Source organism: Calonectris borealis, chromosome 4, assembly GCF_964195595.1.
Source record: "Calonectris borealis chromosome 4, bCalBor7.hap1.2, whole genome shotgun sequence".
Classification (NCBI taxonomy): domain Eukaryota; kingdom Metazoa; phylum Chordata; class Aves; order Procellariiformes; family Procellariidae; genus Calonectris; species Calonectris borealis.
Genome location: NC_134315.1, coordinates 16,465,211 through 16,537,299, shown reverse-complemented (window position 1 = coordinate 16,537,299; position 72,089 = coordinate 16,465,211). Strand labels below are relative to the sequence as shown.

General features: G+C 40.1%; 1 protein-coding gene across 8 annotated transcripts; it reads left to right on the top strand.

Annotated features, from left to right (window-relative positions):
- The first annotated feature begins 27,509 nt into the window (after positions 1 to 27,509).
- BOD1L1 (biorientation of chromosomes in cell division 1 like 1) lies at positions 27,510 to 65,602 on the top strand. Of its 8 annotated transcripts, XM_075148785.1 has the most exons (26): positions 27,513 to 27,999; positions 28,501 to 28,625; positions 29,964 to 30,154; positions 31,403 to 32,025; positions 32,518 to 32,668; positions 34,008 to 34,177; positions 35,241 to 35,364; positions 35,744 to 35,888; positions 36,565 to 36,640; positions 37,554 to 43,665; positions 45,766 to 45,833; positions 47,030 to 47,099; positions 49,545 to 49,574; positions 49,694 to 49,741; positions 50,693 to 50,776; positions 51,882 to 51,961; positions 52,625 to 52,709; positions 53,728 to 53,801; positions 55,151 to 55,226; positions 55,307 to 55,341; positions 57,253 to 57,298; positions 60,281 to 60,315; positions 60,430 to 60,514; positions 60,961 to 61,114; positions 62,867 to 63,010; positions 64,212 to 65,602. In XM_075148785.1, exons 1-26 carry the CDS (start codon positions 27,793 to 27,795, stop codon positions 64,318 to 64,320), a joined length of 9,147 nt encoding a protein of 3,048 aa, XP_075004886.1. In that variant the 5' UTR covers positions 27,513 to 27,792; the 3' UTR covers positions 64,321 to 65,602. The 8 variants fall into 8 exon arrangements, 4 of the variants coding, with proteins under 4 accessions (XP_075004886.1, XP_075004888.1, XP_075004887.1 ...); XM_075148787.1 differs by lacking the exon at positions 49,545 to 49,574 and having other exon boundaries at positions 31,403 to 32,035; positions 32,519 to 32,668; positions 49,694 to 49,737; positions 50,689 to 50,776; XM_075148786.1 differs by lacking the exon at positions 49,545 to 49,574 and having other exon boundaries at positions 31,403 to 32,035; positions 32,519 to 32,668.
- The last annotated feature ends 6,487 nt before the right edge of the window (positions 65,603 to 72,089 follow it).

Below are 72,089 nucleotides of genomic sequence, written 5' to 3'. Positions count from 1 at the left end.
ATCATATAGTTTGAGAAAGATATACTGGGGTGGCAGATATAGCCCGCACATGCCTATGGGTGAGCTAGTAATGCAGAGTTGTTAAATCAAGCGAGCAGATCTTAGGAGCAACACTGCGCATTACAACCTCTGCATCACACAGCCCAGTGCCGTGACTGCAGGGATACTGCAGGGTGAGAGCATACCAAAGGTACAGCCCTGTTTACAAGCCCTTCTCAGTACTTCGCTAATAAAAATTACGGTTAGATAGAAAGGAAAAAGAAAATATAGATTACCCTATGCCATATTAACAAAAATTCCTACAGCAGTGTGTTTTTTCAAGGATAAACAGAATCTGAAATCTGCTGTGCTTTTTAAAGACAAGGAGAAAGAGCTAAGGCATCTGCACACGTACAGCAGGTAGCTCATCTGGGAGTCCTTTTCCCTACCTGCATCTGGGAAAGACAAACATAAGTGTTCTCAGCAGAAGCCCCATTTTGGAAGCTTCTTCCACCAGAAGGAACTATGTCACAACACTATCTCATGGACACTAAATGCACATATTAGATGTGAAGAAGCTAGAGAAAATATTGCGATTAGTTAGGAAAGCATACTGAGTTTAGCCATTCCCTGCACGACCCTGAATCCTGTTCAATCCATTAGGTAAGAGCACAAATAGTTAAACAGTAGCACTTACTGAAGCCTCAGGTGCTCAGCTTGCTCAAGGGAGGCACAGGAGAAACTATCTAGCCAACAGCCATTTATGCCTTCCTCCTGATCTACTTACTGAAATGTTTTTCCCCACTGATAAAGGCAGTTAGGCATGATTTTCCATGCACCTGCTTTGGGGACTTGCACAGCTCTGTAACCAGTTCAGCTGCACAGGGGGAAGGCTATGAGAAACTTGGGTTTCACTGTTTAAATTTTTAAAGCATTCATTGAGGTAGGTGAGATCAGATCTCATCCTAAGAGAGAATGAGACCAAACAATGGTTGCTAAAAGATATGAGTATTTAGGAAGAATAGACTTCTTCCTTACAAAGATGAAATGATGGAGACAGAAGCTGCTTTCTGCAGGAAAAAATGCACCACACATGCAAAACTGGAAGATGCCTAGGGGAAAAGACAAAGTTGATATCAGTGTGAGTGGCATCTTGGGGAAAACCCCAGCTGACAGAAGGAGGCTGCATAGAGGGAAGAGTGCTGGGAACTACTAGACGACTGACTGGCACATATGTGGTTTCTGGTGATTAAAATAAGCCATTTAAAAACAGACCTGCTTGAAAAGCAAAAAAGTAAATGACATTATACTGGATGGAACAGCTACCAGATGGTCCAGCTACCAGCAGCTACTAGATTTTGGTTTTGTTTTTTTAAGTACACACATGCACTCACATGAGCAAACGCTCATGGGCCAAACTGGACTGTAAAAGCCATCTGGCACTGCCTGTGTAAGTTTACTACACTGCAAAACCTCATTCTCTCTGGCATTATTTGTGGTTAGAGAACTAATTCCAGTTTCAGCCAGGCAACTAGGCTGCTATCTGGAGCACGAGCATCAGAGGGCATGGAAACAAAGCAGGGAGCCATAGGGTGGATTCTCAGCTGTGAAGAGACAACTTCCAAAAGGAAAATGAGCTTTACTTTCTCTGTTCCTAACATGAGTAACGGGATGGTATAAAGAAAATTCCCCTCATTCTTTGCCATAAATCAAAACCTGTAAAAGCCTCCCTCTGCCCTTTACATACAGCAGAACTCCACAATCCTTCTCCAGCTAGGATTTTTTTTTTATAGTCACCCACTGCTTTCTTCTATCTTCTCCAATTCCTGTCCATTAGGACATCACAGCATCTGATGAGTTCCTATTCTCCATTCACTCACCTACTGCCAGTTCAATTCCACTTCCCTGCTCTGGCACATTAAGGGGATTGTGTTCATCTCCTCATACACATTTTTAGATGTATTCTAAAAATGAAGAAGTATCTGCTACCGTGCACAAATGACATTTGATATGTCATCACAAAGCGTTTATAAAATACGCTCATAACACTCATCATATTAACATCTCCTGTATGTCTTTTTCTTAATTTTTAAGGAAAATGTTTAACAATGTGTATTCCTAAAGAATCTCATTCTGGTTATAACTGGGCATTATTTTTATAAAACAATCAAAATGTTAAAAAACTGTTGAAAACCTACATATTGTTGTACTAGAGACAATGTCCTTTCCCTGGGGTCTAATGTGGCGAGTGACTCAATACAGTCAGAATTCAGTTTAATTTCATTAAATACTCTCCTTGGCGGCAATGCAGAATTGCTTTTTGGTGTAAAGAAGAAAAATGAAACAAAAGCAAACAACAAATTTCAAATCTATAAATGTGCATCAACAATCAGTATAGAGCTAGTTTTCTAGCATACTAAAAACTACATCTGCATCATATACGTTAGGTACTTATTCCCTCCCAGCTGAGACCTGTGTCTGAGGATGTAATAACAGCGCTTCAATACTGTTGCTGGCCCAAAGTCCAGAGCCCAAACTGAGCCTTAACACATGGTACAAACATATCCCGAAGTAAATGTTTGGGCCATGTTTACCTTACAGTGCCTGAAATTCACTGGCAAAGCTTTGAATTGTGTGAACATGAACTACTCTGATCTACAGAGCATCTTGACAAAGCTTAAAGCACTGCAGTCAATGTCCAGGCTACTACCATTGCCATACGGCCCGCTTGTGAGGGCAGAGAGGCTCAGACTTATTGAATTTATCTATACAGACTTGCCCTTGCTGTACTTCACCAAGAAAATTCAAGTCACTTAAATTGTGGCTGAGGGACTGGATGTGGTTCAGTTTATTTTCAATATTCCGAGATGGCAATTTAGAACGCTAAATTAGGAGGTTACAAAATTTACAAGTTTTCAATATAACAAGAAAAATGCTTGTGAAGGAGATAGTCAAAGCTGCAAGCTCCCCTCTGTAAGGCTGCTAACTCCTCGTAACCAATTCAACCCAAAATGTTCCTAGGAGAGTAGCAAGTCAGGGAAAATGCTATAAAGGGCCAATTATTGCTATATAACCCATTCTAAAATTAATTCAAGTTACAGATAAAACCCAGAAATGCTTTGGTCACAAAAGATGCCAACTGCAATGCTTCTTAGCCATTTTCCCACAGAAACACTCAGGAAAAGTAAACCAAATAAACTAATGTGAAAGCTAGGATAGCTCACTCGGATTCTCATAATCCTTTTCCTCTCTCCCCCATCTTAAATGCATTGTTTTCATGCTTGAAAACAACTGTTGAGGAGGCTGATCCACAAAGCTTCAGCCCAATTCTCTCCAGAGGTCAGGGACAATGGCTCAGCCCCATCTCTGATTATTGGCTATATATTTTAGAATTTAGATATTGGCTATATATTTTAGACTAACTTTTAAAAGTAGATATAGCCGTATTTTGATGATAGTCATTTGATTATAATCAGGAGTTTCATTTTATGGTAGTGGAAACACTAAGCTTCTGTTATGATAATTCTGTGGAATTTACAGAGAAAGATCCATCCTCCAAGGACCTGTGTATCTCTCCACTGAATGTTAAAGCAGACCTCTGAACTCTACAGGACAACCTGAAACCCACAAAGCCTTCACACTTACTTACGATGCCTTTAATGGAATTTGACTGATGGAAGATAGCTCTTCAAAACCTCTTGTTATAGGACTAGAGGATGACAAATGTATTTCTTTGCCTTAATTCCCAAGAAGCTGTATACAAAAATGTTCATGAGTCAGACTGGAATTTCTCAGCCCTTTCCCAATCCCATTGCAAACCAAAAATAGGCTGAAGGTCTCACTTCTTCAACTTGTAATAACCATTCTACTTAAAAACAGCGACACTAAAAAAAATGTACTTTGTATCAGATTTGGTATATTTTAATGATTTCTCGTTCATTTGGTCTCAGATGGAAAATGCAACTTTGCTGATGGTATTGTTGCATATAGCTAGTCACACAAACTAGCAGACATTCCTTCGGATTTTTAAATTTTGGACAAAACTAACCATTGGGGTGCATTGCTAGACACATATTATTGGCAAACCCTACCAAAAGATGAGATCTGTGAGGTTCCTCCCAAGGAAGATATAATCAATGTGCCATAGCACCGCATGCTCTGTTCCTGGTGTGGTGGGTTGACCCCAGCTGGACACCAGATGCCCACCGAAGCTGCACTGTCACTCCCCTCCTCAGCTGGACAGGGGATAGAAAATATAACAAAAGGCTCGTGGGTCGAGATAAGGACAGGGAGAGATCACTCACCAATTACCGTCACGGACAAAACAGACTCAACTTGGGGAAATTAGTTTAATTTATTACCCATCAAATCCAAGTGGGATAATGAGAAATAAAAAATAAATCTTAAACCACCTTCGCCCCACCCCTCCCTTCTTCCCAGGCTCAGCTTCAGTCCCGATTTTCTCTACCTCCTCCCCCCGAGCGGCGCAGGGGGACGGGGAATAGGGGTTGTGGTCAGTTCATCACAGGTTGTCTCTGCCGCTCCTTCCTCCTCAGGGGGAGGGCTCCTCACACTCTTCCCCTGCTCCAGCGTGGGGTCCCTCCCATGGGAGACAGTCCTCCATGAACTTCTCCAACGTGGGGTCCTTCCCACAGGCTGCACTTCTTCACAAACTGCTCCAGCGTGGGTTCCTTCCACGGGGTGCAGTCCGTCAGGAACAGACTGCTCCAGTGTGGGCTCCTCTCTCCACGGATCCACAGGTCCTGCCAGGAGCCTGCTCCAGCACAGGCTTCCCATGGGGTCACAGCCTCCTCTGGGCACATCCACCTGCTCCGGTGTGGGGTCCTCCACGGGCTGCAGATGGATATCTGCTCCACTGTGGACCTCCATGGGCTGCAGGGGGACAGCCTGCCTCACCATGGTCTTCACCATGGGTTGCAGGGGAATCTCTGCTCTGGCACCTGGAGCACCTCCTCCCCTCCTTCTTCACTGACCTTGGTGTCTTCAGAGTTGCTTCTCTCACATATTCTCACTCCTCTCTCCGGCTGCAAAATGCACAGTATTTTCCCCCCTTCTTAAATACGTTACCCCAGAGGTGCTACCACTGTTGCTGATGGGCTTGGCCTTGGCCAGCAGTGGGTCCGACTTGGAGCGGGCTGGCACTGGCTCTATTGGACATAGGGCAAGCTCCTAGCAGCTTCTCACAGAAGCCACTCCTGTAGTCCCCTCGCTACCAAAATCTTGCCATGCAAACCCAATATACCTGTGCTCCTGGAATCCCAGGTTACTTGATATGTCACCTCCTATTTACAACCAAGCGCTCCCACTGAAAGAAAATATATACATCCACAGTTACCCTCACCCTTCTGCAGGCACCTGCCTTGCCTTTTCTGCTTGCAGTTACAGGGCAATTTCTGGAGGGGGAAGAAAGGGTTACAATAAAAACAGCCTAATCTCCACTCACACATTTGTCACCTTCCCCAAAATAGCTGCAGAATTTGAGCATAGTATGCCATTTTCCTCCCTGACAGGTTAATCCGTTTATTATTCATCCATTTAATGAAAATACTGTGTCTCCGTGCTAAGAACAAAACAAAACCTCCAACAACACTGGTTTTCTTTAAATCATATTCATAATCTTGCACAATTTGATTTGTCTTTGAATTCAGCTTTGTTTTTTAACTATAAGTTAGAAGCAGAAAACCTATTTCTTCAGATTTTGCATTGTTGCCTCTAGCCACATTTATGGAATGTTTTCTGGGTTTTGCAAAATTATCAGCGTTCCATTACCTGCTTCTGCAACAGCCATGTATCTACTGTGAAAAGGTCACCCAAAAGTTAATGAACCTCATGTTTAGCCAAACTGCTCTTCTCCTGTGGGACAGAAATTTTCATGAAACTCTGCAAGGCTCATCTTGCAAAGTTTCCTGAACATGCTCCAAAAAAATAGTTCGTAAGTCACGGAGCAAATCTGTTTCCTTTTCATAGGCAACTGGCTCTATTAAGCTTTCCGCAAAAACATGGGGCTCAACTTCTCAATGGCATCATTTCTAAAGAAAAACTACAGCAGTGTTTTGAACCAGTCACAGAAGTATTACAATATGTAGCTGTACAGAACAATCATATTCCCTTCCAGGCTTTAATTCTTCTAGAGGATTCCCTGTCTCCACTGGAAGCACCTCTTTCGATGCACCACATTTTTTTTTTTTCACAAATTCATCATATCAGAAGATTGGATTCATGATCCATTCAGGTAGTATGCCTAGATCTTTCTCTTCCTCAGGCATTTCCTCATGATAACTACTCTGAGTACAGAAGAATTATATAATATTGCATTTTGAACTACTGAATTTCATCCCACTCCTCTTACACCAGTCCTCATTTCCATCTTATATCCCAGCCTTTTTCTGTATGAACAGTGCCTCCCAACTCCAACCAGCCAGCATAGAATCATAGAATCATAGAATAGTTTGGGTTGGAAGAGACCTTTAAAGGTCATCTAGTCCAACCCCCCTGCAATGGGCAGGGACATCTTCAACCAGATCAGGTTGCTCAGAGCCCCGTCCAACCTGACCTTGAATGTTCCCAGGGATGGGGCATCTACCACCTCTTGGGGCAACCTGTGCCAGTGTTTCACCACCCTAATTGTAAAAAATTTCTTCCTTATATCTAGTCTAAATCTACCCTCTTTTAGTTTAAAACCATTACCCCTTGTCCTGTTGCAACAGGCCCTGATAAAAATTTTGTCCCCATCTTTCTCTTATAAGCCCCCTTTAAGTACTGAAAGGCTGCAATAAGGTCTCCCCGAAGCCGCCTCTCCTCCAGGCTGAACAACCCCAACTCTCTCAGCCTTTCTTCATAGGAGAGGCGTTCCATCCCCCTGATGATTTTTGTGGCCCTCCTCTGGACCTGCTCCAACAGGTCCATGTCTTTCTTGTGCTGAGGGCTCCAGAGCTGGACGCAGTACTCCAGGTGGGGTCTCACCAGAGCAGAGTAGAGCGGCAGAATCACCTCCCTCAACCTGCTGGCCACGCTTCTTTTGATGCAGCCCGGGATACGGTTGGCCTTCTGGGCCGTGAGCACTCATTGCTGGCTCATATCCAGCTTTTCATCCACACATGCTCCCCTGTGTTTCAAAGAAATTATTAATGAAGGTATGAAATAGGAAAAGCCCCATGAACAATATTTGATTCTCTCTCTGATACTTCCTTTCCCAGCACTGACAACTGTTGCCATGTTCTCTGCCTTCTAGTTCCCTCAGGTAGCCTCTACTCCAGCAGCTTCAACTTTGGGACCATATCAAATATTTGTTCTTATCAAGGAGTGACATAAGACAAGTCCAGCAGAATCTATTCTTCGTGAGCTGTTTTATTATACCCTACTTTGCCTTTCTTAGGTTTGAATATTAGAGAAAAATCTGTGGCCATTTATTGCACATTTAGTTGGGGCTCACAACATCCTGAAACACCTTTGTGGAACCTGACACTATCTCAAAAGTGAAACACTGCAGTCAGATTTTGAATCTGATCTACTACTTAGACAGAATAACTGCATGAACAAATTGCTGGAAAAAGATGACTGGATGATTATTGTTATTTTATTTAACTTTTGGAGGGAATGTTCTTGCACTAAAGAGTACATTCAAAAGGAAAATATAAAAAAAAAAGAAAAAGAAAAAAAAACTTGTAAAAGACAAGGGCAGTTGTTTCGGGGTTGTTCTGCTTTGCATTACAGGCAAATTACTCCAACAAGAAAAGGGATGTTTTGTCTTTTTACTTTTAGAGGAAATGATTACAGCATTAAGTCTGTAGGCAAACTAGAAATAGAGCAAGATTTGAGTTTAAGGGATGTTAATTCAACTGAATGCAAACTCTGCTATACTCTGTGCTGTCTGGATTTCATCCACTGATAACCGGAGTTGCTAGTTCAAGTGAACTGTGATTTCCACCCACAACAGCCACTCCGTTCAAACAATGCCATTCCCAAAAGAAAGAGACTATGTTGCCTAATGCTTTCAGCTCATGATTAGGAGCTGGTATTTCCCAACTAGATGAGGCTATGGAATTTAATAAAAGGCATGTTCTGATAAAAAGCCAGATTAATAACAAGGGAAAATTTTAATAGGACTATATTGTTTTGGGGGGAGAAACCCAAAAAAGTTTGTAGAAGCTGTAAAAACTTCTGGTAACCACTAGAAAAAGACTAGACAACCCCAGAATACCTAAGGGTCAAAAGATCTGTGGTGTGCCTCATTGACCCAGAGATGTTAACCTTGTCTCTTATATGTCCCATAAGTGCCCTTCCCAGTTAGTTATTGGTTATTCTTGGCTCTGAAAAAAAGGTCTTTCTCTTTCCTTTGAAATGTCCTGGTTTCACCCTAGTTCAAAATAGGAAAGGAATTTGGGGTAGGAAAACAGTTCCCTCTCCATCTGCATTACCAAATCCTGATCTCGGCGCTCACAGAGGCCTGCCTGGGGCTTCAGCCGGGGTCACCTTTTCCATGATTTCCCCAACAGTAATACAAGATTAGAGCTCACAGAACTACTGAATGTTAACTGCTGTTTGAAGCACAGCTTGGAAATCAATAGTACTTGCAGAGGTGTAACTCTTAGGGCCAGGACTAGTAGGGGCACAACAGGGCTTGACCAGAGTCAAGCCTCGAGGCATTGCAGCAGTTCATGTGCATGATCACAACCACTCAGGCTGGAAGGGACCTCCAGAGGGCTGCGGTCCAACCTCCTCATCAAAGCTGGGTCAGCTGTGAGATCAGACCAGGTTGCTCAGGGGTTTATCTGGTTGGGTCTTGAAAACCTCTGAAGACGGATACTGCAGAACCTCTCCAGCCAAAATGTGTATTTTAAAACATCTGTTGTTCAAATGCTGCCTCAGAACAGCAGTTTTTCCACGCCTGAATATCCCACTGGTTTTAAGTCAGCAACGGTTCCTACTTATCTGTCTTGACAGAAGTCGTCACCATGGCATCAAAGCACCTGGAACAATTACCTAAGGGACAATATGGAAATTGCAAGGCAGCTCCCAACACAGCTAAGAGGACTTAAGGGCAACACAATGCCCAGTGCGTCTGCAGGCTGTCAGGAGCTAACGGCACGCTCTTATTTCACCCTAAACCTAGGTGACTCCGCTCCGGCATGAAACCTCCAGCTGCCCGCCTGCAGTGAAAGTGGACGGTGCTTCCCAAGCTGTCAGCGGATGCGCAGGTATCACCATGAGCAGCACAGAAATACACCCGGGCATAGGCAGAGCGATGAGGCAGGTCATAATAGATGAGATTCTTAAAAATAGCAACTCTCTTTGAGAGGTTATGCTTGAAAATGTAATGACCTGCACTTTTTTCTTTATCTGTTACTGTAACTACACAAACTCCACAAAACCATCACTGTACTTCTTAAACTGAACTAAAATAATTTTTCATACTCTCCTTTCGACCAACAGACATAATGAATCTGTGCAGGTTCATTTGTTCTGGTGGGCTGCATGCCCTTAGCATAATTGTTTAACTTAGCTGTAACTTAACTTAATTTCCTAATAATCCTCACCAAATTTCCTCAAGCTGTCAGAATACAACCATATTTAAATAGCAGATTCTAGGTATCAATAGTCCAGAGCAAATGGCAGTTAGACAATGAAAAACACATTTTTTCCTTGCCACTGCCAATAGACAAGCAACCAAAATACCTTGCTTGTGTCTCTCAGACAGCGAAGCTAACATCAAAATACCTGTTGTGAAAAGACTTACAGATGCCTTTCTCAATTTCAAAGAGAAATACAAATTTCCCACAAAGCTTAGGCAAACAACTCAGTATTCACTCATTTTCATAGGAAACCATGCACTGCTGTATATTTTGGTATGCAAAAGAGGTCTCAGAATGGGGCAGGGAGAGGGGATGTCAGTACCGAAATAGCCTTAGGTAGAGCTGCTTTGCAAGACTGGCACTTACACAGCAGAGAGCTCAAGGACTTGCTGACCTTGGGTATGTTATTGGCCAATTGTTCCACAAGGAAAGGACATTAGATTGCTTGGACCTAATAAGCGAGGCAAACACTTAACAACAGGCATGGAAATACCTGTATTTTTTTTCTTGTTCCATCATCTGTTTACAAGATTCATTTGAAATATTAATAAGTGACATTAAGTCCGGATGCTAGAACATGCAAGTTTATGAGGTCTGAGTACTGGCATATTAATTAATGTCTATGGTTCACAGTAAAAGATATGATACACACAACTCCATTTATACGGCTCAGTTTTGTGTTGTAGGAGTTTCTGTCTGTAATTGAGAGCTGGGGATGGGAAAGGAAGAACTATGACTTGTAAAGTAATAGGCTTTCTAAGTTCTGCTTTTAAAAATACTTTGATGACTGAGTAAGCGTTTAAATGTTAAGAGAGATTTGGAATGAGATCTCGCCCAACTCCCAGTCAGCATACCCGATGCAAAGCAGAAACAGCCATTTAATGAAAAGAAGAGTTTGGGTTGCGCACACAGAACTTCCCTGAAGTTCGGACGGAAAGTAGAGATTGCCACCTGCTGACAAAACCGAGGGTAGCAACGGGGATGACAAAAAGAAGCACTTGCAGTGAAACCCAGGCTCTGCCGAAATCAACGGGGATTTTGCCGCTGACTTCAGCAGAGCCCAGATCCCACTCTTGCTCTTAACTTGCCTCGCCAGCCAAACAAGACGTGCACTCACAAAACTCCAAAGCTGTCTACTTTATCCGCGGAAGAAAACAGCTGACAGAACAAGAAACATACTCAGCCAGCAGGTCTCCGGTTCTGCCAGCTTCAGCTGATGAGCTCATATTATCATAGAGTCATAGAATCATAGAATGGTTTGGGGTGGAAAGGACCTTTAAAGATCATCTAGTCCAACCCCCCTACCATGGGCAGAGGTACCTTCCACTAGACCAGGTTGCTCAAAGCCACATCCAACCTGACCTTGAACTCTTCCAGGGAAGGGGCATCCACAGCTTCTCTGGGCAACCTGTTCCAGTGCCTCACCATCCTCATCATAAAGAATTTCTTCCTTATGTCCAATCTAAACCTACCCTCTTTCAGTTTAAAATCGTTGCCCCTTGTCCTGTCACTACAGACCTTGGTAAAAAGTCTTTCTCCATCTTTCTTATAAGCCCCCTTTATATATTGAAAAGTCGCAATAAGATCTCCCCAGAGCCTTCTCTTCTCAAGGCTGAACAACCCCAACACACTCATCCTTTTTTTCATAGGAGAGGTGTTCCAGCCCTCTGACCATTTTCATGGCCCTTCTCTGGACCTCTCCAACAGGTCTATGTATTTCTTGTGCTGGGGACCCCAGAGCTGGACACAGTACTCCAGGTGGGATCTCATGAGAGCGGAGGGGGAGAATCACCTCCCTTGACCTGCTGGCCATGCTTCTTTTTATGCAGCCCAGGATATGTGGCTAGCTGGGCTACAAGCGCACACTGCCAACTCATGTCCAATTTTTCATCCACCAATTGATCAAGTGAGATGGAACACCTGATCAACGGGGTCCTGCAGAGGTGTGAGGGCCCCATATGGGGTGGCTGGTAGAGACAGGAGGCAGTGCTAGACCGCAGCCAGGGGCACACCACTGCTCCATCTCAGATGAGCATGGAGGCTCCTCACCGCACCAGAAAGAGGGCTGCAACCACAGCCAGCGTGGCCGTAGCCACCAGGAAACGCACGCTTTTCCCAATGAATAGAGGGCAAGAGAGGGGAGACGGGGACCCCCTTCGTGCTCTAAGAGGAGCTGCAGTTTGTCACCCCTCATGAGCTACCAGGGGATCCACAGAGAATGGGGACCTTATAAATGCCTCAACCACAGGTGAAGCTTCAAACCAGAGCTCACATCTTCTTAAGCACCAAAGCTAATAATTTCTGGATAAATTTATAGGAAAGCAGACTATATCGAAGTAGTGCAAGAGAACAACTTCTTCTTACTTTACCGGAGACATCAGGCATCATAACGTTATATTGCTAATTCCTTTCCATACTGACAAAAGAGAATAAATAATCAAGGAAATGTTTGCTTTCTTTCTGAAACACAACAGTCTATTTCAACAAGACATGCATGGCACGCGCTACTAGAGACATGTAAAAATATAGACCCTAAAACATGCTCTTATTTTCAGATTTTGGAAATGTATTTTTCATTCAGGTTTGAATTGAAAGCAAAATCTCAGTTTTGCACAAAACTGAAAATCCAGCCCGATGTACTCAGGGGTTATTGCAAGAGGCCACTGGGCACAGGACCGGGGCCATATGAGTTTGCTTGGCTCCTAGCACGCAGCCAAAGCCACACAAAGAAGCTTTAGAGCACTTCTAGAGAGACATTACTTTTGTACGGCCCCAAAAGACCTTGTGTGGGACTAGTACCGTGTCATTAGCACCTAACCTCTGCATTAAACCATGCTGCAGGAACCATGCCGAACTCCCACCTGTCCTAAGGTGTCCCTCCCTTTCTCCCACCTCTCAGCCATATGTTCCTACCTCTGTGCCTGCAGCACAATGCAGAGTTGCCTTGTGCAGATCCATACCATAAACTGAATTGATAAACTGATCAAGGCTTCTTTTCTGCAGAGAAGGGGGAGGCTTTTTTAACCTCGCCCAGTTCAATGATTTGGCCTATACGAAAGACCCACTAACAGTTATGTGATGGCAGATAAAACAGTGATGCAGAGGTAGGAATGAGCAACCTGCATTGGCAGGGACTCCTTAAATTCCTTAAGTCAGCTTCAGTGCCAAAGTCAGAATATCATGGAACTACAGGATCATAAAGTTGTGGCTGGCGTCCAATAATCTGGAGCAACACCAACAGATTTGCCCCACACTTCAATCAGGAGTGCACTGAGGTAAAGGCTACTAACAAATTATTTCAGCAAAATGCTTTTAGACTGCAAATAAAGTAAATTGGATCAAGTTCGTATCAGTTACATTAAAATGCACATCTCAAATCCAAAGGGAAGTGAACTACGCTTTGCAATGCCATGAGCTTCACACACATGTTAAGCAAAACCAGGAGTTCTCAAATTGTCAGAAAACAACTTATTCTTGTGAAAAAAAAATGTTGCTGCAATAATGCTCCAAGTGAACTTTTCTGTACTGCAGGCGCAAGCATATGTACTGAACCTGCAGGTCTCCCACCGCCAACATATGTTCATGACTTCTAAGCAATTTATTTATTTTGGATAGGCATGTATTAGTCATTCATTCATCTGCTCTCTTGCTCCCTCCTGCCCCCCCCAGCCAACGGACTTATCACCCAAGCTGTTGATGCTTGTCTCGGAATTGCCAGTTTGCAGCAAGTGGCACACAAATCCGAAATTGGCTATTATACGTGTTTCTGATGAGGGCCTAAAATTTATGCCCGCTTCAGAGAGTCTAGCCAAAATGTGTAAGTCACACACCACTGCACAAACAGAGCACTTTGTCGTGGAGGTGAATTTTGGGCTGAGGAAGGTTGGATGAGCTCTGTGGATTACCTGCGTCTTGTTACAGCGAATGTGGAAACACTTCCCTCAACAACAAATTTAAGTTTTCTGGCTGAAATATTCAGGCTACAGGGATGTGCCCTCTTATATAAATACTGGAGAACAACTTCCTCTGAAGACCTAAGAAATTATGTTCAAATATACTTAGCTATTGAGTTACACAAGTATCCCCAAGGGAAGACTTTTACAGAGCGTCTCGGAAAAGACATAAGGAGAAAAACCATAAGGGAATTGTCATCCTGGAGAAAAAAGTGATGACCATTGTTATGGACAAGAAGAAATAGAACTATATGGTCCTTGTTTGGAAAATTAATATATCAGACCTAAGCCTATATGTTGGCAGAAGAAATAAATAGGTCTATAATAAATACACACATAAATACTATCAGTGTAGACAGTAGTATATCGGAACTGTTCAAAGTTTGTTACTTTATGTCAAACTGAGGAACTGTGAAAGGAGGGTTAAATGAGAAAGTATAAGGAAACAAACAATTGCAAAGTTTTAATGAGTTCTGCAGTCCTTTAAAAAACATGAAAGACCACTGGAGATTTAACAATGAACAAAGGCAAGATAGAAAAGGAAATCAGGTGCATGTTAGTTGAGATAAGAGCAGCATGCAGCCAAATAGCACATACTTAACAAAAATTTTCACTTCATTGTATTTAAACCTTGAAGAGAAACTTTGCTCTTTTACGCTATCACAATATGAAGCCTAAAAGTAAAATTGTGCATTGAGACTTTAAACAGAACATGTCTCCCTGGCAATTTTAATTAGCATGCTTCTGTTTATACAAATGTGTCTGTGGGGAGCTGGTTTGAAGAATGGAAGAATAAGCCTAGACAAGTATATGGAATAATTTTAGTATCCATAATTTAAGTTTCCTTTGTCTGCCCATGAGCAAAAGGATCCAAAAAAGCATAAAATTAATATTTTTAAATTATCGAAAATCCCTGTTCATTTAATGCACTATTTACATTTTCCTAGTTTGCTCATATGCTAGTGCAAATAGCCATCTCAAATAGCGTTGCAATTACACAGAGCAGTATTTCAATAAAATGTAATTGTGAAAAGCCAGTTCTAACTGCAGTTAAACTGGAGTTAAAAAAGATGGGGTTGGGGAGAGAGAGAAAGAGAAAGAGAAAGAGAAAGAGAAAGAGAAAGAGAAAGAGAAAGAGAAAGAGAAAGAGAAAGAGAAAGAGAAAGAGAAAGAGAAAGAGAAAGAGAAAGAGAAAGAGAAAGAGAAAGAGAAAGAAAGAAAGAGAAAGAGAAAGGGCAAGGGAAAGGGCAAGGGCAAGGGAAAGGGCAACGGCAAGAGAAAGAAAGAGAAAGAGAAAGAGAGAAAGAGAAAGAGAAAGAGAAAGAGAAAGAGAAAGAGAAAGAGAAAGAGAGAGAGAGAGAGAGAGAGAGAGAGAAAGAGAGAGAAAGAGAAAGAGAAAGAGAAAGAGAGAGAAAGAGAAAGAGAGAGAAAGAGAAAGAGAAAGAGAAAGAGAAAGAGAAAGAGAAAGAGAAAGAGAAAGAGAAAGAGAAAGAGAAAGAGAAAGAGAAAGAGAAAGAGAAAGAGAAAGAGGGAGGGAGGAAGGGAAGAAGGAAGGAAGGAAGGAAAGAAATATCTTTGAAATACTTAGTCAGAAGACACTCTCTTTGCCATTTTGTGACAGGAAGAGAATTTAAGAATAGCTCTACAGAGCAAACAGATGTGGAAGCCCCCCCCCATTTACTCTGAGTGTTTCAATATCAGAGGAGTAATCTATAATATACATCCCAGGAGAATCTAGAAATACTGTCACCTGCCCTGGAGGTTTGGACTACATGTCTAGTAAGTTATTTTAATCCGTCCCCCAGGCAAAGTGAGAAATTTGGCATATGGCAACTCTGTTCTTCCCTCCTCTGCTATATGTAATGTAAAATCCCACTCTGATTTACATGCAGTACACTACCACTACAATTAATGGAACTGCAGCAGGAAAAGTCGAGGCATAATCTAGTGCTATAGATGCTTTTTGGGGAATGGTTGATTTCACAAACTTTCTCTATTACCAGCATTTATTGAGTTCTGCAAGTTCATGTATCTTTCTCCTGACTCCCTTCCTCTCTTGAGATATTTTATTGCAGGCTTGTAAAGAAAGTTCTGTTATGCTGTGTAGGATTTTAGTTTATGGGGAGTGTGTGTACATCGTATTTGTGATAATGTCTCTTCAGGCTCTTTTCAACAAACAGTAAATCACGAATTTGGCTGAAACAAGCAAGAACAGAAAGATATTTTAAATGGCAAAAAAAAATGTCCAGATCTTGCCAGGGAGATCTTTGTATTAGTTTTTAAATAAAGCTGATTTTAACAATCACTCAGTAATCAAAGCTGAAAAAAAAACTCATGCCATGAGAGACACACAGACCAGGATACAGAGTAGACAGACAGTGGGACAGTCTAAGAGATAAACTTGGAGGCAGGACTTCGTAGCACCAGTCCTGAGAAGCTGCTTTCCCCTTCAGCACTCTCAATGGCTACACAGCTTCATGGTCTCCCTCCTTTTTGCTTTAGAAAGCAAGAAAAAGGAGACTGAAGTATCCTTGTCCAATGTGGGCAATTATTCATTCTGTCTCAGTGGACTGAGAGTTGGAAGCTGGTGCTTTTTTCATTAATGGACAGAAGTAGGTACAATCAAAACTCTGGAAAACTTCAGACTCTGTTTTCTCACAAGAGAAATCAAACAGTCCTGGGAAAGGATTTCAGACTTATGGAGAGTCAAAGAAATAAATTTCCATCTCCACTCAACGTTCAGACTAAGAAAACTGTAACCACTTTAGATCATTTATTTCCTTTGATGCCAGCAGCCTTGGCAGGACTGGAATATTTTGTTATCAGTGATAAACACTGCGAAACATCCACTGTGTGTATCACCTGAGGGCAGCAGAGCAGTCTGAGGTCCAAGGAGAGTTGTCCTCATTTCTCAGATGAGGCGCCCCAGCTACCAGCCTCTGAACCTGACACACACGTTTTCTGCAGGCCAGAAGACACCTTGCCCCTGCTGCACACAGAAGCATTTCCTTCCCTCTACAAAAACATCCACTGGCACTAGCTGGAGACACTGGTGTTACTCTAATGGCGAAAGACAGACAGATGGAGAGCAAGTTCTTGCTCAAGAGTCTTTAGGACAGAGGAGCAAGTAGAGCTTAGGCTGTGGAGGAGAGCAGAGGGTTACTGGTATACGGTTTGTATTTTAATTCTCTGAGCCTTTCCTTGTTTTTCTAAACCTGCCTTTCTTGAAGTTTGAACTGCTAAGACATTTCAGAGAATCCTGACCAAGCAGGTACTTTGGATGATCAGGTTTCCTTTCGTTGATCCACTGCCACATAACAACATAAGGGAGAGAGGGGCATTGCCCAAAATTTTCCCAGCACCTTACTAATAAAAGTGAAGAATATGCCTTTTAAGTCATTGTATAATGAGAAAGAAATGAAAACTGTCTTTATGTAAAACATACCATACAGCTGGTTAAAAGAGCCTGTGGCAAACGGATATAGCTTTAAGACATTTCTAACTACAAAATAAATCCGCTGAAGTGCGACGCTGTTCTCTTAAGAATTACTCTTACAAAACAAGCTGTGTGACATTAACAAAGCCAGTCAGGTGATGATCATTAACACACAGCAAAAAAGACCATGGGGTAAAATAAAAAAAGGACAGGTTCATGATACCTGAGGCAACGTCTGCAGAAGAGGCTGCGGACAGAGCAGCCTTGCCCTCCGTGCTTGGACAGGGCTGCAGACGAGCCGGCGGGATCCAGCAGCTGTGTGACAGTAGTGCCGTGCTTCAGCCGCCCGTCCTCCTTCCTTACTCTTAAAATAGGAGAAAAAGGCTCTTGCAAAGTTGTTTTCCTCCTTTACAGCCTCAATAGCTCCTTTTTACTAAGCACAAAAAATGTTCAATGTTGGTTTTACAAATCCCATTGCTGGAGCAAACATCACTCTTCCCCATTTCAGGAAGGTTTCAGACCTTGCTGGGAGCAAATAAAACCTAAAAATACCAATATATTCAGATTTCTTACTCTCATACATCTTTAAAAATGCTTTCTTCCTACTGTAGGATCAAACTTGGGATGCTTGAATTTTGGGATTGGCATTGTTAATACTGTTAATATTTTTCCCTGACTTTCCATTTTCCTCTAGTTGAAGAAATGAAATAATAGAAAACCTTGCATTTCTCACACTCCCCAGCATGAGTGAGCAGGCGCACTAGTCTGGGATTGTTTCCCCTTGTCTGACTCCTACATCAGTTCCTATTCAGAAAGCAGCTGGTCTCTGAATATATTCAGAGCTGGTTATCTCCATATACAATATATCCTAGCGGATCCAGGCTTCTATTCTTTTTTTTCCCCAGGAAACAATTATTTCACTCTTTGTCAGTCTTTCTCCAACCCCTTCCCTATAACTTTTGAAACGGTTGGCCAATTTTAATGAAATCTGGCAGAAGAGCACAAATCTTGAAGTCATTAAATTCCTATCATCTTTGTGCAAATTGATAGGTGAGGAGGAAAGATTTTGGACAAGCATTATTATTTCTGCTGTTTCACTGAAGATTTTTTTCCCCCATGTCCCACCTTCTTCCGGACGAGTCCTGAGGGCTGCCCTTGGCCTTGAAGTGCAGTAGTTTGGGGTACTCCTCTGGGTAGGTAGGAAATCTCCGGGCTCCCATTTAGGCATGCCACCTGGATTTACAGTAGGACCAGCCTCAGGAGGGCAACACTCTCCTCCTCTCTCCCTGCTCGATGGACAGCCAGGCAAGGATGCCAGGCATGCTCCTGGGGTATCCAGTGGGATTTGCAGCAGACTGGGAATGGGGGAACACCTTGACTGTAACCGACCCACAGCCTCGATTCACAGCTGGACCCAGCAGGGTGGTGTGTTCCACCTACGCCTCCTTCACACCAGCCCCTTCTCTGCACGCTCCTGCCTTACCAATGACTTGGATAGAGCTTACTTAATTGCCCAGCGGTATGGGGAACCAAGCACAGAAAGTAGGTCAACAGCAACAAAATGACCCATCTTGCTCCCTCCCTCCACTCCACCTCTCCTAAAAGAACGCTGTTGGAAGGTGACTCAGCGTCCCTTTTCCTCTGAACGTGTGGCACCCCCACCACAAAAGAACAAGTCAAAAGCCCAAATTAATTTTTTCCTTTTTTTTAATTTTATTTTCCTAAACAACATTTTCAAAATTTTCCATGGAAAATGCTATTTTTGTACTAGAGACAATAACTCTAATTTTTACTTGAGGATTACAACCAAGGTTGCAAAAATAATGGCATGAGCAATTTTCAGCACCCTATTATTGAGCAGCAAAGTCCTGCTTTGATCCGTCTCCCTGCTGACTTCAATGGAACTACACTAGGTATAAATTAAAGCAAAATTCAGTCCATCGGCTCTACTTTAGGCTTCATGCATTCCATTTAAGCAATGCCTCCACCTTGATTTCACCTTGCTGCAGTCAGCAAAGAATGTCGATATAAAAGGTGTCGTGCTTTCGTGTATCCACTCACTCTGCTTTCATGTTTAAGCTGTACCATTTTACCTTACCATTAAAATTACATTTAGGCAAAAGCGAGAGAGCGTATAATCTCTTGTGCTCTCTCTGGAGAACAAAGCCTCCATTAAGTTTTTCTCCGTTTCCCTGTACACAAAGAGCAAAAGCATGTATTTTCCAGTCAAAAACAAACAGCAAAGTAAAAAGTCTATTAAAGGGAGCACAGTCACTCATTCTAACTTTTTTCATCTGAATGGAGAAACAAAGTGGTATTTCTCCAGCAGGCAGGAACCTACATTTCAAAAAAGGAAAAAAAAAAAATATGCTGAGGTCATCAATCACGTTAGCAGGAATTCCATGTCCAATCCCTTAGATGCCAATAACAATCCCAACCACATTGCATCAGTTAGCCATTGATTGCTTGTGAAGAGGTAAGAAAGCTTTAGTGCCTCTCTCCCTTCCCGCACTACCACGGAAGAGTGCAGCACAAAGAGCCGTACCACGTGTCGCTGCCATGGCCACGCGGGTGGGCTCTCCTCTCATGGGCAGGTCAAGGCTCCATCTGCCATTGAAGATTTCTTTCTGGTTACAGAAAAAAAATCAAATGAGTCTGTGGATTAAAGTATTTGTGACAGTAACCTTTTTTGCTCTCAAATGTCATCCGCTAAGCAGGCTCTACTCACCTTGTTGCAAAACTTGGGGATCAGGAACTCATTCCTTGGCCTTGGCAGAGACATAAAATGAGAACAAAGGGAAAAGAGGCACAGCCGTACCTTCAAAATAATGTACTTCAAAAGCATCATCTGCAAACTGGGTGTCACATTGAAGTTCTGAAACTGGAAAAAATAATCCTAACCTTTCAGATAAACTTACACTCAGAAGTGTAACTTTAAATTGATTTTACATGTTAAAGCTAGATACATAAAGGTGAGTTCATTTCTCTGCACATCAATGAAAAAGTATTAGAAAATGCGGTTTGTTGAAATGTGACTTAGAAGACTTTACAAGGTTTTTTTTCAAACACTAACCAGTCAATCTTCCCAGCAAATACATCCAAAAGCATTAGCTACTGAACATGAAAACCTTAGTATTTTTAAAGAACACTTCAGTCTATCTATTTGACTAGCCACTTTGAGGGGCCACCACGTGCTGTCTCCATTGAAGTGAAGTGTCACTGACAACAATCACCCTGCTCAGCTCTGGTGGGAGAACCAGGATCTCACAGTACTTTTATTTTGCTCAAGGAGTGTCTTTAGAAGTGACTGAAAAGTATTAGAGGTGTCAGTACAAGGTCATGACAGGCTAGTTTAAATAAAAGCTTTTCTTTCATCATTTTAAAAGGTGTTGCCCAGTCACTGTTTTCATTGCTGCCAAGTCTTTCGCTTGCCAAAGACTTGCCTGTGGAAAACACTTAGGACAGGCAGCCTCCCACTGAAAAAAATACATTTGCCGTTCCGTGGATAATACACTTAAGCCATCAAGCATCACCTTTTACATAGGGCCTACTTGCCAGTGCCAAATGAAAAAAAATATATATATGTATATACATGCTTGAACAAATAAAAACACTCCATCATTTACCAGCAGTCCTGGTTAACTGGGGAGGTCCCGGACGACTGGAGGTTCGCCAATGTGACGCCCATCTACAAGAAGGGCCGGAGGGAGGATCCGGGGAACTACAGGCCGGTCAGCCTGACCTCGGTGCCGGGGAAGATCATGGAGCGGTTCATTTCGAGGGTGCTCACGAGCCATGTCCGGGACAACCAGGGTATCAGGCCCAGCCAGCATGGGTTCATGGAAGGCAGGTCCTGCTTGACCAACCTGATCTCCTTCTATGACCAGGTGACCCGCCTCGTGGATGAGGGAAAGGCAGTGGATGTGGTCTACCTGGACTTCCATAAAGCCTTTGACACCGTCTCCCACAGCATTCTCCTAGAGAAGCTGGCGGCTCACGGCTCAGACAGGTGCACTCTTCGCTGGGTAAAAAACTGGCTGGACGGCCGAGCCCAGAGAGTTGTGGTCAACGGAGTTAAATCCAGTTGGCGGCCGGTCACGAGCGGTGTTCCCCAGGGCTCAGTACTGGGGCCGGTCCTGTTCAATATCTTTAACAACGATCTGGACGAGGGGATCGAGTGCTCCCTCAGTAAGTTTGCAGACAACACCAGGTTGGGCGGGAGTGTTGATCTGCTGGAGGGTAGGAAGGCTCTGCAGAGGGACCTGGACAGGCTGGATCAATGGGCCGAGGCCAACTGTGTGAGGTTCAACAAGGCCAAGTGCCGGGTCCTGCACTTCGGCCACAACAACCCCAGGCAACGCTACAGGCTTGGGGAAGAGTGGCTGGAAAGCTGCCCAGAGGAAAAGGACCTGGGGGTGCTGATTGACAGCCGGCTGAACACGAGCCAGCAGTGTGCCCAGGTGGCCAAGAAGGCCAACGGCATCCTGGCCTGTATCAGGAATAGTGTGGCCAGCAGGAGCAGGGAGGTGATCGTGCCCCTGTACTCGGCACTGGTGAGGCCGCACCTCGAATACTGTGTTCAGTTTTGGGCCCCTCACTACAAGAAGGACATGGAGCTGCTGGAGCGTGTCCAGAGAAGGGCAACGAAGCTGGTGAAGGGTCTGGAGCACAAGTCTTATGAGGAGTGGCTGAGGGAACTGGGACTGTTTAGTCTGGAGAAGAGGAGGCTGAGGGGGGACCTCATCACGCTCTACAACTACCTGAAAGGAGGTTGTAGAGAGGTGGGTGTTGGTCTCTTCTGCCAAGTAACAAGCAATAGGACGAGAGGAAATGGCCTCAAGTTGCGCCAAAGGAGGTTTAGACTGGACATTAGGAGAAATTTCTTTACTGAAAGAGTGGTCAGGCCTTGGAACAGGCTGCCCAGGGAAGTGGTTGAGTCACCATCCCTGGAAGTATTTAAAAGACGTGTAGATGAGGCGCTTCGGGACATGGTGTAGTGGGCATGGTGTGTTGGGTTGATGGATGGACTCGATGATCTTAGAGGTCTTTTCCAACCTTAATGATTCTATGATTCTATGATTCTAGTAACACCTGGAAAGAAACATGGTTGTAAAGCCAGAAAGAGCACTTCAAGCATGGTTTATTAAACAATGAAGAGTTTATCCAAATGGTCTTTATTTATCCAGAAAGGATGATAAAATCATATCCTCCAGTCTTGGAAGTCCACGAGCAATTCACCCACCAAGACTATTGCCATGTAAGGATACAGACATCACTCTGATCACATCACAGCTGAAGGTGTAGTCACTGTCTGGGCTACATTTCAGTCTTGCAACTAGAGCATTTCATGCCGCAGCTCAGCTGAAGCCACATTTGCTGTTATTGACGAAGCATAAAACTTCAGCGATGCTGGCACCATTTCTCTGCTGTTTCAAAACAGGGTGGACTAGATTATGATTACTGGTGTTGCTCCTAGCCATAATAATTTTGCCTTTTTTGGAAAAAATCCCATATCAGCAAGCATCAGAAAATCTGAGAGTTTCTTTAACTAAAGACAATCGTAAAATATGCTGTTTATGCATGGGGAGAAGCAAATGTGAAATACGCATCAGGAGATGCACGTTTACACAACAAATCAATTCATCATTGACAGTTCTAGGTTTTATTGTACCACAATAAACAATACATAAGCTACACACCGAAAGAAAATAAGCCTCAGAGAATGGAGCAACAGTGGCAACACAGATGGTGCAAGGCACAGCCATGTTAGCGCATATGCAGAGGAAAAAGTGAGCAATTCATCCGGGGCAGATCTCTAGCTGGTGTTAGGCAACTTCAGAGCTTTTACTATCCAAGAATCTGCACAGGCATTTGAGTCATTCCTGGTGAAAAGTCTTTACTTTTTCCTAGAAAACTCAAATTGCTTCTAAACAGCTCCCCTTTCTGTGCAGCCTTGTTTGTGACAGACTACAGAGGTTTAACAGGAACATTTTCCTAGTAAGCTTTTCAGCCCTGTAACTCAACACTACCAGCAACACTTCATCTTTAGAGAGCACAGAACTTTGCAACACAGAGTTCATCACGGAGGAAGGGCGTCTCTTTTCAAAATCAAACTTGTTCAGATCGGTACTTCACTCCTACGCAAAGCGAAGGATTTTTACCTTCTTACCTTCTTTTTAGCTTCTTAATCCAGCAGTCACCTGGATTTCAGATACTTCATAATTTTAGATTCATTATCAGCATACATTGCATAAACAAATTTTTGAGATGGGGAAAAAAATGCACAAAAAAAAGTGTTTTACTGGAAAAAACAGAAAACATCAGCTAACCTGCCAAGTTCTGTTTCCACTTTTATTAGCTATGGTATGAACTGACTTCAAGTGGGTTTAATTTTATTAACACCCATGAAATCAGCTGGGGATGTTGGCCACTCTGAATTTGATGCTTGTGGTAGGCATTCACAGAACAAGATTTCTGCAACAGTGTCTAAAAAAGAAAGAGCTATTGCAGGTGCTTTATTTTGACTTACTCTACTACCAGTAACGGTATTCCCAAATTCAACATAGTATTTTATTACTATTTAGGAGCAGATTCTCTGCTTCGGAAGTAGCATAATTATTCCATTTATGTCCCCAATTACTCAATCATAACCTGAGACAAAAAGATGTTAACCTGAAAACACAAGCTGCGTGCCTTGCTGCCGTAACGGCAATGGCTGAAATGGGTCTGTGCAGCCTTACAGTCCCGTGTCTGGATCAGGGACCAAAAGCAAGCCTAGAGCTAGAAAGAGAATGAAACAGTCTCCCAGCCCCCAGCAGCACACAGTGCAGGTACATTCTCAGCCAGAAGCACTCTCTCTGAATTTCGTGATTTGTCGTACTTTCATGTACTTGTCTGGTCTCCTCTTGCAGCCATATAAACTTCTTGTCCTCACAATATCATATCCACCTCCTTTTTGTTTGTCTCATATCTTAGTATTTCTTCAGCAATTTAAATGTTGCCTGAACTTTAAGAACTGCAGCTCTAACTAAGAAATATCTGTTATCTACTTTATTAAGTAAGAAGATATTAAGAAACTTGCTGGGGCTTTTCATATTAAATATATGTTAAAAGTATTTTTAAATTAGACTGTTTCCCTGACAGAGAATGCAAAAGCAACTGTAGTCATTACCAGTTTGTAAATACCCATAGCAGGGGCTCAGGTTGCAGGATATGAAAAAATGAACAAATTACAGTACCATGATTTTTTTAAAACAAAAACATTTCACTAAAAGTTCCAGATAAAGTAAAATGCACTACAGTCAAAACCCAAAGTATAAAATGAAGATTCTCATACTGTGATTAGGGACCACACCAGAAATATTCCAGATTACTTTAGAAAAAGTATAATTCAATGTACAGAAAATCTGCAGCACGAGACACAAGCCAAACAGACACTATATGTAATTCAACTGTTTACATAAGTGAAAACTGAGGAAGTAGGTCAATATGGAAAAAGCAAAAGTTAAGGAGAAGTACTCTTAGGACTGTCTGGAAAAAGAATTGTTCCAAGCACAAGGGAAGATACGAAGCATGTGCAAATTCAACAGGTAACAGAAATAAAAGTTAGGAAAATTAACTGGGGCTATGAAAGTAAAAGAGATTACTCAACTCAGAACGACAAAATACTGAAAAAAACAAATCCTTTGTGTTCACTCCAAACTGTTTCTCTTAATTATCAGACAAGTCTTTTTCAATCTGTTATCCCACAAATAAAAACATTTTACTAGCACTGCGTATCAGGCATCACTAAGTGACTACATCAAATGACAGTAATAACTACAGTAAACTACAAGGATAAATACCAAGTACAAAATAAACAACTACAAGTACTGAATAGTTCTGGAACAATTGAAACAATTACACTAAAATATGTAAGTTCATTTGCAAGCTCACAGAAAACAGCAAGATGGCTTAACATTTAGTCCTACATTCGTAGTTCTTTGTATAGCTATACCACAGTGCAACCAACAAATAATGTATCTTCTTATTAGCACACAAGACTTCATGTAACGATATCTCAGCTAGTATAAAACTGTAAAGCATCCCTAAAACAAACAGACAACAAAGGGCTGATTTCAATTTAATTCTAATTCATGTTTTGTTTATTTTCAGGAGGCTTCCGGTTTCCTATATAGCATCTTCCCGTAGGACAATGTACAGTTGGACCCAGACAACAAAAAAAGCCATTTTCAGCCAGCATTTAGGATAAAGATACTTTATTTGATAAATAAGATATCCAACGAGCCTGCAACACTCAGCAAGTTGCATGAAACATGGGATGGCACATTAATTCAGAGCACAGAACAATCTTTTACATTCAGCTGTTGAATCAATTAGAGTATGGACTGCTTGTTGCAATAGTTTCAGACCACTGGGCATAACTGATCCCTGATAGCCCTTAAATTCCCAAATCTCATTAAGGGATTCCTGCTCCCTTCACAGCACATTCATTGACATAGTCTGAGACAAAGGCCACAGATATTCCACGTCATCCGTGACATCTTGTGTGTGAATGCCACATCATTCTGTGAGGCAGGTATCTTGGTCAGGCTGTTAAAATAAGAAATTTTTTTCTCGTTTCTGCATCAGCCTTGATTGAGGGGGGACGAGGAGGGTGGAACAAAAACAAACACAAAAAAACACTAAAAAAAATCAAACAAAAGGAAGTTGCAGTGCCTTTTCCTAACACAAAATTCTGAAAAAGTTAACTTCCTAGTAAAGTCTGACATTTTCGTTCACTATCACAATAAGTCACACACTATTTCTAAAATTAGTAGATGCACTTACGAAAATGACACCCTTCACTTTTGCCCTTTCTTGCTTACTGCTACATGATCTTTAGTCGGCAGTGAAGAAACTTTTCTTTATTGAGACAAGATGTAACAGAGTCAGTAGATCACACATTTGGATATACCAGTAGGGGCTGTACCAGGCTCCGAGCTGCAGATTCCTCACCCCTCTTAAGCTTTGGTGCTTTAATCCTTCTAGACATCTGTGTAGAAAATATGGAACTACACAAATAGAGGCCAGATTTTTTAAATTACTGCGGTATCCAGAGATAAAAATCTCACAATACTTTGAAATACTTGTCAGATTTGTTTCCTACTGTGGAGTTCTAAATAGTCAAGGAGGTCTTGGTTTACAGTAGGAAAACTAGGGGCAAGCTTTACACTTCTAGCCTGCTTTTAAGTCTGCACTAACAGTCCTGACACTCTTGCCTTTACGATCAAACTGATTTTTAATAATTACCACAGAGGGTGATTCCTAACATTTGTAGCTGAACAAGACCTCCGCTCATTACGCCACAAAATTTGTGTAACCAAAACACTATTGCTGCCAAGTCCCTTTTGCTGTAAGTCAGTCACTCTTCATAACTACATTTTTATTTTTCATCCTTACCCATCCTAGTTGGGACAGGAGCTCAGCCCTCTAGGCAGGAAGAGACTGGAGAGCCAAACCATACCCAGTAAGACAGCACTGCCCCTCCGTTATTGTCCCAAGTATAATGACATTAACCTTCTACTACCAGATTTTTTGTTTACTGCCTCTGGGGTCCTGTTTTAGTCAAAACAGGTCAGCCTGGGAATTCCCAGCCGGCAGCCTGCACTGAATTCAACTTCAAAGATCGTGGAAGCAGAAGATACTCAGAAGAGTGACAAGAGCAATTAGAGCCACTGATGAGACTTCAGGACAGCATATTAAACAATCGTGACCGTAACACAAATGAAGAAAGGGGTAACAAAGCAACGTGAAAACACCTGTGTTAGAAAAGCAAGTGGGAAGATCTGGGATTTCCTCAGATCTAAAGGAAACAAGCTTAAACGCAGGTACATGAGATGCCACCTCCCAGCTGCCTCACTCAGGCCTCTCTCAGCTCCAGAGAGCCTGAGGGAACCTAAGACACGGGATCCCACGCGAAGACCTAGGCCTCCCGTTACCCTTGCGGTGACGGCAGCAGCGGCCCCTGACGCAGGGGAGGGAGGACCGGGGGAGGGCTCCGTAACAGCCGACAACAGCTCCAGGCACCCTGCGCAGCGAGCACCCGCCACCCGCAGACGCGCTCCCACGCAGCCCGCCGCCGCCGCCACCGGCCTCGCCCCACGCTCGCCCCACCGGAGGCAGCCGCCGACAGGCCGCGGCCTCGCCCTGACACCCGGCCCCGCCCCCCGGCCGGAGGCCCCGCCCCGCCCTCCCGCCTCCGACCGTCGCTGAGCCCTGGCCCCGCCCCGCGCCTCGGGGAGGAAGCGCGCCGCGCTGCCCCCACCATGATGGCGGCCAGCGCAGGAAGGGGCGGGGCGCGGGGCGGAGCTGCGGGGGCACCGCCGGGGAGCGCGGCGGCGGCGCGGCGCGGGGCGGCGGGCGGCCGGGGCAGCGGGCGCCCCCGCGCTGCCCGCAGCGCCCAGCCGCGGCCGCGCGGCGCCGGGGGCTGCAGCCGGAGGCGGGCGGGGGCTGAGGGCCGCCGCGGCCGCCCCCGCGCCCCCCCCCCCCGCGCCGGCTCGGGGCCCCACTGGAACGGGCCGCGAGCGGCTCCGCCCCCCTCCGTCCCCTTAAAGGGCCCGCGGCTCCTTGCGCGCGGCTCCGCCAGTGCTCGCCTGGCGCCGATGGCGCCGCTCTCGGCGGTGGCGTCGCTGCTTCCCTCCTCGTCGCCTGCCGCTTCCTCCCTCCGTTCCCTTTCGCTTCCGGGGTCAGCGCTGCCGCGGCCGCTGCTCGGTAACAAGCCCCGTCCCGGGGTCCGGCCGGGAGAGCCGGCAGCCGCGCCCCGCGCAGGCTGCGCCGCCCCGCCGCCCGCATGGCCAGCAACCCTCAGCCGCAGCCCCCGCCGCCGCCGCCCCCGCCGCCTCCCCCTCAGCAGCCGCCGCCGCTGCCGGGGGCCGGGGCCGCCGTGGGGGGCGGCGCGGCCGAGCCCGAGCTGGTCTCCATGATCGTCAGCCACCTCAAGAGCCAGGGGCTCTTCGACCAGTTCCGCCGCGACTGCCTGGCCGACGTGGACACCAAGGTGGGGGCGGGCCGGCCCAGCGGCCGGCGCCTCAGGGGGGTCCCGGCGCCCCGCCGGTGGCTCTCCCCGGGCTCCGGCACGTCGGGGGCAGGCTGGGCCTGTCCGAGAGCGGCGGGGCCCGGCCCGGGGGTGGCGGCGGGTTGCGGGGGAGTGCGCCCCGTGGTCGGGAGTGGGAGCGGCCGCCTGGGCCCACGCGGGGCTCCGGCTCGGCCCTCGGCCCCAGGGCTCTTCTCCCCAGGGCGTCCCCGGGGGCAAGGCTGGAGCCCCTGTTTCCAGAGGGGAGCGTGGGCTGGCGGCGGTACCAACACGCCTGGTTTTGTGGAGTGTTTCTGGCGATACGGGCGCGTTTAACACGCTGTGATCGCCGCAAGGGAGCGGGAGCGGCTGCGCTTTCGGTGGGCTGGGGGGGCCCGACGGGGCTCCCAGCTCTTCCAGCCCGGCCTCCGGGGGGATGACTGCTTGTCAAAACCCACCTGTCCAACCTCTCTTGCTGCTTTCTAGCCTGCCTACCAGAATTTGAGACAGCGCGTTGACAACTTTGTTTCCAATCATTTGGCAACCCATACCTGGAGTCCTCATCTCAACAAGAACCAGCTGAGAAATAACATTAGGCAGCAGGTTCTCAAGTAAGTGACAGCTCTGGGGTTTCTCTGTTTGAACATGTTCATGCACTGCGATAGGTGATGGAGGCTCTAGATCAATTGTAAAGCGTCTACTTTCTTAAAAGAAACTTCTGAAGAAGTTTTTTTTTTTTAGCGTTTAAAACATGGTATTGTTTCCAATAGCAGCTCGCCATCAGCATTAGTCAGAATTAGACTGCAAATATTGTTTTGTGTGATCCAAGTTGATGCAGAGGTGGAAAGCTTCTTTCTGACTGGGGATGTAATGCCCTAGCTGAGGCCTATCTTTACTGTTTCTTTTAAGGGAGTTGTTAATAAAATTGCTCTTATCATCAAGTTTTGAGCTAAGGAAAATTAAAAGGATTTGACCAACTAAGCTCTGCGGAATACGAAGCTAAATTCACAAAACAAAAACTGGATGTTAATCTAGCTAGACAGAGAAGAGGTTTTTCAGAACTGCTGGTATGTCAAAATGATGTCAGACACTCATCTGATGTTACATTATTTCATGAGGGTTCCTCTAGTTTTTCTTCTCAAAATTTAGAGTCTAAGAAACGGTAGGAAATTTCTTCAAAGTAGCATGAGTTTGGTCACTGAATTGGGTCAAACAAGCAATTTGGGAACAAACTTACTCAGTTATGCTGTAGTGGTACCTTTGATAACTGGTACCAAGGAGCTATTTTATTTGGGGGGAGGGGAGCGGTTGTTGTTTGGGTTTTTTTAGTTCTGTTTAAAGAAGCAATGAGGACAAGAGGCAGTATATGTTCCACAAAAGATTACAGGTATCTAGAGAGAACCCATAGATATAAAGCTCTCTATTGTTGTTTATTTGATTGTACTGAAGGTTAGGCGTGTTCTATAAAGCTGTGGAACTCTGAGGTGTCACACTGTATTGGGCAAAAAGTAATTTAGGATGGTGATGATGGGTCTAGTAGTCGTTTGTCCCTCGTGCCTTCTATAATTCATCTGTTTTATGCCATGGGAATTGATAACGTCAAGTTTCTTCTTAATTTTTTCCACAAACGTCGCTTTTACAGTTAGATAACATTTGTAGGCATAACCAGTAATGACATAACAACAGGCTGTTTGTGGTGTTAATTCCATGCGGTTGGATTGCTTTGTTTCTCTAGCATTTTTTTTCTTAGTTCATAAGGCATAGAGAGAGCTGTTGAAATGCAGGCAACTGGCTAAATATATAGATGCTCTGCAGTGATGCTCAGAAAATGTTAATGCTTCATTGGAGGCTCTTAAGAGTGTTTACGTCACATCTAAATGAGCATATTTCATTAAGATGTTCTTGGAAAGTCATTTTTCTTATTAAGTATTTATGTAACTTTGTTCCAGGTCTGGAATGTTGGAATCTGGAATTGACAGAATTATTTCTCAGGTTGTGGACCCAAAGATCAACCACACATTTAGACCTCAGGTGGAAAAAGCTGTCCATGAATTTTTAGCCACATTGAATCACAAAGAGGAGGCAGGTCCCAGTACAGCTCCAAGTGAGGAGAAAACAGATGCTTCTATTACAGTACAAGGTATTCTACCATTTCTCTGAGCAGTCTATTAACAAAAATTTGTTTTTTGAGAGAGCAGAAACATTGACTAGGTTTGCTGCTAGCACAAAATTGTTAGAATCAGTATTAACAAGCTGAGCTCCATGCAGCGTACCATAATACTTGTCTCTTACTGTATGTATAAAGGTAGAAGGCAAGAGAGATGTCGCCATGTACCACCATGTCACTCTGTCACTTCTGCTTGAGATTACAAGGGATCAGTTTACTGTAGTCGCAAAAAGTTGGTCTCAGGGTTTGGCCTCCTAAGTATTGTAGGATCAGATAAGACATAACTGTAAGAGAAGAATGATTCAATTTTTTATGCATTGGTAGATCGGAAAAAAATTACCTATGAGACAGTTATCTGTCTTAATGCAGTTGCTGTGTGCAATAAAATTTGAATGGCTAATGTCCTCTCAGGAGTTTAAGTTCTGCTGTAAATCAGCCAATCTTTCGTTTGTTTATAAACACAGCACTTTTTCTTTACTGTTTTCATTTATGTTGCCTGGTATCAACTTCTAAACACTCCTGCAGGTAATTGTCCGTTCTTTCCCTTCCTAAGAGACTCCACAGCAGTCCATCTATTTGTAACCAGACCCTTTATTTAAACCCTTTTCCTGTGAGGCCCACTTCCTTTAAAGTATGAGGGCTAACAAGCCAGCTGCAGCTCTTAGTGCTAGTCCAGTTAACCCTTTCTCATCCATCTTCAGAGTTGCTTCTAAGAGGATGGGAAAGTGATAAGGTATTTCTGATAGTTCTATTGTTACATAATCAATACGCTGAGTCCATTTTCCATGCCGTTTATGGAGATACCAGAGGTATGAAATACAGACTTTGTGCTGCAGTATTCTATATTGTGCTTCTCCAGAGTCATCATCTCACTTGGGATGATGGTAAAGTTGAACAAGGATTGTGTTCAGAACATCCTTCCCATAGACAACCCCTGCTTTCTTTAGCTGATCTCAGGAACAGCAGTATGTCACAGCAAAATGAATCTCCAGTAATCAGATTGTAAGTGCTGCAGGAATACAACTTCTTGTTCGTGTTGTGTTTTGTTTTGGTTTTTTTAAACTGAAATCTCTAATGCAAAATTAGTCAAACCTTTTAGTTAATTTTACTTATTTTAAATAAAGTAATTACTCTCTTTCTTTTCACTTGCCTAACATTCTATCTGAACGGAATTACAGAAACTAAGATGAACTAAAACTGTTTTCTTTCTTACTATTCAAGGTGTCTCTGCTACAGCTCCTAGTGGCAACGTAGCTAGTGATGCAATGTCCATTTTGGAAACAATAACTTCTCTTAACCAAGAAGCAAGTGCTGCCAGGGCTTCAACAGAGAATTCAAATCCCAAGAACAATGACAAAGTTGCAAAAAGACTCTCATCTCAGCAGAGTGTGGATGGTAGCACTGATAGAGAGAGAAATGCAGAGGACTTGCCAGACAGAGAGAAAGCAATTTGTGATCTTTCTGGAGAAGGGGCTGAAACATTTGCAAAGTGTGAAGATTTAAATGAGCTTCCCTGCCAAAGTGAAGAAATAAAAAATTCAGCAAAGGATATTAATAATTTGACTTTTACAAGTAAAGATACAAGTAAAGAAATTCAACAGGAAAATGAAGACCAAAAGAGTAAATTATTAGATAAATGTGACAAGAAACCAGACAGCAGTGAAAAAGGTGAAAGAAGAAAAGAAAAGAAGGAAAAACCTGACAAGAAGTCCGACCATTCAAAGAAAAGTGATGATACTACGAAGTCAAAAGAAGAAAAGCAAGCAAGAGAGTTGGAACCAGTGAAACAGTTAGTTCCAGAAAAAAATAGCAATAAACATAAAACAACTGAAAGCACTAAAGAAACTAAAGAAGGTATGGTGTGGGAAATGCTCTTCCTTAAAATATGGATATGGGGTTTTTAAGTGTATTCAGGAGTTGAATCAGAAGTATATTTGGAATGTAGGTTCTCTGCTAGTTCTGGGAAATTTATCTAGTGAGCCACAGCTAGGTCTTGGTTCATCTCCCTTACCTGAGGTACCCACATTAGGAATCAGATGAGCTTTGATTCCTCAAGTGTGTGATTGGTCATCTGCCTTACTCTGGCAAGTTCTCTCAATGATTCCAGTCTGCATTTAAAGTTTCTAGATGTACCTCAGAGTGAGTTTTGTTTTGAGTAAACCAGAGTTAGCCGAATAACATTTCATTAAGGTGTTACAAATTTATTAATTTTTTTCCTATTTCTTGTTCTTAAGATAATTTTGTTTTCAGTGGCAAAATCACTGTTTTGGTAAGAAAAGTTTCTCAAATACAGTGTCCTGCATTACAGCCCTTTCTTTCTATTTTTTGCTTTGCCAGAAAATACATCAGTAGATTCAGATATGGATGTACTCAGTGACATTACTGTCAGTTCCGTCCATACCAGTGACCTTTCTTCCTTTGAAGAGGAGAGTGAAGAGGAGACTGTGATTTCTGACAGTACTGAAGAGGGGGAGATCACATCAGATGGTAAAATAATTAGATTGTTAAGTAGCAAGAAAGAATATGCAACGCTTTTGTTGAGTGCGTCGTATTATAAATATGAAGTTTTGCAGTATGTTTTATTGTACCTATTTATGAGAAAGAATTTGAATGTGGAATGGGTAGTATTTGTCCAATTACGAAAGACAAGTAGTGGACATACTTTGAATATTTTTGTAAGAGCTTGGTATATTCTAAACACTATAAATCTTATTTGTACTACAGTATTTCATAGGCGACAAAAACACTTAACAGTGATGGATATGTCACTTTCCTATGGGTTTTTTTCCCCTCCCTTCTGCCATGAATTTGGTATAACATTGGAGTGCTCTGTTTGTGACCCCAGGGTAGTGGTTGTAGCTGACTTTGCAGATCAGGTTGGATTTAGAGCTTTAAAATTGCAGGAATTTCCAAATTCTACCTGGCCACAGTAGAAGGAACAGGAATGGGTCTGCTTTAAGAGTTTGGAAACACCAAATCTTTTCACTGACTGGGTTACCTTTTTGTGTTCTCCTTGTCTAGAGCAGACCTCAGACTCTGATTTCTGTGGATATGTGGGTTTTGCAGTTAATAAGACTTTCCACTTGATAATACAGAGTGCCTTAGTACCTGAATGAGTTGTCCGTAGTATGCTGTGAGCTTATTTTTTGTGCTCTAAGAATATTACTTAGAAGCACTGATTACTTGCATATTCTCTGGCTTTGATGTTACCTTTAAACATGACAGATTGTGTTCAGTTATGACTAAATATTTGTGAAGTGAAAAGCCTTAAGTATATTTCAGGGATACAAATAATTTGTACAGTGTGGAGCACAAGTGGTTTGCTCTATTTCTAATAATCGTGATAAAACTGAAATAGACTTATTTCTTTTACTTACTTACATGACTATGAACAACAATTTCAGTAAGCCTATCTAGTTTTTACATACTGAAATATTGTACAAATTTTTTTTGGTGTGGGGAAGAAGCTTAATTTAATACATAGCAGAAATTATATTCTGACTTCTTATGCAGTCTTAACTTCTAAATACTGTATGCAAAAAGGCAACATAGTTACAGGCAAGAGGGTAAGCCCAATTACTGTATGCCAGTTTATTCTGGGGTTTGTATCTTGCAATTTTTTGGCTGAATGGTGTGCACAAACACATGTGGTTTTCATGATCTAGTGATATTTTGATGTTAAAGGGTTTAATATTTTTAACTGTTTATGTTTATAGAACAAATAATTGTTGATACGTTTTGAGTAGCTTTGCCTCTTCAAAAGTTACGTTGAAAGCATTGCCTTAATTTATCAATATACCTCTACACTTCACTAACCTTTCTTCAGATGAAGAGGAGAAAAACAGTCAAAGTAAGACAAAGCCTCATGCTAATGAGATGAGCGATGGGAAAGCCAAGCCTGTTCGTCATGCTTATGTTCGCAAGCCTTTCTTGTACTCCAAATACTTCAGTGATTCTGATGATGAACGAACTGTAGAACAACGCCGTCAGTCCATTGTAAGTGTGGATTTTGTTGCTGCTCGCATTCTGGCGCCTTAAACTTTTCAGCATACAAATTCCGCTTCTTATTTGGTGGTGGTTTGTGAGCGGGAGACTTCTCTTCTCACTTCTTTCCCCCCCCCGCCCCCCCTTGTGTTACAACTGCCCCTCCTTCAGACTTCCACCGATATTGCATGATCTGCTTTCCAGCGAAGCATTCTGCTGGTTATAGTTTGAAGGCTTCTGGTGGTGAAAGCAACAACACACTTTTCCATCTTTCCCTCCTGGCTCTAAAATGAACAGTCTTTTGATGTTGGCAGAGGATTTACTAATTACATGCAGTGTCTTCACAGAATCACAGCAATAGGTGGATTCTTTCTCAACTGGGTGATTTGATAGGGAGAGTAAGAACTGCTGCACATATGAAAAACCTGGTCTTTGGTAGATTTAATGTATATAATGACAACCTACCTGCAGCCTACCTTCAGTGGGGTTTTGTGTAGTTCGGGCTTGTGTTGACTACTGCAGGTTACTTCATTACATCATCTCTTTACAAATGTAGTTCTTGCTGTCCATGAAATCAGTAGTTTGTAGCATGTCTGCAGCCATTGAGAATGGAAAGAGAGGTTTAAGCATCTTCACTATGTTCTGTGGAAGAAAGAACAGCACACAGAAGAGGGAGCAGCAGTTCTTTTAGATCTTTTTCCTTTGGCTAAATAGATTTTTTTTTTAATAGTTAGATATTTTTAATATATTTTATATATATACACTATGTATATATTATATATACATATTATATATATAAATAAAAAATAAGATATTTTATTTGAGAAGGTCTCACAGCCTCAGTCTGCGGTGTTAAGCAGCAGTGAAACTCTGGAACTCAGCTGGTTTCACTTCATGAAAGTATTAGAGGATTCCATTAACTTTCATATAATGATTTCTAAGGACTATTTATTTTTCAGTTTGCCTCAAGCTACAGTGTTCTGTTTTCTGTGGGTTTTAGACATACATTTGTAGTCAAAGAATACTCTTTGACCTAATGATAACTTAATTGTTTTTCTTGTTTTTGTATCTCCAGGCCAAAGAAAAAGAAGAGAGACTCCTAAGAAGGCAAATTAACAGAGAGAGACTTGAAGAAAAACGTAAACAGAAGGCTGCAGAAAAAACAAAATCCCTAAAAACCGGAAATCAAAATGCTAAAGGTATGAGAAGTATGACGTTAGCCCCCGCCACCTTGTTCTTGCTTGCTCGCTCTCTCTGGAAAAAAATACTCAGCTTATAATATTGGTAATAGGTTGGTCTCTAGGCATAGGTCTCTAATCATTTCCCTTAAAACCCCAACATTTCAACAGTGATGTAACAGAAAAATGTATAATGCAACTTATTAATACAAAATTCCATATCTTCACTTTTTCATGTATCCTTTCATGTGTCATTAAATTGTTTAAACGCAATGAATACCGATATACACTAGTATTCTCTGCTACACATTAGTACTCTCTGTACTGCTTTCAGTCACGTTTAGGGCTGAAACGGTAATATAATGACATACTTATGTATTTCATCATTTGTGTATTTTAGGAAAAAGCAGCTTGAACTTAGAAGAACTTTCATCAAGAAGTCTTGAGTCAAAAGCTACTGGTACCAGCATTAAGGATGTGCTTAAAGAACAGAAATTTTTAGAAAAAAAAGTAGCCTTGAGCAGAAAAAGAAAAAGAGATTCAAGGTATTCATGTATTTGCTCAAAAAGAATTAAGTTTTTGAATATCCATTTTTGCAGATTGAAAAGGTTCTCTTCAACTTTGCAGTTAGCCTTACCCATTTTAACAATTTCCTTTTAAAATATTCACATAATTTTGTTACTAAAAAGCATGAAGTTTGGGCAGAAAATCAAATTATAGCTGCTTAAATATATTGCAGCTCAGACTGCAGTAGCAGCCTTTGTGTGGCTTTTCACACACAGAATGGTAATAAAGGCATGAGAACAGAGAGCTGTTAGATGTTTGTGCATCTAATATGTCAGTCAGCTTGGCTTGGTCTTTAATGTTTTACATAGGTATGTACACATGTATATATCTGTCTACATACAGGTATGTATGGGGCAAGGAGATCTTGCCCATTTTACAGAGACAACAGTAGTACTAATATTGTCGTAGTAATATTCTCTGCTTTAAAGCACTGATGTCCAGAGGCTATCTTTGAAGTTGGTACAGATAATTTTCTAAGAGAAAAAAGCTTGGACAAGTTGGCTAGTCAAAAGTTGTGTGATCATGTTCTATTTCAGTATTTTTAGTGTGCATGTCCCTCTCTCCTTCAGCTTTAAAAGCAGAAAGGTTACAAATAATGTTAGGCTGATACCAATTGTTTTCTTGTTTTTTTAATTGTCAAAATACCTGTTTCAGGCATGCTGAAGATGGCTGCAAAAAGAAATATGAGCCATCTGAAGAAGATTCTAAAGAAATGCAAAAGACAAATGAGGTATGTGTCTCAAATATAAACCTTATGATCTTCCTTTTTAATTGTAGTAGTACTTGTTCATATGTTCATACCAAACTGCATAATATTACATTCGTTCTTACGAATTAGTTTTTTCCTGCTAGTTCTTTCAGTTGTGTTAGTGACCTGACATTACTGTAGTAATGTTTTCTGAATTCCAGTAGCTGCTAGAATATAGTCTATGTATTCGGTGCTGATGCATGTTGTAGTAGAACGCGAGATACAGTTTAAGCCCTATTCTATGAAGCATGTTGAGTTTTTAAAAAGAGCAAAGTGTGTCTTATATGCAAAGACTTGAGGAGCTTGATCTATTTGAACTTCTCACTGGGAAGTTAAAGGAAAACTGAATGTAGTCCAAACACTACAGGAAAGAGAATTTTTATGGTGAGAGCTTTTACCAACAACATTATTAACAAAAAAAAAGTGATAGTTGGAAGTTCAAATGGAAGCCTAGATTTCTCTTTTGTGGGTTTTGGGGTTGTTTGTTGTTTGTTTTTTTGTTGTGGTGTGTTTTTTTTTTTTTAATACAGGCAGCATAATGGCCGTTTAAAGTAACTTATGGAGTACTTGAAATTGTGATTGTCCATTTAAAATCCATTTAAATCATTTTAGAAAGAAAAAGCACTTTATAGAGAAAAGATACTCACATTCAAACAGACTGCTTAAGATTAACTTCTGTTTCTTTGGATCTTCCCACAATGGCAGATAGTTGAAATGAAAATGGCAAGTTTAATTTTCTTACTGACTATAATTTAGGTGAATTTTTATTACAATGTTAAGTGTATTCTCTGATGTACTGTTTTTATGGAGAGTTTGCCCTTAACAATTCTGTTCGGTCACGTAGTGAAGGAACTGTGTAACATTTGCTTATATATACAAAAACTTTCTTTTGCAGACTTGTGAAAAAAATTCTTCCAAAGAATTGAAGCATAATCATGGGAAAAGTGAAATCTCTAAACAGCTTAGGAGACTTTCAGAATCGGTGCATTCAACTGAGGAAAGCAAAAGTGATTCTAAAGCAGAAAAAGAACATAAAAGAAAAACCTCCACCTCTCTTCAGGCTGAAGGAGCTCAGCAGGACAGTGAAACAAGGGATCCAAAAAGACAACTGGATAGAGCAGAAGTCAATACTGAAGAACTACAGAAGCAGAAATCCTTATTTAAAAATGAAAAACACCCCAAAAAAGATAGTGACACAGAAATTCAACATATGAGAAACGTTGCCAAAAAAGAAGCCAAGTCTTACAGAGATAAAAATGAAAAGGAAAGAACTGCTTTAGAAGATAAACTTTCATTAAAGCACAAATATAAAGGAGACGGTATTCACAAATCAAGTGAAGATGTTGAACTCCATTCATTCGAGAGAAGTTTGAAAGGAGAGGATGGTGGTCAGAAACATAATCAACAAATAAAGGTTTCCTCAGATGACAGATTTGAAAGAAAAAGTAAACACCGAAGTGAACGGAAAATATCGGTAACAGGAAAAGATGGAAAAAATATTTCTGAATCAACCTTAAAAGCTGAAGAATTGCTGCGTAAGGAAAATAAAAAAGATAGACATCTCTCAAATGAAAAATCAAGAGCAGAATACAAGTCCAAAAGGTCCCTGAGTGATTCTAGGCCACAAAAGGATTCCCTAAGTGCCTCAAAACAACTTGCTTCTGCATCACACAGAAGGAGCGAAAGCTACTCGGAAGATAAACATGAAATAGAATCGACTAACTCTGAATGTAATTTGAAACAAGAAGATGGTGTTCATAAAGATAGACGAAGATCTAAGAGCCTTGTAGAAGACAAGATTTTGTTAAAGTCTAAGTCAAAGAGTCATAGTAAACAATTCAAAGCATCTGAAACAGAATTACATGAAAATTTAACAAAACAAGAGACTGGTCAGAAACTAGACAAAGATAAGAGCATGGAAGAGAATGATTCAGATAAGCAACACAAATGCAAGAATGAAGACAAAGGTTTTGAGGAGGGTAGTGCTGAGTTTGAGCTTGTAAGCGGCACACAATCAACTCAGGGATCACAAAAAGACTTTAGTCACAAAGCTAAGTTACATTCTGGAGAAAGAGGATCTGTAAAAGAGAAATATAGAGGTGATAAAGATTTAAGCAATTCCAAACTAGAAAGAAGGTTCTCTGCTGAAGGTCACAAAAGCAGAAACTTAAAGCACGGCAACAAGGAAATAAAGAAGAAGGAAGAGGGTATCAAATTGGATGATAAAGATATTAAAGAAATGGATAGTGGTCATGAAAAAGTATTGAGCATCACAGTGGCAATGGATAAAAAACAAAGTAAGAGGATATCCTGTGAAAATAAAAAAGGCAGTACATCAAACCAAGATTTACTTGGAGAGGAAAAGCAATCAGCTAGCACAACTGAAAGCAGCCATGCTGCAGCCCCTCAAAAGCCAAGTATGAATAATGATGACTTGCATTCTGGTCATGAGGAAGAGCTGATGGAACTTGATTTGAAACAAACAAAAGTACAGGAAGCCATAGATGCCGAGTATACAGCAAAAGAAGAAATATCTCTCTCTATTTCAAATAAGGAATTAAAACACAGCTTGGCAGATCCTGAGACTTGTGAATTGCAGTTTCTGCCTGCAGCTGAAAAAACTGTTAAACAAGAAGGTATCCCTAATAAACAAGTTGGTGCCTCAGACACTCTGTCCAAACAAGCTTCCATGGATCAAGGACCCAATAAACAAGGGGCTTATAAAATGAGCATTGTGTATGAAACAAGTGGTAGAATCTTACTGAATGTTCCCAGTAAGGATCAAGCTTCAGAAGATAGCAGAAGAGCAAAGAACTTAAAAACTGTGATAAATTCTAATTCAGATGATGTTCCTTTAGCAATTAATTCTTCCAGAGAAGATGCTAGTGATGCGAAGTCCATGGATGTGGATATCTCGGAGTTTACAGATTCCTTGGGTAGTATGTCTAAAGAATGCCATAATTCAGGTGGGACTTCTTTATTTGAAGATACTTTCGTTTTGAAGAATGATGCAGCACAGGTTGTATACATGGAACAACAAGATAGTGCAGTGCTGAGTTCTGTCGTGAAAGACGATGGTGACAACACCACTATGATAAACAGTATAGAGAAAGATAACAAGGTGCCCCAGACTGATGAACAGGCAATGGAAGACAGTACAGCTGAGTTACCTAGTCAAGAAGATTATGGTGAAGCAGAGAAGTTAGAAAGCACTCAGGGAAGTGAGTTGAAAATAAAAGAGGAAAACTTGATGACTGACATAACTGAAGAGTGTGGAGATGTAACAACAAAAGAACTTCTAAAAAGAAAAGAAAAAGAGTGCTTGAATACAGATCCTTCCACAAAGGGAGAAAGAAGCACAATGATGGATAACGTGGAAAAGAACGAAGTGCATGATGTTGATGATATGATACAATCTTCCTCTGTGTTCGTGCCTGAACGAGTTCCTGAGGAAACAGTCAAAGGCTCTGTTACAGCCAGTGGGCAAGAAGGGAAGGGTGTGATTGGCATGGAAGATAAAAATGAAAGCAATGCAGTAGGTACCAGTGCAGGAAGTAGTAAACTTAGTTTGTTGTACAGCAGCCTACAAACAACTTCGGCCACTGTGATAGGAACTAGCACAGAAAAGATCACTGAGAGCACTGTAATCGCCACTAGTACAGGAGAAGAAAGAGCTGAGGGTGCATCACATTTGGAAAAGGACAGTGATGCTACAACCACTTGCTCAGAAGAAGAAAGCGAGGTGACCGTAATCTGCACAAGCATAGAAGCTGATGAAGGTTTCACAACAGGCATATGGATAAAAAGTAGTGAGGGCAGCAGTTTCATCACAGGAGCAGATATTGGTGAGTGTACTGTTGCAGCAGCTGAAGAAGGTGGTGGCAGTGTTGTCACTGAAGGATTAGCAGAAAGTGAAAGTTTCCTAACAAGTACAGAAGGAGAAGAAAATGGTGACTGTACCATGGTTGATGCAGAAGAAAGTGGTAAGGATTCAGTCAATGCAAGTGGAGTAGAAACTGAAGACAGTGTGAATAGTGCTGGGGCAGAAGAAAAAGATGATGCTGTGACTAGTGCAGGCTCTGAAGAAAAGCGAAAGACCTCAACTTGTGTAGATACAGGCAAATTTGAAAATTCTGTATCCTGCTTAGGTGAAGCGGAGAGCGATGGTGCCGTAACTAGTGCAGGGACAGAAACAGGTGAAGGGTCGACAAGTGGAGACAGTTCAGGTGAATTTAGGGGCAGTGTGAGAGCTGGCCAAGTAAAAGAACATGAAGGTACTGTGACTTGCACAGGTGCAGAAGAAAGAGGTCATAACTTCATTATCTGCTCAGTGACTGGTACAGATGCCCAAGGAGAAAGCACTGTAACTGGTGCATGTATTGCAATGGTCACAAACAACAGTGCCACAACTGGAACTAGTGGTGACAAATCTGAGGATACTGTAAATGGTGAAAGCGCAGTGACCAGCACAGGCATAACTCCAGAAGATGATGCTGAAATTTCAGTAGTCTGCACGGGGCTAGAAGACAGCAATGAGGGGTTTGCAGTTTGTTTAGAAGCTGAAAAATGTGAAAGTCTAATGGACAGTACAAGGGCAAAGGAAGAAGCCAACATCACTATGGTCAGTGTAGGTCTGTGTGATGATGAAGGTTTTGTGACTAGTACAGGCTCAAAAGAAGAGGATGAAGAAGGTGAGGGCATTGTGACCAGTACAGGAAGAGGAAATGAAGAAAATGAGCATGCTTCTACTTGTACAGGAATGGAAAGTGAAAATGCACTAATTTGTATAGGTGCGGAAGAAGGTGAAAGTTCCATTATCTGCATAGTTGCTGAACAAATGGAAGCTGAGTCAGGAGTGGCTGGCGCAAATATAAATAAGCTTACTGTTGACAGCATGATGAGTGCAGAGGAAGAAGCTAATTGTGGCACAAACTGCAAAAATGCTAAAGGGATTGTTGAAAGCAGTGTAACTAGTGCAAGTGCTGCAGATGAGGGTGCCTTGACTGTGCATGTAGGAAAGCATGAAGGTACATTGATTCCCTTAGATGCCGAGGAATGTGAGGGTCCCATGACTAGTGCTATGGCAGTGCAAGATAAGAGTCAGTCTGGCGCTGAAGACGAACATGAGAATGCCATGACTGCCTTTGGCAGCAGAGAACTTGATGCCTCTATAAGTAGTGCAGTTCCAACCGAAGATAAGAATTCTCTTATTCCTGCTGACAGAGAAGAAAAAGTAAAAGGTGATATCATCTCTACCAGTACAGTGGAAGAAAGTGATGCTCCCTTACATTCAGGCATGGATGCTGAGGAAGGTCCACTTGCTGTTGCAAGAGCAAATGAAAGCGGGGAAAGCTCTATGATCTTAATAGATGCTGAAGACACAGAGGTGCCTATGCCCAGTACAGCTACAGAGTTTAAAGAGTGTGTGCATACTTTTAGCAGTAAGCAGGAGAAAGATGAGTGCACTATGATTTCCACCAGTATTGTGGAAGAATTTGAGGCTCCTATGTCAAGTGCGGCTATTGAATATGATGGTCAGCTCCCCTCTGTGAAAACAGAAGAAATAAATGAGAATGCTATGGTTTCTATAGATATGGAAATATATGAAGTTCCCATGCCCAGTGAATCCAGTGCTGGAGGAGATGATAACGATGATGATGAAAGTCATCCAACTGCTAGTGGTAAGGAAGAAAAAGATGAATGTGCTATGATTTCCACAAGTGTTGTGGAAGAACAAGTAATCCTAATGTCAGGTGAAGTCACAGAAGAGGCGATTCAACATGTGTCAGAAACAGAGTCAAAAAATGAAACGGTAATGATCTCTACAAGTACAGCAGAATGTTTTGAAGCTCCTATGTCTAGTGTAGCTGTGCAAGATGAAAACAAACTCACTGCTTCAGAAACAGAAGGAAGATACGAAGCTGCTATGATCACTACAAGCATGACAGAAGAATGTGAGATAGTCCTGATCAGTGCAGCACCACAAGCTGAAAGTCAGCTCATTGTAGCAGAAGGAGACGAAGATGCCATCATCTCTGCAAATACATCAGAGGAATGTAAGATTGTGGAGACCACTGCAACTGTAGATGAACAGTTTGGACTAGCTGCTTTCAATGCAGATGCAAAAAGCAAAGGTTCTGTGATTTTTGTGGGAGAATGTGGAGCTCCTGTGCTGAGGGTTGCCACCAACAGTGAAGATCAACACGCTGCTTCAAGTCTAGGAGATAAGGAGGAGGGGGCAGTGATCACTCTGAGCACAATGGAAGAATGTGATAGTCTCTTCACCTTTACAGTCATAGAAGAAAGTCAACTTGCTGCTGAGAGTACAGAAGTAAAAGACAAAAGTGAGGAAATTTTTAATACTGGTAACCAGATTGAATGCATCCTATCGACTACAGGCCCAGAAAAAAGCGGTAATTCTTTGCTTGTCATTGGTAGAGAGAACGACACCCATGAGAGTGGTGTGAGGGGAGAGTCAGCAGCATCTCAGACCACAGTAGACAGTGAAATCACAGAAACAGATGAAAATTCAGTAAACCTCATGAGTGTAGACGAAGCCCTTTGTGTGGAGATTAGTACAGAGACTGCTGTGAGTCCAAGTCCTTCCTCAGAGGCAAGTGAGGATGATGAGCAAGCTGAAGATGTTTTGCATGAGGATGTTACATCAGAACTCTCTTGTGTTACTGCAGAAGCAGCGGCAGAGAGCGAAACTCTGAGGAACGTAAACTATAAATTTAACTCAAATTTGCTTTTAGAAAGTGACTTTTCTGAAGTAAGGACTCCCCTGCCTAGGGCACAGGCTGTTTCCTTAGTTTCTGCAAATGAAGTGACTATAAATACCAACCATGGTGAAGTGACAATAGAAGCAGAATTAGGGGAAAAAAGTGACTTCCCTGTGTTGCATGTAGAAGAGCTAAACGGCAGTGATAACAAAACGAAATTGGTCAAAATAGATGATATTGGAATTGAAGTTACTTTTCAAAAAAGTAACACAACCTTTAATTCAGGTGAGGATTTCTTTTTTCTTTAACTCTTCAGTTTATAAGCTGTCATAAATAGATGCATTTTACCATGATTACAGTTAGAAATAACTTTCACTGTTCAAATATACCTGACTTCTTTGTTGGTTGCAAAATAACTATTAATAATATATTTAAGAATTGGTGACAAATATTTAAATAAGCATGTGATTCTGAGAGTATAGGAGTGACTGAACACAATTATCTGAGGTATGTTGGTAAAGAATTAAATGTTATTAGAGTGCAAAAAAGTTATTAAAATACATTGACAAAATTGTAAGCTAATATATGAAGTGGTTTGCAAGGGGTAATTATCATGGAGCTACAGATGGGTGTTGTTAGTAACGTGTTTTGAAATTCAAAAATGCTTTTATAGGAAGGAGGATGCATTTCATTTAGACATTCTAAAAAGGTAACTTCTTAGTAATCTTGAAGGTTAAGAGTGGCCATCCTTAATTATAACTGCAGATTTTCTCTGGATGGTTATTTAATGGTCATATTCAGATTCACTCTCTTACGCTAAAGTTTGTGTTGTGAATACAGTTGAAATGGTCCTCCTTTGTGTTACAAAGTAATCAGACAGTCATCCTAAATAAATTAGTATTTTAAGTGAGCAATGATGGTACGTGTCTATTTTAAATAGAAAACTTAAGTTGTGATAGTATATGACATTAAGCATATCATATTTTATTTCCAGATCCATTTTTCTGGAAGCTAATATTTGAAATGAACTTGCATGCTTGCTAGTTCCTAAAATACCATGTAATGAACATCCTGCTATTTTCAGCCTTTCTCCTCTTTGACCCTCGGGAGTAGTTGAAGCACCAAGTTTATGAAGATTAATAAATTCTGTAGATGCTGTAATGAAGTCAAGATTATGACTTCGTTATAAATTTTGGAGAAATTAAACTGTAGAAGAATAGTAGAGAAATCTGCTTATCTTTCTTTATACCAAAGGAAGTGGAATGATACCGATTAAGTGCTACTTTTAAAACATTTTCTTTCTAATGTCTGTCTTTGCTATTATTTCGAAAAACATTTTATAATGTGAGTTTAGGTCCAGTTTCTCAAAGATTGGCTTTTTTCTCTAGTTTTATTGATATTTGGGGTGAGAAAGCTCATTCTGCAGATTTTGGGATGTTAGGAATTTGTCAAGAAAAGATGCCGATCTAGTAAACTTGAAAAATGTTATTCAGTATTTATACAATAGACAACATGAGCCATGAAAACTGCTACACTAAGGTATTTCTGTCTTGGGGCTTTGCTCAATCCTTGTTGTCTGTCCATTGATGTCGCCGGTAAGTACAGTGGTAGTGGTAGTCTTATTCTGTGGACCGCAACCACAATTTGATCACTTCACATGCATCACTGATGAATTACCATGTTATAACTATTTCTTTTTGTTCAGGAAAAGCTGTATAAACAGGCTTCTGAAATAGGTGTCCAAAAAGGCTGTAGAAGTCATATGAAGATGCTGTCTGCATGGCCAGTTTTTCAGATGTTATAAGCATACAGCTGTTCCCATGGGGAATGAAATGCATGGGGTTTTAAGATTTTCTGAAATTACATTGACACTAACAGGAGCTACTGAGCTTTCAGTCTCTGTGGAAATTGGATCATTTCAGAGGTTATGGTTCTAGAGTTTATGGATTTAGATCTAATTGTCATTTAAAGAAAAATATTATCCTTAGTATTAACTCTTGGCTCTGCATTCATTAATACAGAGCTAATTTGCTGTTTGGAATTTGGTGTGAAAATCTGTTGGTGTTTTTTTTAAAGGAAAAGCAAGAAAAAAAGCTGAAGTCAGAATTCATAAATAAGCTTTGGTAAATCCTGATAGCCCATATTTTCCAATCCTTTTGTATTTAAGGAACACACAGAAGTTCTTGTGTTGGCAGATGCCAAGTTGCGTTTTTTTGAGCTGGTTTGCTGCAGACAGACTTGATATTGTTTCTGTTGCCTACAGGAAGGGATTAAATTCATGTGCTGCGTTCATGAGGTGGTACTGAGAAATAGCATCCTACTGTAGCGTGAGATAAATACAGCATAATGTAATGTAACAATTTTAACGTATTTGTATTTCATTAGGCAATAATGCAGCTTTACCAAAGTTGGCAGAAGAACTAGAATTTGAAAGTAACTTGAGAACTGACAAGGTATTTATGTTATTTTGAAAATTTTTACTATACTGTTTCTTGTATACATCTTGCTAGCATTTCTTAATATACTTTTTGATTTTTGTACAGCAAAAATGGCATTTGAACTTCAAAACTTTTGAAGGGTCATTTTTCAGATTATTCAGCTGTACTTTTCTGAGCAGCTGGCATTTAAATTGTGGGCTGTCCATGTTATTCTGTGGTAGAACCAATTCCCTCCCTCAGCCGTGCTCCTTCTGTGACCATGACATCTGAGTTTGCTTTTTTTAGAATTGTTCATACTGTATGCATGTTGCTTGTGATAGTATTTGTGAAATAGTCATACATACCTTAGCTCTTACAGTTGGCAATTGTTAGTTTAGTGCTTTGAAATAGTAAACATAGATGCTGCTCATTTCTTGTATCACTTTCTTGCCAGTCTTCAGACTCGCCCATTCTGTATGTGTTTGAGGAACATCTGCTGCCGTTCTGTACTGTGATAACTACAGCCCGTTACCTGCTCTAACAGAAGAGTAGGGCATCCTGGATAATCCAGGGTATTGGAGCTCATGGTCACCTATAGCATGTGTAAGACCAAAGTTGAGCCTCTCTGTTTGTGTGTCTGTGCTGTGATCCACAGGTTTCCAGATGGGTTAATTCTTCATTCAGATGCAGGACTGGATCCATGTATTCACATCTTGCCAAACTCTGGTAATAAGCACTTTGAGGGAGAACATGGTTCAGAGACTCCCAAGCATCAATGAAAGGGTGGATCTGCACAAACAAACAAACAACAAAAAAAAAACCAAAAACACATGAGTTGAAAAGAGTTCACTGTACCTTGTTATACATTGCAGATACATATTTTTCTGTATTTGTGAACGTTTCTAGAATATTGCTTGTATTTGGAACTCACCTTAGAATAGGCGTTGCACCTTGACTTTCTGAGATTTCTCTTGAGATCTCCTTTTTTTAAACTAATTTCTGGTACCAGTATTAACTCTAAAGTCAAGGTTAGGCGCTGTGTTCAACAGTGATGTGTCTTAGCTCTGCCGGTGTTCCTTATTAATATTTGTACTGCTGTCTTTATAAAAGTCTTCAAAAGCTTTCTTATTGATCATGATAAGACAATGTTCATCATGACATGAGGGAGGGGAGTGAGACATACTTGTTGTGGATGTCTGCAATATTTTTGTTTCTTTTGATTTTGTGTTTAGCCACAACAGCCTGAAAGTCCAAGAAGTGCAGAGGGATATGTGGATCTTCATACTAAAGAGTTCCAGAAAGGTGATTTTTATACTGATAGCAACTCATTTTTCATATTGATTTGACTATTACTTATGATGGGAGGGTTGTAGATTTGATATATACTATGTGTAGAGGGATTGAAGCAAAGCCTGCAGAAATCTTCTTGAAATGTTTCTGGGAGCTCATGTGGCTTTGCATTTGGTTTGTGGGAAGGAAGGAGGGTCAGCCTTTTCTTCCAATATGATATGCTGAAAGAAAGGTGGAAAGCATTTCGAATTTAAAGAAGTAGACTGCTAACATTCTATTTTAAATCGATAAATACAGAAAAACGTTTGTCCAGGAAAGATACAGAAACTTCCCCAAAGAATGGCTTTCTTCCTTATAAACTTAGAACATCCTTGTTTTGGGTGTTGTGACAGACCCTGGGAGGGTATGACAAGAGTAAGCACTAGATGACTTAAGTCACAGAAACTTTACAGAAAGATTTTCCCCCCCCCCGCCCCCCTTTCTTGCTCTCCAGAAGATTAAAATATTTTTGGCCATCCACTGAAATTTGAAGAGCACTTATAAGTTAGGTAATCACCTAACTAGAAATCTCAATTAGTCAACTTGTATCTGTCCTCAGTAATTCCTTTTTCCATGTATTAAATTAATCTTCAATAGGACAAAAAAAAAAATCCCTGTTTCCTAAACCCACATTTTTTAAAATGTGTTGCAATTGTTTGGCTTTCCTATTAAAGCAGAAACAAACCCCTACTTTGTTGATGGATTTTGTGCTCCAGATGCATTACAAAGATGTTTACAACACCACCAGATGAGAGTTAATCCTCAGTTAATGGAGTAACAAGCAAAACTAAAGTGAATTCCAAGAGGTACCAGCAATACTGCTGTATATACAGTCCAAAGAAGTTAAAGATCCATTTCCTCTTATGGAAAGTTGCAGCTGAAAGTCTAAATGCTATGAAAGGACACACTGTTAAGCTCACTTCTAAATTTTTAAACATGCCTACCAAAATAACCATTTACCAAATAGAAAACAAAAATAGGAGTAAGGTGAGATATGAGCATTGATATAAAACTTTGGATTCCTTTTTATTCTTGGGGTAGGTCAAATTCACATACCTGGTTTAGTTGTGTTGTATATTCGTCTAAGTGATAAGAGACCTGCTCAGCTCACAAGAAAGAAGATGTAAACCCTGAGAATGGGTTAGAAGAATGTTGTCTTCAGGACAGCAGATCCAAAACTTCAACCAGTTTTTCTATACTGTGAGGTTTCTTTGAAGTGCCTGAAAAACTGTAGCACTTCACATCACTCAGTCACCCAGACAGACAGTACTTAAAATTTAAAATGTGCAGATTGAACTAGCTGTGATAATCTTGTTCCATGTAAAATGTTTAACAAAAATCCGTTTGTTGTGTAAATCATGTTGGTATGACGTGCACTGAAGAATAATGCTTTGTAGCTCTTCGTAGAGAGTTTTTTCTTTTTCTCCCCCACCACACAATAATCTCTCTTTATATATATCTATACATGCATATATAGCTCAACGTACGTAAAAGGAAGTTGTTTAAAAGACAGATGTGTGTCCTGTCATGAGTATGAACAGCAGACACAGTAGTTTAGTAGTCCAAGATTCCTTGGAATGTAAACAACTCATTGCTGTTTGAGTGGGTAGGATCTAGCTCTTCATTTGACACTGCTTTAAAAACTGAAAGATGTTGTGCAACTAAACAGTATAGCTGTGGAAAAATTGTTGCTAAAACATGTAGATTTAAGAAACGAGCGACAAATTATATAAAATTGTGTGTAGAATAGAGTGGATTTATTGGATCATAGGTTTATAATCTTACTGTAGCTGAAAGGAAAACTGCTTGGAATGTTTTAGCAGCTTTTTTTTTAATTAAAATATTAATTCAGTGCCTTTATGAATCAGACTTTTAAGGGTTTTGTAGAATGCTCAATGGAGCAGCTTCTTTATGATTCTCTTTATGTTTCCATATGAAATGGCTTTGAAAGTTACAAAATTTTTTCAAAAGTGCAGGGCAGTCATCAGCTCCCATAATTCATAATTATTTTCCACATTTTTGTGATATGGAAGGCTAAGGCTCCACTTGATCAGAGTTAGAGTACAGTAGAGTCTAGCAATGGGACAATTTCCTTATGTGCACTGTATCAGCTATAGGTCTCACTACTACAATTATGCAGACTTTAGTTCTCTGGAAGCATAATGTTACAGCATAGTTTTCATCGCGTTTTACTTCATCCCATGATCCAGCATCTAGGGTTGTGATGGATAAAATTCTGATTCATTCAAATGCTAGAACTATATTTGAAATGTCAAAGTTACCATATATTTCAAAGATGACAACCCCATGATTGCCTGTATTTTAGCCATAAAATGATTCTCAGTTATCCTATGCTTTAGAAATCCATATGCTTTTTTTTTCTTTTTTTTTTTTTGTTCGAATATTGTTAAAGAGAAGATTGGATGCCTCTTATTTCCAACGTTGAAAGTAAGTTTTATATAGTTTCAGGTACTCTGGAATCCTTTCAGAGAGGTGAAGTAGAGGATACTATGATACTTCGCTCTTGCTTAGCTTTTCTGATTATTTTTGTAATTATTTTTTAATAGATTTGCTGCAGAAGAATATTGCTTTAGAAAGAGAAACTTTTCATGTAAGTTCTTGGGTTTTTTAAAATTTACTCTCTAAGTCTGTGCTGCTTTTTTTTCTTACTTGCATTTACTTCTATTTACACTAAATATTCTCTAAAGGAAAATACTATTTTTTTTGTATTCAGAGCCTATGTATATTGAGACTGTGCGGCTGTGTAGGTTGATGTCTAATTATTCTTTCAAATTTGCCAGTAAATAAATCTTCTTGTATTGTTGTTCCACAGTCTATGACTATTTCAAGACTGTTGTTAACTGGCAGAAAAGAGAAGCTTGATTGTCCTCCTTGAGAATAGAGGACAAAACCAGGGATTATTCTTGAGGCTTTTGATCAGGACTAGAAACCTGTTATTTTAATGCAGTCTACTGTGATTTCACAAGAACTTGGAGCTGATAAGTATAAAAGGGATAACTGGGAAAGTTGCAAATGTAAAGTGTTTCTTATGGAGCAGAAACAAGACATTTAACGCAGTTGACAAGCTAAAAGATGTTTTTGTGGTTTCTTAAACTTGAGTAGTAAATTTATTTATTACTGTATTGTGATGCTGGTTGGCCACATTTCTGGTGCTAGTGAGATACTACTTCTGTTTCTGCATGTGGGAGAGTGTCCATTTAAATCCAAAAATATTTTGTGTGAATTGCCATGATAAACTGCTTTTAAAGCACATAGTAGGGCACTTAATTAAAACTGAGGCTTTTTTCATTAAATTATCAATTAGAAATTCTGAAAATACTACGAGTCAGAAGTTCTTTTATGGTACTCTCCATGTTACTACTATAGTAGTAACATTACTTGAGCTCTAGGAATAAATTGCTTTTGTAATACTTTCTGTTTTAATCCATGTTGTATTTGAGGGAGAAGTAGGAAAGTAGGAAAAACTTTCTCCCTTCTGTGTTTATAAACTTTATGGAAAAAAGAAGGTAAGGAGTTATCTTTCTTTGTGTTTTATGTGTAGATAGAAAACATGGATACCCAGATAACTGAAGAACATAGATCTAGAGGAATACAACATAAATCTTCAGGAACAATAGATCAAGAAAAACGTAAGTGATACAGAACTACATGAATTTGTGTAAAGTTTTTCTGGTGCAAAACAAAGTTTTACTGCGATTAGGCCATAAAATGGTTATTTTGGAGGGAAGAATGGAATATGGGGAATTCCAAACTCCAAAGCAGTTGTTCTTTCCAAAACAGCTTTTAATATTACACTTAATATATTTTAATAAAAATATGGTAATAAATTTAATGCTGCAAGGAAGAGTATTATAGTAGCTTTTTCAATCGTAAGTAAACAAGCTTTTTTTGTTTAGTCTTTAAAATAATTACTAGTTTTAGCCTTTTTAAATAAAACACAGGGAAGGAATGTAAAGCTGAGGAAAGCTGATCATCAGCGGAAAATCTAGCCATTCAATAGACTTTGTGAGGCTGGATGCTTCCTTCTGTTAGATTGGAAAGAGCTAAGTTTTAGTGTAAACTTTATCTGTCTAGAAGCAAAAAGTGAGAAGGAAGTCAGTCCATTTAATGGCATAAAAATTGCTAAGTTAAAGTTAGATAAAGTTAACTTAGAAATAAGTTAAACGTTTTGTTGACATAATAATTATGAGACTGACTATGTAATATCTATTCAAGCTCCGCCCACAACTGCTTTTGTCTTTTCAGCATCAGAACAATTAAAAAAAAAATTAGGATAATTAATGATGTCACTTTTTATAACAGTTTTTATTCTGCTTCTGAGAATTTTGATTTAATGAAGTGAGTAATTAGAAGCCATGCTGTATTCATTATAGTGTCCCACATAGCATTAACTGCTTTCTCTGTTTCTGGGTGAGTTGAAGTTAAGGTTGATGTTTTTATTTCTTGATGTGGTACCTGTCAAATTTCAATTTTGAGCTTATCTTTAAAAACAAACAAACAAACAAAAAAACCTCACCCATAACAAGAAACATGGAATTCTTTTTTATAATTGTTTTGTCTTCCCTTTTCGAAGAGGGGTTAGCATAACTTTCTGTTCATATTTTTGGAAATAAGATGCTGCTTTTCAGAATCTTTTGAATCACACTAATGATGAGCTGATACAAAAGTAGCATCAAAATCTGAGAAATGTAGAAGGCACTTTTTTAACACGTAAGCTATTGCTTGTTTTTGCAGACAACCAGCTGATTGCTCAGGATGTGAGAAAAGATGATGAACAAAGTCAGTGTTCCAAAATGAAGCCTGATAACATCAAGGTATTTTCAAGAACATTTTTTTTTTTTAATGTTCTGCAGTTGTAATGTAAATAAGATGGAAGTCTAAGTTTTTTATTTCTATAGCAGTTTATTTTGGGAGGTATTTTCATTATTAACTGTAAACTACTTTTGCATTGTCTTGAGTACAAAATAACTGACTATAGAATGATATTCACTTTTCAAGGGGGAGACAATTTAAAAAAAATAAAAAGAGGCAGGGGTCTGTGTTGTTATGCACAGTATCTGAATCCCTTGGAGGTGTGGTGGACCGATTAGCACAATAGTTAGGAGCTTTGGATCACATGGAGCATTGCTGGATCCCAACTGTCCAGTCAGTTCAGCATCTTCATGGTCATACTGATCTGAGATCTGCAAGAGGGTATCAGACTTGACCTGAGTTCTGGGTTTGCACTGATCCCTTCTAAGTCAAAACAGGAATTTAGGACAAAACAGATGTTCCTTTTAAGAGTACGTGCAGTATATTTGGGACTATCTCACCCATTGATTTTGATGAAGCTTCTCAGCATCAAAGTTTTTTAAGAGACATTACAAAATCTCGATGAATATACTACTCGTATATTGGGGTGTGGGGTTTTTTTTAGTATAAGTAACTGACAATGATTTGTAGTAAGACTCTCTCTTCTTTGTTTGAAAATAATGTAGGAAGTTATTTCAGGTGATACAGTGGAAGTATCCAAAGAAATTGCTGTAAAGCATACACCTCCTAAAAGTACTATGGAAGAAAAAGGTAATGAAACTGCCCATTCTGAGCAATTTTCTGAACCCATACGAAATGCTGATTTCTCTTCATTTGAATGATTCTGAGAGAAATAGGAACTTGATCCCAGTTTGATCCCAGCAACTTTGATCCCAGCAAATGCTTGCATATATTCTCTAGTTCTGTCTGTTCTATTACTGCTATCAAATAACGCATTAATCCTAGTTCCTTTAACAGTGAGGGCAGATTTGATGTTTCTGCTGTGCTATCACCCATCCACTCCGTTACTGCTTCAGTATGTACCTTGGGTAGGAAAGCTAATTGCAAATAAACAGGTGGATAGGGAAACAGCACGATCGGGGTATGTGACAAGAAGAACTTCTCTTAACTCTGACCACATATAAGAGGTATCCTTCCATGAAAAAAACCCTGACACATTCACCATCAAAATCAGTTCCTGTTTGTTTCTGTAGAGAAGCCAACCAGGAAAGAGTGTGCAAGTTGGACTGTCGTAGTTGACTTATTAATTGCACTAAAATAAATAATAAAAGATGGTGTGTCCACAGTGTTAATATTGGCTTGATGTAATTTCAGTCTGTCTTTGTGTGAACAGTGTGAGTATCTTCCCTAATGTTAGTTTGGCCTATTAATAGTTTTGTCTCTCCAGTGAGCATGTTGACAAGTCTGAAAGTGTTCTGCAATGAGCTTGTATCCTCAGCTTCCTGTTTCATGGAATGTGGGAGAAAATGGAATAGTGGCTTGTATTTATCTTACCATTTTACAGTGGGTCACACTTTTGAGCTTTCGTTTTTTACCTTAAATTAGAAGACCTGTCTAACTCATGTAGTGTTAGGGAAGCATTCTGGCAGACCAATAAATGGTTGCTACAAGGCAAATAGTGTTAATTTCTGATGGGTGTTTATAGGGAATTTTGGGCTACAGAATGAAATAATTCTTCTAGTGCAGAGGTTGTAGCTTGTACCTTTTTCTTTGTCTTACAAAACAAAGGTATACAGTTCTCTCTTCTTGTTTTTTTGTATGTGTGAAGATGAATTTATCATCGAACAGGAAATGTCTGAAAAGGAAAAGCATGGTCTAGAATCAAATGAAAATTCTCCAGAGGTGAGTGGTCTTATTCATGTTAACTGACTGAGATAATGCAGGTTCACACTGAAAAATAAGTACTTTGTATTTTGTTGACAGCAATATTAAAACTTTGACTTCACCAACACAGAAGTAGCTGTGAAAATTTATGTTTGGTACTGTGAAGAACCAAAGAGTCATGTAGTTCTGTGTCAGAAAGTATAAACACACAGACTATAAGACATTGGTGTCTGATTATTGAAGTAGAAGTAACTCTTTTCCTACATTTAATAGTACTTATAAATTGTATGGAAAGCAATTCTGTAGAGTTCTATTGTATAGAAATCATGTTTTCTGAAACCCTTGTAATTGATATGTGGACAGTTTAGTCACTAGCAAATATGACTTGGCTTTACAAAAATATAACGGCTCAACAATTTTAAAACTCTTTATGTTATCTCTTAGGCATATACTTGTAATATACTACAATGGTGTTTGTAAACAAATGTCTGAACCCTAGGGATTTAAATTGTTGCTGGTCCCTAGAAATGGACAGTTGTCATAAAGACATTACATTTTGTCATTTGCTTTTTTTGCCTCTAATTTGGAAGTGGAAAAAAAATTTAAAGAATAAATTGTTACGTTTGTTCACTCAAGGCTTGAGTCACTAAGATCCATTGCGGGGGAGACATCACTAGACTTCAGTAAATGCTGAATGAGGCACTTAGACTTTCTCCTATTTACAAGGAAAGAAGGTTATTATTGGGGATTTTGTGATCTGAGATTGGGGATCTTTGTGATGTGAACATCTGACCATATCCATTATTTAAAGTTGTCTTTCAAAGCTTAAACTTCAAAGTAAGGGGCCTTTTTTCCTAAAGGCCCTGTTACATACAGAACATCACCAATCTGTATATTGGGATAACTAGGATGTTGACTCTTTAATAGCCCTTGCTCAGCTGTTATAAGATGTAGCCTGTGCTATGGGGCCTTGGGAAAAGATACAAAGTTTGGAGTTCTCGTAAGACTGAAAAGATGTGGTGGGATATATAGGGTAAGCCAGCAGCACTTGTGAGACCAGGTGATAGAGTTGTTGGGGGAAGGAGGCAGAATGCACTGTGTTCGCAGGCATGCTTTGTGCCTGAGGCCAGCCACAGAGAATTTTGTATAACTGGGAGTTGTCTTGTTTCCTTTCAGCTGTATCAATGGATTTCATAACAGGCAGTGTCTCTTCCTATGAAACCTGCCTCATCTGTATTTTTAAACTGACGAGCACTACTTCTGCCACTAACACATTATGAAGTTAGCAGCCATCTTTGTATTATATTGCTCGAATGCTAAATGTCAATTGCAGTAACTAAAATATTTTTGTCCTTTACTTCTAATAGGAAAATCAGCCTGTAATAGTGAAACGGAAAAGGGGAAGGCCTCGTAAATACCCTCTTGAAGCTGTACAGCCTGGTGGTAAGTAGTTCATAATACGTGTGTGGAAAAACAAGGAAAATAGTGACATTCAAGTTCTGAATTCATATTTCTTCCCTCAGGTGGGGAGTCAAAAGCTGATATGAGCACTGGGAATGTAAGTGCCTTTATTTTGTTTGGGTGCATTTAAACACAGTAATTCAAGAGCCTTTTATCTGTTTAACAGTTAACAGTATTTCAGAAACATCTTATGGAAAACTTGGTAATTGAGTTCAGTCTAAGCAAAGAAAAACTATTAATAGTATCTCCTAATATAACTGAACTTTGTAAGCAAAATATACCATTAAGTTGGAACACAATAAATAACAGGATCAAACTTAGTACAACATACTTAATGCAAATCTGTGTGTTACACTGACTAGCAATATACTTGTATGCAGGGTGAAATTCTGATTGTGTGCACACGTGTCTTAATTTGTGCTGAGAGTAATTTTGGCCTGAAGATCAAGGATTACTGTTTAGAAAACTTGATTTTTTTTTTTCGTCTACTGAACCTATCATAATAATAGCTCATAGTAACTCTTAATATCTGTAAAATAAAGTATCGTGTAATGCAGTTGTATTATCTATATCACAATGTGTACGGTTCATTCAAAAGATAGAGACATGCTGCTTAGTAACTTAAGAGCTCGTGAAACATACCTCTGTCTTTTAAAGCTCAGCAATATCTTAATTTCTTAACCCCCATGAAGTACATTCGCTGCTAAGAAAGTGTTCTGTTGGGAGTGTTTCTGCAATCCGGTTTGATTACAGCACAGGGTGGTAATGGATGAGGCACATTTTGGAGTATGACTAGTTGGGTTTATTCTGGTGGAAGGCTCCTTTCTTGGGAATTCCTGTATATCAGAATCAACGTTATTGCATACAAAAGAGGTGATTTTAAAAATGAAGTTGTATTGAAACTCATGTTTTCTGCCTGCTTGCAGAGGCAAGGCTGAGGTGCCAGCTGGCATGGGTGTCAGAAGTCTTGGGAATTTACCTAGGCTATAGATAGCAGGAGTTCTCGTCCCTGCTTGTTCTGTCCCCGCAGCATTTCAGGCAGCCCTTTGAGTCCTGTCCCTGCTACTGGTCTGGTGGAGTTTTGTTTCAGAATTCCTAATCTTTCCTAATGGCTTTCCCGCCCCCCCCCAATATTAATTTAATGAAATGTAATTTGAACTGGTGGGTTGTTTTGGTGTTTGGTTTTTTGTTTTGGTTTGGGTTTTTTTTCTTCCAAGTAAGAATTAAAACTAATTTTAAAACCCCCCTCAGAAATAGATATTCCTTGGCACCCTCAGTTCTGGAACAGAATCATCTTGTTCTAGTTCAACTATTTTAAAGGTCTTATACCTCTTAGTGATGACTGATTGGTGTGTCAGTCAGTTACAGGCTGGCTCCAGGAGGAGCGATATCTGCCCTCCGAGATAATGGTTCTGTAAGGTGAGATGACATGTTGATGCACGACAGTTTCCCGTAGGCTGCTTTGAGAACATGTTCAAAGGAAGGGTAGACATCCTTGTGTAGTCGTTCAGTAATGAAAGCAACTGGATTTTTTGGACAGTCATCATAGGAGATTATGTAATTATACGTAGCTCTTTCTGCATTCTGAGTAAATGCAAAATTCTGGTGATTCCGCAAATCTCTGTATGATTACATAAAGTGACTGCGCTAAACTTTTTTTGTATTGCTGATAATTAAGTTTTTGGAAATGTATTTGAAACTGCTTTTAACTTTGTGTCTTTTATTGCAATGACTTGAGTTTCAATTAGGTTACTGAAACTGCTATGGTTTCTTTTGTTTATGGGCCAATATGACTCGTTTCAAATTTTTATCATAAGTGGAAAAATGCGTGCTACTATTAAGAAACTCAGTACAAAATTTCTGTATGCTCATTAGAATGTTCATGTTTTCTAGATTTGCAGATATGTTCTACTATGAATGGGAGCAAGTTTCTGTGTTTATGTAATACAATCCTGGGTTTTTATGATTTCCTTTAAATTGAAAAAAACACTTTTTTTTTTTATTTCAGCTGCAGTTCCCTATCTTTGCGAGTAGAGGAAAAACGCCTCAAACAGGTAAGCAAGTGATATCTGCTTTGACAAATAGAAGAAATAGAAGAGGGTTTTCGAGAAAATCACATGGGTCCTTCTTAAACATCAATCTCTGGCAGTCAGTGTTATCAATGTGTGAAAACATCTGAGTAAACAGAACAGTGAAGACTTGTCCCTAATTCCTAGTGAGTTTTTAATTTGAAAAAAGAGCAGCTTGGTAAGAACTTGTTTCAAAGATGCAGCAGCACTGTTAAGTGCTGAATAATGCATTGCAGAATATACCAAATAATTTGTTTGTGTGGATAGGCACATGGCAGAGCTTCAGAGGCAGGTAGGTACCCCATCAAACTGGTTCTTAGTGACTGTTTTCCATTTCTGCTTATTTTCTTTCATACAGCAGCTATCAATCACACTTATTACATTAACTGTTTTAAAATTTCAAATTTTGTTCAGTTAATTGGATTATCTGTGGATATGTGTCTAAAGAGCTTAGTGTAGCTTGAGGGGATATTTCCCGTTTTACAACTGCTGTAATATCTTTAGAAGATGATTGCTTAACTTTACTCAGAAATGTACTTTTAGTGCTTCAAACTACAGTCAAATAAAGTGAGATACTTTTCTATTCTATTTCGCTTTCCTATTCAAACATCTGTGATTTGTAAGAGTTGAAACTTTGGTGAATTTTAGATGGCATAGTTAATTTTAGATGGCGTAGTCTATGGAGTCTGAACTGCACTGGTTGTTTAAATGTGTCTTTTTAGTTATGGCCATTCATAAGATAGACTTTAAAATCTGTTCAGGAAGCAGATGAACCTGAAAGGCAGGTTAAAAAATGGTTTATAAACAAATACAAACATTCATGCAACAAATCTGAGAAAACAAGTCTTAAAACAAATCTTCTGGAGTTTCCAAAAGTTTAGGTTTCTACAGAGATATTAATCTGGCTGCACTGCACATATGGACTATTTCCTATTTTCTCTGCATTTGTTAAAATGTCAGCTTTAATCCATATGCTTCAGAATTGTCTCTAGAGGGTTAGCTGGTTGTGTGGTACTTGGTTTCTATCAACTGCAAAGAGAACAGACAAGAATGTGAGAAAGGTGTAGAAGTGCATTCTGGTTTGCTTTTCATTCAAAAGAACATACACCTGACTGTGTACTTAAAGCTTAATTTAGTGTGTAAAGTAACATTTCATTTTCCAGGTAAAAGGCTGTTGATGTCACAGCGATATTAAGAAGAATGTATAAAGTGGATGAAATATCCTGTTAAACTTTTCATCATATGTTAGCATTCATGTGAGAAAAGGGGTTGAAAACCTCTGGCAGTGAAAAGAAAACAAAGTGGAATCCCTCTGTGCAGCTCACTTACTCTGGTGATTTCGGGGTGTTCTGCACAAAGGTTTGCGGTGGGGACAGACTCGCATATTAGAGTGGGAAGCAGAGAGTTTCTTTTCAGTCAGTACAACTCATGCAGTTAAGAGACATCTGGTTTCTGAAGGCAGCATCCTCCCGTAACACTGACACTGAACATGAAACTAAAATTATTTTGCGCTAATCAGAAGTTGCTGCTGTAAAGTTAGTAAGATTTTAAAATACTATAGCTTATTATTTTTATACTTATCTTGAGGCAAATGTACTACATTTTCACATCCTAAAGAGAGGGTTGTGTCTGTTAAGAAAGGCTTGTCTTGTACTTACGTGGAGTATTCTTCAATAGAAACCATTTTGCTACAAATTTGCCAAAATGTACTGGCATTTTGAAGTATCTGTCTTCTGAACACAACAGAACTAGTAAATGTTGGTTATATGTTAGACTTATTTTGCATAAAATACTTAATACAGTGGACAGTCCTATGTTTTATTGCATTTCTTTATTGAATAGTTAAACATCTTTGTGTTTTATTTCATTTGCTTTTGTGTAAAAGTTTTTCCTCGTAATCTTAACAAAGGAACTCCAAAAAACTTTTGTGTGAATATGTTTCTGCTCTTTGAGATCTATTTTTGATCCGTTGTATTGACGTTCTTCTGTTTGTTGTATCACTCTAATTGGTGATGGGTTGAGAGTTTGTGTCATCTTTTGTGTAGCTTTCAGAAAACAAAAACAGGCAGCAATTTTATGGCAGGGAAAAAAAGGTATAAAAACTTGCTTTTGTTCCGGTTGCTTCTCTCCTTCTGTTGCTAAGGATTTTCATCCTTGCAGTGTTGCAGATAATTCCATCTGACAAAGCTCAAAAGCTCTGTAAAATAATCTCTCTCTTATTGTAGAGTTAGTCAGGGTAGAAGTGGTAAGCATCTACCATGGAGAGAGGCCAGGCTGAGACATCGGTTGTAGGGTTATAAATGTATTTTAACATGCACAGGCCAGTCTGTAAGAAGTACTGAATTGGAAGTAAGAAATACTTCAATAGAGAAAGTCATGTTAATTTGCATACCAGGTATTAGACAGGTTTTAAATACTATCTTTTTGAGCTACAGCCATCTTGGTGCTTCACCATGGGCGTAGTTAAGCACTAGAACAGATCGCCTGATGGGACCATGGAAGGGTTCCTGGAGACTTTCATAATTGGATTGAACAACATTGTGAGCAGTATGATCAGATCAATTAATTTAACCATGCTTTGAACAGGAGGTTGGACTAGATGACCTCCAGAGGCCACTTCCAATCTAAATTTTTCTGTGATTCTGTAATTGGTTGACAGTAGTTAAAAGGGGTGAGTAACTTTTGCTTTTCCATTAAAAAAAAACAGCACGTGCAACAAAGCAATAAATAATGTCAATCATATAAAGCCTTACTACTTAAAAAAAAAAAAATTAATAGTTGTCCCAGTCTCTGTATATAACAAAATACAACAAAGCCATATTCTAAATTAAATAGGGACTTTAAATGTTTTCTGAGCTTCTGTGATGTTTATGCAAAATTGACAGAGTTTGAAAGAACTCCTTTTTAAACTGATTGACGAAAGATTGGAAGTTCAGGATTAAGTTTTGTTCTTTCCTTTCTTTTTAGGTACAGACATATCTAATAAGAAAGAAACAACAAATGTAAGTGCAACCATTTTAATTTGTAAGTTTATAAGCAGTATGTAATGAAAAAAGTCTGTCTTCTATTTAAATTAAATTGTTCTTGCCTTACTTGCTTCCATTTTATTTTTCCAGGAAGATGAAGCTGAGAAAGCAGAAATGACTGTGCGTAAAAGGGGGAGAAAGCCCAGGCGTTCTCTGGTTCAATCAGAGGAAACTGGTAAAAACATGAAACTGTGGTACTCATAACAGAATGAGAAGATATTACTGTGCTTTTCTGTTTACTAATAGCAACAAGATAAACTTTATTCAATTTTCCTTTCTTGAGGAAAAATCATTGAGTTACAGCTAGTGTAAATATTATGTAAATATGTGTAAATTGCTGTAATCTCATGTCAGAATTGCTACATCCCAGATGCTTCTATAAAGCCTCATGAATTTTCTATGAATTCTGGCTATGAGCTGCATAAGTAAACTATGGTGAATGTGTTAGCAAGATTAAGTCAAACAAGTGTGAATTAAAAATGTTGAAGCATAAAGGAAATGGAAAATTACTTACTTAAGATGGGATTTGTGAATAGAATACCTTTTCTAAACTAAGTGTCCATATCCTTTTGGAGGGCTTTTGGAAAATTATAGCACATGTGTAAAATTTTACATGGACAGAAACACTGGAGCCAGAAAGAAAACGTCGGAAATTAACGTCTTCTGAAGACGAACTAAAAGAGCAGGAGGAAGGTGAGGAAGAAGATGGTGAGGACGATGATGAAGCACATTCCGGGGCCACAACTAGATCAGCCACAAGATTAGAGGCTCAAAGGTAACTGTGTGTAGAGACACCAATAGCAGGCTTTTTTCTACATTGTTCTCAGTTGTTGTGGGGTTGGTTTGGGGTTTTTTGTTGCTTGCTTTTTTTTTTTTTTGCTTTTTTTTTTAAATTGATGAGAGCTTCCCAAATAATTTTGGTTCTAATTCTAGTACTGCTCTTCTAGGGATGAAGAGACAAAAGGGGAGGTGGGGAAACTGTTAGGGTCTCAAAAGACATACTTGAACATGTCAGAAGGTAAGAATTGATCCTGTTGGTAGTCTTCATCCTAGTGATGTCTCAGAAGTTGAGTCTAAGGGCACTTAATTCCGGTAAAAAGGGACGTCTGACTTGACTGTGCAATTCACCATTTGATATTTGGAGTTGGAACAAGGTGAAAATATAATTATCCATGTCCTTTTCTTTTTCCAAATATTATCCAAGTTAAATACATTAATCTGCAGTATTGGAGGATTTAATTTCTAGTATGGTGATCTGCAATCTCAGACAGCAATCTTACTGCAAAAGACTAGTGTGGTAGCAAGAGTTCTGTTTTCAAGAAGCCATTTTTCATCTCCCTTAGCATAGGTCTGCCTGTTTGTAGGCAAACTGAATTATAGCAGAACTCATCCTCTTGACTTTCTTGTGGAAACAAAGGAAGATGTCAGCTTTGGGAAGTTTTAATTCATGTTGCTGCCTTCCAGAACAGAACTGGAGTCCAGGCTTTGTTTTCATGTTTGTGGTGAGATTTCTGTAAATTCACCGGATTTACTACATTCCTAAGGATATCTATTATATGTTAGCCTTTGAGCCTTATTTGAAGCACTGTTCACAGTACGCTCTTGAATTCATAATTTCAGAGCTGAATCAAAAAGTAGTTATGTATTCTTCATTTAAATAAAAACTGTGAAGGTTTACCACTACCACTTAGTAAACAACAGTTTTGTTTTGGTAAAGGTAATACGTAATAGTAAAGGCAAAGACGTAATAGTCTCACGTAATTGTTAACTCTAAAATTGTAATAAAGGTTTAGATATTAGTGTTTTCATTCTGATTGCTTGTGGAAACATCTACTTTTTTATTTAAGATTTGTTTGATTTATGTCTCAGATTTCCAATGCTATCTTTCTAGCTCTGACTGTAACAAAGCATCTCTATCTTAAGGTGCTGCAAACGGTCTGCATTTTATAAGTAGTATTTGGGAATAATTCTGTGGAAGGGGCTGCTTCTTCATCTTCAGCATTGCTGGATTATCAGTTTTTCTGACTTAAGTAACCTGTTTTCCAAACTGTGAAGTTGATCACCAGTAACCAGTTTTTTATGTTTTGAACTGGTGGATACTGAAGCTAATACGAATTCTTTCTTTACACTGGATAAGCAAATTCTCTTTTATTCTGCAGCCTGTTTGCCTTTGCTTCTTTTGTTTTTCTGCTGGTATTACAAGCTATTTTTTTAAACATGGACACTTCTGTACCAGAATTACTGCAGATTTGGAACTAGGATTTTTATTTAGTTAATACTAAAATACTAAATATTGTCAGTAAAGTAGCCTTTTGATTCTACATTTGATATGAAAATACACAGCTCGGCATTGCAATTTGTGTCTTGAAGCATGCAAATGTTTTTTTTCACTGTTTCTTTTGGCAACTTTGATTTACTTGTTGCAAATACTGTGCAGTCTTAATTTTCTGCACTTGGAATGCAAGAAGTAAGTGACTTGGTAAAAGTATTTTGTTATATATACATTCATCATGCTTTTGTATTACAGAAAGCAGCCCAGCAAGCCAACCACACGTGCAACTTCTAAAGGCAGCAGTCCAAGTTCAGTTTCTCCTAGAAAACGACAGAACCTAGCAGCAAAAAAAAGATCTCCAAGTGATACAAAAATTAATAAATCTCCTCCATTGACACAGTAAGTATTAAAATGGAATCCACTTCTATTATTTGCTTGGGAAGCCAATACATTGATCCTTTCCTTATATGTAATATACTGCTTCAAAATCTGAACAGCAGTCTAGCTTCGCTCTGTTCTGTTCTCTTGTGATATATAAAAGCTTTTAAAGGATTTTCTTCTGTTTACGTTTTTTCTTTTTCTTCCTTTCTTTAACATTTGGAAGACTAGAATTTTTTTCTTTCCGTCCTCGAAACCTCTTGGGAGAATCTGAAAATGCTGTTATGCAGTATTTTAACTTGAGCCATGATTCTTTCCTGAATGGGGGGAAGAGCAGCTGTAGTTCAAGTTAAAGCAATGTATGATGACATGATTCTAATGCTTCAAAGATCTTTCTAAGATCAGCTGATAAAAGAGGAGAAACTCTGAGAGTCCTTATATCAAGTTTTGAAAATACTTCCCTTTCCCTCCTTCCCTGGTACACTTTTTAATTTTTAAAGTTGAGATCACCGTGTAAACTCCCAAGGGAGTAATAAATGTAATGCACAGTTGCTGTTCATCTTGTAGTTTACCTGTAAAATCGGTTATATGCCAAAGACATTTAGTTGTCATCACTCTGAAATGTGGCAGCGTCTTCAAACTGAACCTCAGGAACACGTGTATCACACACTACTGACCGGCTCTCACAGTTCACCTCATGTTAATTACTTCGCATGGTTATGAATGGCCAAGAGTTTAAGCCACACTTATAATTGGTTGCAGCTGAAATGTGGTGGGCTTATATATGGATGCTTAAATAGAGTTAAGGGTACATGATGTCTGCCCTTTACTCCCTCTTCTGTATGCAAGACTTAAGCCACTATTACTATTCTTCTGTCTTTATGAGATAATGTAGTTCATTATATTCTGTTATAATCCACAAGTCTTTCCAAAAGAAGTAGAGGGAGGAGAGCTCTAGCCCCAAATTCTACATCTGGAGCACTCTCCAACATACAGAATGAGTATGCAGTATCCTGCTAAAATGTGATGGGAGTGTGCAGGGTCTCCCTATGGTCTGTGCTGGTATATAATGGTTTAGTAGTAAGCTTTTAAATAATATATCCTGGTAATTCATCAGAGATGGACAATTAAGTTCCATCCTCTAAACAGGATTGTGCCTGACCACCCTTTTTGTTTTACAGGTCCTACCATTGTTAAAATAATTATTAATAATGCTTTTCAGGTTAAAGGTGCAGTCTGCCAAGCGTAAAAGGGAAGACAGCCCAACAGTGGTACGGAGAAAAGGCCAGCAGAAAACAGAGGAGACACCAGTAAAGAAAGCAAAACGATAATCTTTACCAGCTAGTACTGTTCATGGAAGAGTCAAAAGAGGAAAAAAAACATCTGTGCTTCTATTTTTTTTAAAGCAAAGGGATTTGCACGTGCTTGTTTCAGAGCTCTAAGTTAATCAATGCAGTACTTTTAAGTTACATTTTAAACAGCTTTATAAACTATTGTTTATACAGAATATTATGTACATTTATTTCAGATGAAAAATAAGTTTACTTTGTATCTGAATGAAAAACAAAGTAGTTATATATTTTATCACTGACTTGGAAAGTTGGGGTTTCCCAATGTGACATGCTAATGCAGATGCTTCCAACCCATGAGGTACCCCTGGGCCTACTAATACACTTTGTATATAAACTTGTACAAATGGGTTGTATTTTACTCTGTGTATGAATCTAATCAATGATGGACATTTTATTTATTATATGGAAAGCATTGGTCTGTAAACTTTAGTATATACCTTAGGTTTTTTTAATCATATATTTTACATTCTATGCAGATGTCAGTAGGAAACTTCCCCTCCGCTCCCCCAGGGCTGTCTAAAACCTGAAGTTCTCTAAAATATGCTCAGACAGTTGGTAAAGTATTTTTCTCGCATGCATTAAAGTAGTTTAGCATAGTGAAAGGGACTTGGCTCATTTCTGTTCACATTTGTGACAAAGTATAAAATTTAAAATGTAATCTTACTAGATTATATTTTCACTTGTGAATTTACTACCAACCTCAAGAAGTAAATAGTATTAGGGTAGATTTATTCACAGTCAGCCAACACTACCCTGAAATGAAGCAGTTTTATTTTGCAACTAAACACCTGTTCTTTCAGTATTTGTCTTTTTCAACAAAGAGGGACCCATTGAAATCAAATGTTACTTCTCCTAACTGTAGAGCTTCAGCATTTTATGTTACATTTTATACACAGGTATCAAAAATAGAACCTGGTATTATTGCCAGAATCTTTTTTTAATGTATATTAACTCTGGTAAGAGCAAATGTTCAAGTGAAGTTGTATATAAAGTTAAACTTTTCTTATGATCAAATGTGTCTCTTGTTATGATGTGATGAGTTGCCAAACAATCTGAGATTATTTTAAGTGTTTTGTTCATATTCTGGTTTATAATTAAAAAGGATGTGGGGGGTTGGAATTTTACTTTTCTTTCTTTTTTTTCTCTTTTTCTTTTGTGAGGTTTTTTTTGAACTTGTTGTAAGGCAGATGTTTCCGTCAGATACTCTGCTTGGTTTCTTACTGAGATTTTTATATAAAAATTATAAAATGTTTGCCAAAAATCTGAGTTGCCATATTTTATTATCCTTTAATTGTATTGCTGTGGAACTTGTTTTTACAAATGTATTTGGTTGGAACCATATCTATAAGCTTCACCTGATTAGCGTCTTTAAATGTTTACAGGTGCTTATACTTTAGCTATATAAACAGTGAAGGACCTAACCATTTACTCGGCTTAGTACACTGGAAAAGCAGGTGCACATATAATTTTTTTCCTAAGCAAACTTCAGTCTAGAAAAAGAAAACCTCTTTGCTGCGAAAATTAACTCCTTTTGATTTCTACCTTAACTCTGCTGCCATACTAATCCATACCTTGCTAACATACTGCTGATATATACCTATATATTGCTAGCACTAATGTTTATGCACTTCTTAAATGCAGTTGCAGGATAAGTTGAATCTTTTCTTTTTTTTTCCTTTTCTCCCCCTTTGCCCCCTGCAGTATGCATAGACCAAAATGGTAGATTTCTCAGCCTTTGTTCTGTAAGGCTAAACAAGCTGAACTGTTTGTTTTTCAATCAGTGCTTTCCAGACTTTTGATCATATTTGGAGTCCTTCCCTGCACCTCTTCCTGTTTTGTTTCCTTACACCTGAACTCACTGGTGAGATTGCTCAAGAGGTTCTTAAGGAAGCCCCCCCACTGTGCTGTACGTTATTATCATTTACTCTTTTCTCTCTCTGCTGGTAGTACCTCTCCTGCCACCGTGCAGTTTATATTTCCCTATTTCACAGGCACATCTCTTTTGATGGATTATAATGATTGACAAAGCTCCTACTTGTGTCAAATCCTCTTGACTGTCTGTTGTCTAATGATCTCAGTAGAGAAATACAACCCTGAAGATCAATGACAGCCTCTCGGAGCTAACCTCCTAGAAGGTCTTCTACTGTCCTTCCCCTTAGCGATGCATAACATTTAGCAAAAGCCTTTTGTCTATGGAATGTATCTTTGATGATTCATTAAATTATTCCATAATATGAAGGCATTAAAGGAATGATCTTTCAGCAAGAGAGCCTCTTGTACTTAAAGGGCGGGGGGAGAAGTGCCAGTTCCACAAACATTTAACTTATGCACGCTTCACTCGCTGCATGATGTATGAGAATACCAGCTTCTTGTTCCTTGTCAACAAAATAGACATTTCTGCCAGGCCACATCACTGTCAATCCATGTTTGGAATTTTTTTTTCTTTGCTTAGTAGTTTCAAGTGCCTGTCATCTAAATTACTATTATACTTTACAGGTACAGTTGTGGTCTGCTGTATTTAAGCATAACTTGGGCATTGAATGTTTACAGTTTCCAAGTCTTTCATACACTCTGTCTCCCAGAGCCCTTCCTCAGGACACAGAAGGAGGGGGGGCAGAGGAATCGGTTTTCCCTTGGGTGCAGCAGGAGGCACATCCATCTTGTTCAGAAGTTAGGCTTGTAGTCCCACTTGAGCCTTGACATACATATAAAACAACTATACTTTCCTACCCTGTGCAAATTTAGGGAGTTCAGAAAAAAAGTACTGTTCTGCACCGTGATGAAACAGAATGTCCTGAAAGTGTTTCATGGAGAGATTTGCTCGAGGCAGTTTATTGCCACCTTTAGTGCAAGAACATGGCTACCCTGCAACCCAAATAAATTTCTAAACCACTTGGCTATTTTTTTATATTTATTATAGTGGCTGTTTTTTCTTCCAGTTCCTTCTCTTGGAACTGCTTCATTTCTCTGAATATTAAAATATTGAGTGAACCAGAGATGTCCTGGTGGAAGATGGAGTTCAAGTCCCCCGCTGAGTTTTACAGAACAAGAACTTGTGTCCTGCTTGCCATACCTCAGCTGCCTGTGTTAACCAGCTGACTGTTGGCTAGTTATCAGTATTTCTTCATATTTTCTAGCGCATTCTACTTAAAGGTTATTTACATCTTTTTACTGTCTTCAACCTAGAATACTATGGGGTTATCTACTATATAGATTTTAAATCACACAAATGGATTTTGTTTGGTTGGTTTTTTTGTGGTGGTGTTTTTTTAAACCAACTAAAGGGTCATTGGGAAAAGTTCATTTGCAGTTTTCATTTTTTGATGGGGTCTGGCAAGCTTGTAACTCTTGCAACTGGTGAAATTTCCCTCTAGAACCTGATCCAAAGTCGGTAGGTGCACTCAGCAGCTGGGGCAAAGTTTTTGCTGATGCTGGCAGATCTCTGAATGCCTCAATTTTCTATTCCAACAGCTTTTCTAGTAACACATCTACTTCTCAGTTGTTTGGTTTGGGGTTTTTTTGAGTCTGTGACATCCATCCCAAATACACACGTCCGCTGTTTCTTCTCTCTCAGCCTATGTTCTGAGAGCATCATGCGTACAAAACAACCTTTGGCCCTGATCCCTCGGAGGCTGCGTACTGCCCTGAGCTGCCTTTGTCTGTCCAGAAACTCAGTAAAAATTTGTCCCATAAAACTTGGCAACCAAGAGCAGCAAGTGCTCCTGGTCATAGTGACTATCAATAGACGTCCCCTATGATGCAAGTCCAATATGGGCTTAGGTGTCAACACTAAAAGTGGTCGAAGTCTGATACCTGCATCAAGTTCTGCATTGGTAAAAGATCATTTGCCACCACAGACTTTTGTCCGTCCTTGCTTTTGGAAGAGGTAGTGGGACCTCTGTGATGCTGAGAGTCACTGGTCTGAAGAGAATTGCTGTCCTGGAGCTGGGATACTCTGACTTCTACATGTCCTTCCACAAAGCAGTGTTTGATTTCCTTGAAGCTGTACCTGTTTATACTGTAAAGAGTGAATTTAACTGGTAGATTTTTGTTCTCCCCATTAAAGTCATTCCATGTGGAATGTTTTCCGTTTCGAGATTTAATGTGAACATCTTAACAAAGGTGACTGCACATTCATATAGCATACACTTACTCCAGGCTCTTAACTTAGGTATTCTCAACATTGCCTGCTCAGTCATTTCATATACCAGCTCAGAAGACTCTTACCTTTACGACTTCAACAGTCTTCCATCTATTTCATATGCCTGTAGCTTCAGTTCAGAGGAAATTGCCTGTGTCAGCCTTCTGCAGGTTTTGGCAAGTTCTTAAAGATACTGTGCTTGCTTCTTCCAGTAGATTCCTTGTCCCAGCTATGTACGTCACACTCCATTACTTCCACCGGCTTCTCAAAAATCCTGGGCCTGTTTCAAGCAGGGTGATTTTTTCTACTAAAACATGAAAGTTTAAACACCAAGGAAATTCTATCTACATTCTAGTCCTTGTTTCCAGATTCTGATGTTTCACTAAAATTCCTTGAAAGGCTATTTCTGATTTAAACCCCCTTCCTTTTTCAAATCTCAGCTTTTTAGCTCTTATCCTTGCTGGCCTTGTGAATAAAGTCCAAAAGAAAAACATAATAAAAATACATGTCTCTCTGGGAGTCCCTAGATAGCTGTATTTAAAGCTAGGAACATAACACTCTTGCCAAACAACTGGGGAAGAAAAATATGGTTTGAAATGGCCATAACTTAGTAGGACAGGAATAGATTTTTGGCACTGACTGTGCAATTAATTAGCCTAGGGTGGGGTTTCATGGTCAGGCTGTGATTGCAAGGCACCTTTCACCTTCCCTCTTCTTCTGCCCCTTGGCCAGTGCCTTCATCCATGCCAGTGTTGAGTTGTGCAGTCACAGACTGCTGGACCAGGAAGCTGAAACTTCTTCTACAAAACAAACCTGCAGATTAGTTTTTAATGTGGTCAGTTTACTAAACCAGCTGTTGATGGGGCTGTGCAAATACTGCTGCCCGCACAAACAAGATGGCCATGTGGCAGAGAGGGGATGTGGAATCACCCTTCCATTGTACCATGGATTTGGGTACGCTTAAGTTGATCATCCAGGTGCACCATTAGCTCTCACATGCATTTATGGTACCTCTGTATCAAGTAATTGGTGTACAAATGGACAGTGAGCTAATTTGTGGGGTTTATCTTTTCCTAGTGACAAAACAAGGAGGCTTCTTGCAAGAAGCATGGATTATCTAACTAGTCAGGGATCCTTGCCATCTACCATGCACCAAGAAGAGATCATGCAGTTTTTGAAAGCTGAAGCCAGACAAATTTAGACTAGCTATAATGTGCTATGTCACTTCTCAGCAGCGCAGGTAGTTTAACAGTGAAATGACTTCCAGGGGAGCAATGGGTTCTCCCCTAGTGGGATGCTTTAAATTCTGACATGGGACAAGATTTTTCAGGGTTCTTTAGGAACTGAAGCCCCGTTTCTAAAACTGATGTAAAGGTTGGGGTTGTGTTCAAAGATTAAACTGGATCTAGTGTTGGAACATCTGAATTGAAGCCAGCTGGCTCCCTGAAGAAGTTAGGAATCCAAATGAAGCAGCAAAGCTTGCTGTATTAGGGGACTTGGATCCTCAGATGCCATCCACAAAGGTGAGCAAGCTGTCCTGGAAGCTGACAGCACTGGTCTGTAGGAAACGTCTAGGATTAGCTCCTCAAGGACAACCATGTAGTGCTGGAAGATTATATCTTCCCTCTGCTCAGGTTTCACCAAGGATAGACTTTTTTTGGCCTTTCTTCCAAAGATACAAAAAAAGAAGGCTTTTTTTTTTATGCTGTGGTTAGAGCATGGAGGGACTTGAACCCCCACATCTCAGGAGGGCAAGGCTGTAGGGTATCCGAAGGTGGGTACTACTTTCTCTCCTGTTAAGATATTTCACATCCCATGATATGTCCTACTTGCTGAAGCAGGAGCTAGGGACCAGTCTTACTGTCCATGTTCCAGCTGACTGTTCCACTCCGTAGCATATTGAGGAAATGGATGTTAGGGACATATATGTACCACCATCTCATTCAACGTTTGTCAAAAATAAATGCTTATGCTTTTAATTCCAAGGTAGGCTTCATGTCTGTGGCTCCTGAACAGGACCAGACATCTCCTTCCACGCCAAGTTAGGTGTTAAAACAGACTTTGAAGAGTTGTTTGTCCAGCTCGGACATCTCGCTGAGCACCTGCTTAGCCTGGCTTCTAGCCTGCACCACTGTGCAGGATTCCTGCTGAGGTGGTGTGACACTCAATGGGTATCTACCTCCAAGGAAGATATCACAATATTAATTATTATTAATGTAAATTCTCTTGTCATCACAGGCCCCTTGTTTTTCTGTGGCCTCAGCACTGCGGAAATTCTTCCTTTGCTGCTTTCTAGAGATACAGTCTAGGTCAGGGCAGCTCAGTTTTCCCACGCTGGAAACAGCCTGTGTGAAGATTATTTAAAAGAAACCTTCATAGAAAAAAAAAGAAAGCATCACCAGCAGTGAGGGTTTATTGTTTATTTTGTGTATTTGTTTTGGGTTGGCAGCAAGATATACTGGCACTTGAGAGTGGGAGCAGCGGGGGGAGATGTTACTGGCTTTTTGATGTACTGCTTTTTTCAGCATCTCACAACCACCACTTGTGAAACTTGTAACCTCAGTGTGGATGTGATGTGGAAATGACAAGAGAGGCAACCAATTACCCAGACTATTCAGGAGGACACACTGGGTTACTTTACTGACCCTGCTAGCGCCGAGATCTGGATCTTTATTAGTACAATGTAAAAAAACTTATGCTCTAGAGGATATGATGGGTAGAGCAAACACAGACTGGACAGTTGAGTTGAGAAGCAAGTACGGCAAAATTATTGGAATTACTTTGCTGGGACTGGTGGCTATAATGTCACCCCTGTGCTTGCTGTTAGCGTAGCTTTGCTTTTATTTATTGAGCGTTCACAGGCACTAACATAACTCTGCTGGGCGTTAATGGTGAATGTAAGACGCAGATGCAGTGTGGGTGTGCATCTCTGTCCTCACCATCAACATCTCGTATGGGCAAGCTAAGGTACTCCGCAATGTGGAAAAGCTGCCTGATCTCTAATGTCACCAAATACATTGTAAATAAATATTATTTCCACTGGGGAAATACAGACCTTTCTGTCAGTCGTGAGTTCAGTTTGGAGATTATGTACCTGCTGCAGCCATGGCCAGCTCCGACTGGGGACAATGTTTATAAGGGGCCTCCAGCTAAGCCACACACAAAGTGCAGCTCCTACCTGGCTTCATCAGCCAGTGGGAATAGAGCTACTATAAAAAGCTCTACCACGTATTTCAGCGTAATTTGGGCCCTCCCTCTCTAGCGAACCACATGAACGGACCAAAATTGAGCCTTTTTTTAAAACACGGTTCCTTTGCGGATCACACAGCCAGACAGCACAGGCACTGGCTGTGCCTCTCTGCGTGTACTGAGGATGTAATTGAGAATAACAGAGGAATATCAAAGCTGTCAGTCTTATTGTTAGCTGGACAACTTAACCCTGTAATGACGTCCCTTCCTTTTCTAGATTTATTGTGACATGTCGCACATGTTATGCAATGATTTATATAAATCAACATGTATTAAGATGAATGAATAAAGAGGAATACATAAGAGAAAAATGCTCAGTGATCACATTCATGATACTCCAGCACCAGTCCCAGTATAC

Bases quoted from the DNA above. Each gene is read 5' to 3' on its own strand.
- BOD1L1 (XM_075148785.1), top strand. From the start codon at position 27,793: ATGGCCAGCAACCCTCAGCCGCAGCCCCCGCCGCCGCCGCCCCCGCCG. The intron at 49,575-49,693 runs GTAAGTTTTATA...ATTTTTTAATAG, and splicing joins TCTTATTTCCAACGTTGAAA to ATTTGCTGCAGAAGAATATT. The intron at 60,316-60,429 runs GTAAGTGCAACC...TTATTTTTCCAG, and splicing joins ATAAGAAAGAAACAACAAAT to GAAGATGAAGCTGAGAAAGC.